General features: G+C 54.9%; 3 protein-coding genes across 8 annotated transcripts; 1 reads left to right on the top strand and 2 right to left on the bottom strand.

Moving 5' to 3' along the window:
* Positions 1 to 7,600: 7,600 nt before the first annotated feature.
* FOXL1 (forkhead box L1) lies at positions 7,601 to 10,853 on the bottom strand. The gene has a single exon (XM_059383912.1). The coding sequence runs from the start codon at positions 10,577 to 10,579 to the stop codon at positions 9,542 to 9,544; it is 1,038 nt and encodes a 345-aa protein (XP_059239895.1). The 5' UTR covers positions 10,580 to 10,853; the 3' UTR covers positions 7,601 to 9,541.
* Positions 10,854 to 19,126: 8,273 nt separating this feature from the next.
* Positions 19,127 to 21,725, bottom strand: FOXC2 (forkhead box C2). The gene has a single exon (XM_059381221.1). The coding sequence runs from the start codon at positions 21,462 to 21,464 to the stop codon at positions 19,965 to 19,967; it is 1,500 nt and encodes a 499-aa protein (XP_059237204.1). The 5' UTR covers positions 21,465 to 21,725; the 3' UTR covers positions 19,127 to 19,964.
* Positions 21,726 to 34,364: 12,639 nt separating this feature from the next.
* Positions 34,365 to 60,144, top strand: MTHFSD (methenyltetrahydrofolate synthetase domain containing). Of its 6 annotated transcripts, none has more exons than XM_059383489.1 (9): positions 34,365 to 34,425; positions 36,542 to 36,892; positions 38,063 to 38,166; positions 39,487 to 39,600; positions 43,649 to 43,762; positions 46,426 to 46,516; positions 49,206 to 49,318; positions 49,585 to 49,710; positions 58,686 to 60,144. In XM_059383489.1, exons 3-9 carry the CDS (start codon positions 38,104 to 38,106, stop codon positions 59,193 to 59,195), a joined length of 1,131 nt encoding a protein of 376 aa, XP_059239472.1. In that variant the 5' UTR covers positions 34,365 to 34,425; positions 36,542 to 36,892; positions 38,063 to 38,103; the 3' UTR covers positions 59,196 to 60,144. The 6 variants fall into 6 exon arrangements, with proteins under 6 accessions (XP_059239472.1, XP_059239471.1, XP_059239473.1 ...); XM_059383490.1 differs by lacking the exon at positions 34,365 to 34,425 and adding an exon at positions 34,573 to 34,590; XM_059383488.1 differs by lacking the exon at positions 36,542 to 36,892 and having other exon boundaries at positions 34,370 to 34,425.
* Positions 60,145 to 68,983: the final 8,839 nt, after the last annotated feature.

The following is a 68,983-nucleotide window of genomic DNA, read 5'->3' as shown; positions in this document are numbered from 1 at the left end:
CCCCGTGACGTGTTTTGGATGCCGAGTGTGCAGCAGGCCGGGGGCTAGCGCTTGCAGGGAAAGGGAGCACAACAAAATTGGTACAGCCCCCGCCGGGTGTCGCCTGCGCAGCGTGCAGGGAGACCCCCGCAGCTCTCGTGACCCGACTTCGGTGGGAACGAGGACCCCACGGGACTGCGGACTTCCAGGGAGGGGTGAGGAGGATGAGCAAAGAGAATCGGGAGCCACCCCTGCCCGCCGGCGACCCCCGGACACGCACCGCCCCGGAGCGCCGGCAGCGTGACCGTGTCTCCACGGAGATGCCCCCCAGGCCCCCGACACATGCTCGGTTTCCGAGACTTGGAGCCACATAAAAACTGCAAAGCACCCCAGTGCGTTCGGGTGGTCAGTGGCCCAGTGGTCGGGTTTCAGACCAGTGGGGTTCGATAAAACACACGGCTAACCAACCACACCTGTTCGCTTTTTAGTTTCGTTTTTTTTGTTTTTAGGGTGGCTGCTAAGCATTGTGAAATTGCTCTCTCTCCGCTCACCGGTCTGGGAGGTCAAGAGACCCACGAACTTGAAGGTCCAAGAGGAGAGGACAGGAGAAGCGTGACTTTCGCCATCAGCTGGTTTGGTTGTGGGGTTCTCGTGGGGATCGGCGAGCCCTGGGGCTGTCGATGCGTTGGTCAGACAACCCTGCTGCTTGGGGCTGCCTCCGCGTGTCCCTCGGCTTTCCCAGCTCTCCCCACCTGCACACAAAACCCTCGAGGACAAGACAAGGGCCTGGTCCGCCTTTATGCCCCTACAGAGTGTGCGAGGCCCGGTGTTTTCAGGCACTCGCCGTGGGTTAGCTGAAGAGCGACCAGTGGCGCAGATCGCAGGGACCGCCTGGCACGAGCCCCGTTGCCGACGGCAAGAAAAATAAAACGTCGCGCCGCTCTCTGCACAGCCCTAGACGCGGGGCTTCCCCGACCCTGAGCCTGAACGCTGCTGCGTGTGGCCGCATCGGGCCGGTGTGCAGGTGGGCGGGCGCGGCGGGAAGGCTGGTCCCCATTTCAGACTCGGGCTCTCCCCGACGAGCGCTCCTGGTCCGCTTCCCCTTCCACCAGCCTCGGATCTCTCATCCGCCCAGTGGGAAGGCTCAGGGCAAGCTCACGGGGCTGTTGAAATGATCCAGGGAGATGCCGGGTGGTGAGGACGACTTGCCGACACCCTCTCCCGGGAGGGCACGCGGGAGCGATGGGGCCTCGGGAACGCCAGCAGCTGCTCCGTTTCATGCAGCCCCAAGCCTACTTTCCTGTTTCTTCGTGCCAAGTGGCTTTTCTGAATAATCTGGGCACTTGACCTCAGACCTCCCCTTACCGATTCCGAACCCACTGGTTCTTGAACTCCGCTGCACACTGGGACCATCTGGAGAGGTTTCTGGCACACCGTCAGGGGTTGTGACCCCGCCGCCCGTATTTTGTAAAGCCCCCTGGTGACCCCAGGGGTCAGTCCCGGTAGAGACCCACCGAGCCCAGCAGACAACAGAGGTCCTACTGCTCACCGGTGGGCACTTCCGTAACAGCTGGAGAATAGGAGGGCACATGAGAGGGGAGCCTGGGGTCTGGCGCGGCTCGGACACAGAAGCCGGTGTGGCCTCTCCTTGACGAGGAGGGAGGGGACAGCAAGTTCGCTGAGCAGACCCGTCAGCCAGCCATCATTTGGTGGGGGCCTCAGTCCCCAATCCTTGGTGCCAGATGTGAAAATCAGATTGCAAAATGACTTCAGAATCCTGGTATAAAACAAGCATCTCACCTCCCCGGACATTTCTTTGTTTCCTTCCTGTGAATCCATAACTATTTCAAAAGGAAAAGTCTCGGTAAGGAAGGAAGGACATCTGAATCGTGCTCATCTCCCTCTTGTGGGACGGTCAGCCGTCAGGGACGGGGCCTTACAGAGGTCTCTGTCCCCAGCACTGAGCGTGTCCCTGCACTGAGAACACAGGGCAGCACCTCGGTGACCGGGTGATGACGACTGATGGCAGCGATGAAGTAAAAGGCAGTTCGTACACGTGTGTGTGGGTGTGCCTGTGCCTGTGCCTGTGCCCATCCAGAGGGACCCACCAGGACACCCTCCAAATGTCGCCTTCTCCAACCTCCTGGAGGCAGGATTTTACAGGTGGTCAGTGGTTGCGGGTTTGCCCTGTTTCCCATCCTTTCCACGCTTCTGTCGTGAACACGTAAGCTGCCACGGTGCCTTTAGTGCAGGGTGCCATGACCCGAACTGTAAAAGGACAGTCAAGGTCATGGAGAGATGCCATCACATGGAAACAGAGTACAGACAGGTAAGAAGAAAGGCTGGGCTGGTCCTTTGAGTCCCACTGATCCCCCAGACGGCCATGGCCCCTCACCGTGTGGCTCTTGATTCCGGCTGCTGAGCAGACTGGCCTGGTCAGGCAGCCTCCAGGGACACGCCATCCGGTCCCACCACATCGATGGGGGTCCCTGGGGACCGGACCCCGGCCATGGAAGGGGCCAGAGCTGCTGGCCCCCCTTCAACAGAGAGAACGGACATCACTGTCCTCAGGATCCTGCTCCTCTGGCCTGGAAGTCCAGCAAACACCCAGAACGAGACAAGACAAGCTGTGAAACGTGCTGGAGGTAGACTGATTTCCCTTGAATCCTCACTTCCTAGGTCACCAGGAGGCCCTTCCTCAGACGCTGGGTGCCCTTAACCCGGCAGCATCTCCCACGCACTCCCAGTGGCGGGAAAGAGAAGTCCCTGCCAGGGACTCGGGCACCAGCCAGAGCCCCACCGCGAATTATTCACCACGACCCCCCCACCACCATCAGGCTCCCAAGATGGAGCCCACAGAGCCGACTCAAAGTCCAAAAATGTGGGAAAGTTTATTTATTTCTTCAAAACATTCCTGATTTGTAATGTGCTTTCTAAAAATGTTCTCGCTGACCAAGCCCTTGCTATATTTAGCCACAGCATTTAAAGAAACGTCCCCTGCACTTTACAAGGCGGGCTGTGGAGCACAAAGGTTTAAGGAACCCTGCTCCTTGGGCCGGTCCCGTTCTCCCCGGCAGCCGCCCTGGTGCCGGGGGCAGAAATGAAGGCTCGCGTCCATTCCCGGGGCCCCTGGGTCCACAGTGGCCGCACAGCGACCCTGGGAAGCCCCTCTGAGCCCCTGCGTGAGGAAACGCCGAAGGGACCTTGCTCTCTCTGGCCTGCGGAATCCGCTCCCCTGTGGCTTCCAAGAATCCCCTGCCATGAATCGCTGCTTATTTTGCTTTTGGTTTCATGTTCAAACGGTTGCACCATCTCAAGAGACGTGGCAGGGCAGGGAAGAGAGGGACTTGCCCCCCAGCCTCCTGAAGAAGTCAGCCCCGAAGCCTTCTGCTACCTCCAGAGTCACACAATGGGAGCAGGGTTGACGGGTCGTGATCTCGTTGCGTAACTAGGAGGGCACAGACGGGCCCACAAAACCCAAGTGTTTAGATGAGTGGCCCTGTCTGTACACAGGCATGGTGGGGATTGCCGTTGTGAGGCGCGGACCGGGGCGGGCGTTGTTTAGTGAACTTACACCCATCATCTGATTTTGCTCCTCCGGACGGATCCGTGAGGCCGCGGATGCCGTCCCCATTTGTAGAGATGAGCGGGTGAAGGCACAGAAGTGTTAGGTCACCTTGCGGATGTCACACAGCACAAAACGGCAAGGCTGGGTAATTAGCTCCTGCCTGGTGGGCACCAAGGACACCCTCTCCACCAGGTTAACCCACCCCTCCCCACCCCCACCCAAACTCAACCTACAGAAAGGTAACAAGTCAGCGAGACGGTAATGAGAGGAATTCTTCCCCCAGTAGGTGTGTCTAGAAGCACCTGGAAAGCTACACAGTATCACAGTGACCGCCACCTAGGAAAGCAGCGATGCCGGCATGCCGAGAGGCGTGGCGTTTCTGCATCTTTTTTTTTTTCTTTTTTAAGATTTTATTTATTTATTTGACAGAGAGAGATCACAAGCAGGCAGAGAGGCAGACAGAGAGAGAGAGAGGAGGAAGCAGGCTCCCTGCTGAGCAGAGAACCCGATGCGGGGCTCGATCCCAGGACCCTGAGATCATGACCCGAGCCGAAGGCAGCGGCTCAACCCACTAAGCCACCCAGGTGCCCCGTGTTTCTGCATCTTACATCGCGCCCTGTGAGGACAGGAGTTGCGCTTTCCACTTCGTGGTGTCCAAGGTGACATGGTCCCCTGGACCCCAGAGTGTCCCTCCACCCTCCCCAGAGCACTTGACCTGGATGCCGTCCTGGGGCCCAGACACCTCGCACATGTCCCACTTCCTCTGCGCTCCAGCTGGAGGCTGCCCTCACCAGCGTGAGGTCCACACGGCCTGCGGACGGCACTCTGGCCATGTGCAGGACGCATGTAGTAAAAGCGGATTTTGTATCAGATTCTCAGTGAACTGAAAGATTTCTGCGTGGCGTCACTCGCAGATCCCGGCAACCCAGGCTCAGAACTCTGTGAAGGCAGAGACTATGTGCCCAGGGATGGGGCCCCCAGGGATCTAAGTCCAGACCCAGGCCCTGCCCCTTTATAAGGGTCTCCGATAGCTCTAGAGTCACCTCTCCTGGAAGCCTGGCGGGTAGGAGAGTCCGATCTCCTGGAAGGCCGGCCGTGGCTGCCAGTATCGTCCAAGACATCCTAGTCCTGGCTCTTGGACCACCAGTGTGGTCAGGACAGGTGTCACCGACCGGCCTGAAGGAAGGACACCCCCTCCCCATCTGCTGTGCTGGGCACAGTCTGTCCGCCCTGCCACCACCCTGAACATTGTCAGTCCCTCCTGGCCTTGCAGGCTGACCGCCATGTACTGCATCTCCTGGGCTCCTGGGCGTCCAGTGGGCTCAGTCAATCAGAGGCATCCGCGGGAAGCTGGAAGGCAGGACAGGAGAGGGGCTGGGGCATTCCTCCTCGGCTCCCTCCAGCGCCCACACTGGTGCTGCAGCCACACTCACCCATACTCGCCATGGAGCTGCCCTTCCCCCGGCCTGCCCCCCACCCCCCACCCCCCCACCGTAAGCAGTCCCTCCACTCTGGTCTTCTCCATTGGCTCATGTAACGGGGTTTGTGTTTCCTGCTGGAACCCTGATTCTAATGCCTAATGGAAAAAGGTTAAGACCAAACCTTTGCCCCACCCCCCTTTTGCTCTCCCCCCTCACTGCCCAGGGTAAATAAAAGCAACAGAGTTGACCGCATAGCGTCCCCACCCCAGGACCAAGGACATGTGCTCTAGTTAGTCACCCCCTTTCCTGAGGGCCCCCTTCCAGGGCCAGAACTGAATCTTGCACAGGCTCTCATCTGCCCACCGTGCCAGAGACCCTGGGCTCGAGCACACGTCAGGCCTGTGTGCCCCTCACACAGTCTGCCCAGTGGGACTGGCATTTGGATGCCACTGGAAGAGGCAAGCCCCTCAGCTCGGCCCATTCTCCACCGCGTCCTAGTGCTCCCCACGAAAATGCTGCACACATGCATGGTGTCTGCCCGGCCCTAGAGAACCCCGAGTCTGGCGTTCCTGAGTGCGGAACCTGGATGAGGACAACTGTAGTAGAGAACTTGTCGTTTAGCTGTTCAGACATGTTTTATAAAACTGCTGGAAATGTGGATCCAAAGAATTTTACCTTTCCAATGAACTCATCCTCTTTATTTTTAAACAATGAACTTTGCTTATTATTGTGCCTGTTTTTTGTTTTGTTTTGTTTTGTTTACTTTATGGAGTAACCTCCGCTTCCTGCAAGCAAGATGTCTCCAGACACCGTGAAGATGGGAAATGCACAGAGCTGAGGCTCCCTCTCCGGCTGGGAAGTGCACAGAGCTGAGGCTCCCTCTCCGGCGCCTCCGCCCCTGGAAATATCACCTGCGTCTGAGACGCTACCAGTAGCTTTCAGCAGCAACAGTAACCTCGTGGCTGGCCAGTGCTTTAACCCGCACGTGGATACATCCCAGCCCCTCCTCCTGAGACGGTAGAGACCACACGTGGCCTCCCTCACAGACAGATGCCATTAGATCTGAAATGGCGAATCCCATCCTGCTCAGGTTCTGGAAAACTTTCGGAGGCATTTGAGATCCAGCAGGACCATTAGCTTGCTACGAGAGCCCACGAATGCCCAGCACCAAAGCAAAAGGCCTTTGCAGAGTTCTCTTATCCTTGCGCAAATCATAGAAGCAAAGGCCTCAACGCTGAGGTGCTTTCCAAGACTCTTTAATGAAATCTTCGTTAGTTTCATTAGAAAAGCGCAAAACCCAAAGCTTCCCTGGCTGGAATTGCGTCAAGAAAGAAAATCTTGGGACGCCTGGGTGGCTCAGTTGGTTAAGCAGCTGCCTTCGGCTCAGGTCATGATCCTGGCGTCCTGGGATCGAGTCCCACATCGGGCTCCTTGCTCCGCGGGGAGCCTGCTTCTCCCTCTGACTCTGCCTTCCACTCTGCCTGTGCTCGCTCTCACTCTCTCTCTCTCACAAATAAATAAATAAAATCTTTAAAAAAAAAAAAAAAAAGAAAGAAAGAAAATATTTCCGAAAGCAGCAATGCTTGGATTAATCTAAAAGGATTCAGCGTTTGATCTGTGCCCTCTGTCCCACTCCTGTGCAAACAAACATGACCTTCTGCGCGTTCCTGTGTACAGAGCCCACACATATGCACACGGGCACGTGTCCAAGCATGCACATCCACGCCCAGCCCTCTGTGTCCACCACTGTACGCGGCACTCACACTCCATCCCCACGACGATCGGCACGTGGCCGTGTGTGTGTGCACTGAGCTCGGACCTCAGACCTTTCTCAGAAAGACAGAATCTGTTCCCTTTGTTCAGAAGGGAGCACAGGGAGGGGCTCCCTTTAGATCGCCTGAGAGTAGAACGGACAGGTTGCTTCTGGTTCACCCTAAATATGGAGGGGGCTTTGCTCTAACTAAGAGAAGAAACCATTTTCTGTCTTACTGACCTGCATCCTGGGGCCTGTGGTTAAATCCGGAGTACTGGCTCAGCCGCGTGGACCACTAAGACCGACAGGTCCTCCCTCTCTTCCGTAGGAAGGAATCTGCACGGGATTGTACCAATTCCACACATCCTGTCACTCTCCTGTAGCCCGTTCCCCTCAGCCTTCCCAAACCAGATGGAACTTGGGGATTAGGGACCAGAATGCCTCCTCATGTGTGTATAAACACTCTTACACAGCAGACACATGCTCCTGCCTCTTTTTTTTCCAAGCCATAAAAATGATGTTTATATTATACTTCTTGGAATTGTAACTCTAACGCGCAATCTTTTTTTAAAATGGCAGTGCTGGATTATTGGCTTCTCCAGAAAAAAGCCACCTTAAATTAACAAAACACGTGAGATAGCAAATCAAACGTCAAAAAAAAGAAAAATTAAAAACATAACCAACACCATGGCGTTTCCACAATATTCCAGCAGCACCCACCGACCCCGGGCTTCTCTGCTGCTGCTCTACACAGTCCGTGTGTGAAGCCAGAGCCCCTGAGACGCTGACGGGGCTCCCATGTGTAATCCCCGGCCCGTCTCTCCTATTACACTGTTTGCTTATTCCCCCCGGTAGTCCACTGAACCAGTCACCGAGAGGTTAATGAAAAAACAACTTTATTCACAGAGGCTGAGACTTTGGGATAACAAAATGTCCAGGACAGCCCTTCTGCCACATTGTAGGTTAATCACAGTGAGCCTGGGTCTCTACAGTGGGATCTCATCAAAGTTCTCAAAATCAAGGACACTGTGCAGCTCACCAAAACGTCCCCACCAGCCTGGGCAGCCTATGCTCAGGGAAACGTATGGGTCAGTGGCAACTGCCTTTAAGAAGAAATTCTCAGAAAGTCAACTCTGTGCTTCCTAATCATTACATCATTACACGTGTCTGAAATGTCCTGTCGAGGATATTAAGCGATATAGGCTCTCTTGCTGTTAAGTTTGTGTTCATCTTTATACAAGTCCTGGAAATTATTTCCAAAGTTATTTTGAAAATCTGTCGCAGCCTACCTCCAGAACTCGTGACTTACTGGGCCTTTCCCAGGTCAGATAAAACTCAAGTCACCTGGAGGTTCAGGAAAGTCCGTTTCCCCCACAAGGCAACCCAAAGAGGGAGTGAACCAAGAGGTCAGATGCACTTCCCCAAAGTGCCAAGCTGAACTGGGTTGTAAAAATCTGCATCTTCTTACCCAGATCTTTGTTGCAGGACACCCCCCTCCCGTGCCCCCAGCCTTCTTGCTCCCCACCCCCTAGATTTCCAGACACCTCCATAAGGTGTTTGTCAGCTGTTGGCTCTGGGCCCACCCCTGGGAAAGGGCTTGGAGGGAAGATCTGGTGCTGGCTGGAATGCCCTTAGCCGGGAATGTCCGGAAGCATCCTCCTACCGAGCCTATTCGAGGTCCAAAGACACCCCCCAGTAGATATCAGAAGTCTCCCTTTCTCTGCCCAGCATGACCCATCTTGGCCAGTATCTGCCTTTTGTGTTTGTTTCATCCAACTTTTAGGATGAAAAGTGGTCCTTTCCTACACGATTCTGGAACTTGTAGGAAAAGTCAAACCTAGGTCTTGGGGGGAAAAAAAAAACTGAGATGGAAAATCTTCTATGTCCAAGACACCTTCCCTCCCCCTCACACACTTCCGGTGTCCTCTGCTATCTTTTGATCCCTTAAGAACAAAAACAACAAGATAGGACGCCTGCTAATGTCGGCAGCGTGTCCAGGAGATCATGGGTGCTGACTGCATCGTGTCATAATGCAACAAAATTTCTTCATAGCGTGCGCTTTCTTACTAGCAGTTAATACAGACATTTTCACAGGGCAGTTGTACTATAGTCAAGCATCTAGCCAAAGAATATAGCATATTCCTTTTACTGTCTAGAAAGAAAAAAAGAGAGAAATTCTGTATTTAAAATAAAACTGTGGTTTCTTAGGTTGCACCTGGACATTGGTTGTAAATCCTCACCAGGCCCTAGATCTCCCAAAGAACCTGAAACACACAGGTCACTGCCAGTGTCCCCACAACAAGACTTCAAGGACAAACCCAGCTGTGAACACCCACCACCCCATGGATTCAAAGCCAAGGCCTGAGCCGCAGCGACAACGGAGCTGGCCACCGTCAGACTGTGACTCTGTCTGAAAGCACCCCACTGTCCTGCTCCCTGTTGTCTGGGCCCTTCTGCTCTGGGCATGAAGGACCTGTGCTGGGTAGCAGAAGACCACAGCCTCAGACTGACCTAAGGTCAAGGAATTCTCCTGCTCTGGCAGTACGGGGTCTGAGAAGCCCAAGTTCTAGCCAGGCACAGTCTTTTAAATCTCTGAAGGTGCTCCGGGTTCTGGGAAAGTCTGCCTCACCTCAGAGGAGGCAGGCCACGGTGCCCACCTGCGTGCAAAAGTTGATAACACTTCCCAGGATCCACACGTTGCTGAAGAAAAGATCATTTAAAAAAAAAAATTATAAGTGGCTTCTTTCCCCTGCGATGGGACCCCGGGTGACTCACAAGCCCAGCCCAGGATGGGGGAAGGACCCGGTGCCACCGCCGGCCTTACTGGAAGGGAAGCGCAGTGTCGGGAAGCTGCAGAGGGAAATAGGACAGGAAAGGGATCCCGAGCTGGTAAAAGCCGCCCTGGACGTGGGGGTCGAGCATCAGGGAAGCGTTGAAAGGCGGACGGAGGCTTGAGGAGGGGGCCACGAGTGAGGCACCCAAACAGCTGCCGGCCCCCGGCTTGGCGCCTCCCAAGAGCTCGCCCCCTCCAGCCGGCTTCTGACCCCGCCGTCCAGCCAGGATGCTGTCTATGCTGAAGCTCTTGGACTTGTCGGAGCTCTTCGGAGAGCCGTGGGAAGCAGGGTGTGGGGGGGACGCCGGGCCATCTGCCGTGCGAGATGGCTGGCCTAAGGCCAAGGCCGCTGCGCCCTGGACAGCGTCGCCCCCATCCTCCTCCAGGGACGCGGGCCCAGGCCGGTGGAGGGGCTCGGGCGGAGAGGAGCCGTCGCGCAGGGGCGAGGGGCGCACGGGCGCTCCCTCCTGGCTGGGGGTCGCGGGGCCTCGGCGCCCTGGCCCGCTGCCCGCCCGGGGCTGCGTCTCCGAGCCGCGCTCCTGCGTCTCGGCGCGGGCCCGCTTGGCCTCCGGGGCCCCAGGGCCTGGCTTGGGCTTCCTCTTCCGGCGCCGGTAGTTGCCGTTCTCGAACATGTCCAGGCAGCGAGGGTCCAGCGTCCAGTAGCTGCCCTTGCCTGGCCGCCCCTTCTCGCGGGGCACCTTGACGAAGCAGTCGTTGAGCGAGAGGTTGTGGCGGATGCTGTTCTGCCAGCCCTGCCGGTTGTCGTGGTAGAAAGGGAAGCGGTCCATGATGAACTGGTAGATGCCGTTCAGCGTGACCCTCTGCTCCGGGGCGTCCTGGATCGCCATGGCTATGAGCGCGATGTAGCTGTAGGGCGGCTTCTGGGGCGGCTCCGCCCGGCCCGAGGCAGCCAGAGCAGCCGCGGGGGTGAAGGCCAGAGGCAGCCCGGGGCTGTCGGGGCCGTACAGATAGAGCATGGGTGAGGCGGCCAGAGCGGGCAGCCGGGGACCGAAGAGGTGGCTCATGGCGAGCCCCAGCCGGCGCTGCGCTCCCCGCGACGCAGGCGATCCAGCGGCTTAGGGACGGCGCCCCAAGCCGTGCGGGCCCTCCCGGGGAGCCCGCGGTGCGTCTGCCTCCGGCTCCGGAGCTCTCCCCAACCGCTCCGTGCTCTGTCCCTTCATGGCTTTAAAAATGTTAAATAATTGTTGTAAGTTTGCTATTATATGTTGACTTAGCGCTGGAAAATAAATTGTCTATGATAAACAGTCGTTGTGTGCTCGGCCCACCCACATTAATTAAAATTTCATTGCTGAAAAACTCCAAGCTTTTTCCTCCACGTGTCTTTTTGATACCAGCCAATCGGTTTCGGGGCTCTTCCTTCATTTGTTTATAGAATTAGTCTGTTGATAAGTCCGCCCACCCAAGTTGAATCAAGCTGTGTTTATTTGGAAAAATTTCCGGGCACCCAATATATAAACGCACTGATCTGATGTTTGAAATATCACGTCCACCCCTTGACGCTGTAAGCACACACAGTCAGTGAGGCAGGATGTGGACCGCGGCCGCTGGGAGCAGGGTCTGCCGGGCCAGGAAGGAGAGGTGGGGATGGGCGGGGGGCGCAGGGGTGAGTTTTGCGGCTGGCCTGGGGGAGCGCAGTTATCCCGAGCCTCCCACAAAAGGTCTTTTCTTCTCTCAGGCTTCATAGATGTGGGGATGCCGTGGTCTCATAAAATGCCTCCTTGGGGGTCTTTGGAAACTTTTAGATATGGGGGGGCGTGGCGTGTCTATCTAAGAGGTCTGGGAGTCTGGGCGTCTCAGGAGAAGAGGATGCAGGTTTGGAGAAACCATCAGATGCCCTATAGGAGCTGGAGGCACTGGGGAGGGGGCTGGAATTCCGGAGGGGGCCAGCCTCTACCTCCAGGGCTCGCTGGGGACCCAGAAGAGACCTCCAGGAGCCCAGCTTCCCCGAAGCCAAGGCAAGGCCCAGGGTGCTGGGGAGGGAGATGGAGAGGGGCAGGGGTACCTGGTCCATGGCTTGGTTGAGGGTAGTTCTAAAATAGACCCATTTGGAGAGGTCAGGGGGGAGAAGCTACAGTCTTTCTGATGGGGCTGAGGTTGCAAGCAAGTAACACCATAAAAGGGGAATTTGGCAGCGGTCTGGGGAGAGCTGGTATTGGTGAATGCGGGTTTCTTGCTTTATATTCTGCGCTTTCCTGTTTATAACAAGGAGGGGGGTTATAACAACTTTACAAGTGCACGCAGCTGGCCCGTGATTACATTAAGCATTTGGGAAGCCCGCTTGCTCTGCACCCGCCCCCCCACTCACCCTGGGGTGTAAGCTCCCCCACCCCTGTCTCATTTTACATTCAGCCAAGTTAGATTTTGAATCCAAAGCCCTGAAGGATGCCGATTCAGAAGGCGAGGTCTTCTGCTCCACGGGGTTGCTGGGGTGGGGGTGGGGGTAGGGATGGGGGTGGGGGCATCAGTGCCACGGGTTCCTGTTTATGATCTCTGCTGATGATTTTTTAAAAGAAAAAACCACCTGGGATAACTGAATTAGCATTTCATTGAGTAAACCCTGTGGGGATGCCGGAGAAGAGGGAGGGAGGGGTGAGGGCCACAGGCGGGCGTAGGAATGGCCCACGGGTGGCCCTACTCTGCAGGGAAAGGAGCGAGAGGCACTACCGGGCAAGGGACAGGCATGTCGGCCGCAGCCTGTGTCACAGAGAGGCGACTTCTGCTTGCGGAAGGCCAGGTCTCCCCCGCACAAGGGAAAGCCGGAAGAACCCCACTCCACAATGCGGACTCCATAAAGTAACTCGGACGTTTGGGGGTTCCAGATAGCAGGGAAGTGGGTAAGTTTGACACACGCTAAAGGAAGTCAAAATCAGAGTCGAAAAGCCAGTTTGGGAGCAGGCGAAGTTTGAGGGAGCTCCATGCTAGGCGCTGGGACACCTCCGGGCCTCCCTCCGGGGAGCTGCACTTCTAACTTAGGCCAACCTGGCTCCGGCCTAGGTGTGGACCGAGGCCCTCTAGCCAGGAGGGGGCGGGGCAGTGTCCTCTCTGGATCTCACCCTTCAACCCTGGGGGGAAAACACCTCAGGGCCGGAGCGTCTGCAACCCGCGGCTCCATCGTCCCCGGAGTCCCCCAACCTCTCCAGACCAGCGCGCCCCCCACCCCCGCCGGCCGGCAAGCTCCAGTTTGGGTCTAGCTTGATGTCCAGCCTCAGCTCTCGCTCCAACAGACCCAGAGGAGGGCACCAACCCCTCCGCACCCGGAGCCCTCCCGGGTGCTTGCCCCGCACCCGACGTCCAGACGCACATCCCTGCCTCTCCCGAAAGGCGCGCCGCCCGAAGCGCTACTTCTAAACTCCAAGGCAAAGCCGAGCTTGAATCCGTGCAATCCTAAACGCCGCCCAGTCTGGCCGGGGGCGGGACGCGGGCGGGACCGCGCGGCTGGTGGGCGGGGCGCGGAGAGGCAAGCGAGAAAGGAGGGAAAAAACCCACTTTGGGTGGCGATCTGGAGAGGCGCGTCCAGCCCCACGCGTTTGCAGATTTGCGGCGTCTCCGGGAGGTTCCTCCCAGCAGGAGATGTGCGTGGCGCTATAACCCGGCTCCCTCGCGGGGTCGAAGCCTGGGGTCCCAGGCCGGGAGTTAGTAACTGGAGCCTAGGAGGAGCCCGCGGTGGGAAGGAGCCCCGCGCGGGGCATGTTTCCGGGGAGCGCATGGCACAAGCCTCTGGCGACCGAGTGCGGATGCGCCCTCGTGCGGAAGCTCTGTGTGTTGAGGCCCTGTCTGAGGCCAGCTGGGGCGGGGGATGGTCGGGGGTGCAGAAGAGCCTGGGAGAGGGCCAGGCTGCCTGAGTATCCCAGAGAGCCAGATGGGGACACTGAAAGTTCTCCCTAGGCTCGGGGTCTTCAGGTCCCCCCACACGCATTCATCTCTGAAGTCAGTGCCACTGCATCTCCCAGCCTGCAGCAAAGCCCTGAGATTTCCAACCTGCCCCCATGTTCCCGGAAGGACCTTGGGAGTTCCCACTCTGGGGTCTGTGTGGGATGAGGGCAGGGGGTACAGGTCGCAGCCCCTAGGGAGAAAGCCTGCTCCATGGGCACACGGGGCAGAGGCCAGGCACCGGGCAGGACCAAAGGGGCCTCAGAAAAAAAGGCTGAGGGTAGGGGAGAACCGGGAGGTTTTCCCACCCCCCTCGCCCCAAGGCATCTCCCCTTCCCCTGCTCCTCCAGTCACCTGAAAAGCAGATACTCGAGTGAAGGGTGATCTGTGTCATCTCCCGAATATTGGCTCACTCGTCTCGGAGCAAAGACAGTCGACAAGGTGTACACACACACACACACACACACACACACACGAATGAACGATCGCCCATGCTTGCAGTAGGTGTGAGGAGAGGGTGGGAAGATCCAGGACCTCCTCAGCCAGGTCACCTTACTGACACCCTAAAGTGACGCTGGAGATGGTGATGACAAGGACTGTAGGAATGACTAAGATGTCTTGATTGCTACTATGCGCTGGTGCCCTCCTAAAACATCTCTTGGATTAAGTCACTCCTCCTCTCGGCTCTAAGAAGCAGGAGCCTTCGTCATTCCCATTCTGCAGACCAGGACACCAAGGCCAGGAAGTTAACCCGAAGAAAGGTTGCAAAGACAAGAGAACGATCCCATGATAATAGGATTACTGTGTGTGCGTGCCAAGGGCCCTCACAGCATCAATGAGAGACAGGGGTGATGGATTCGCCCATTTTACAGATGAGATTTGGAACGGGCAGAGCAAACACCCCAGACAGTGGAGGCCGTAAGGAGCTGAATGAGGTGTTGGAACCTACAGGGTTTCCTGCGAAGGTGGATTCTCTGAGTTCTGACGTCCTCAGGTGCCGGCAGAGGCTCCGAGAAGTGTTTCTGGAGCACTGTCTGGAGCACGGTCTCCTGCTGCTTCTCTTGGACCAAGAGAGCCACGGATGTGACACTCAGCCGCTCTGCCGAAGCCTAGAGAGCAGGGCAGGATTTTCCAAATTACTGATTTCCTTAGAGCTCGTCTTGTTCCCAGCAGTGATTTAAAGGGTCTAAAACAGGGGCGGTTCAGGCATAGCAGGCAGCAGCCTGACACACACTGGCCGGGGAACAAAGAATCAGGGCTCTCCTGGTGTCGGGGTGAATCCCGACAGCTCACGGGGAGTCTTCCCTGCGGTCTGGGCACTACCCAAGGACTGTCCTGACATGGTTGGGTTCATATATCCTCAGCAATAAGCCTATTTGATGATCCTATCACTTCTCGGTTGAGAAGTGGGCCCAGAGAGCTGTGAACCCCCGGTCGCCCTGGGAGGAGGCCCTGGGCTGGCACGTGAGGACTCGGTGCGGAAGGGGTGGCCTGTAAAAACAACACGCAGGCAGAGAGGGAGCCCCACGGGGGCCGTTGGGAAAGGTAAGACCCAGGGCCCAGGGCCACCAAGCCAGGGGTCAGACGGGCCTCTCTGGCCTCCGTGACCTCCAGCCTGGGTGGGCTCACGGACTGCGCGCAAAGCTGTCCCCCAGGCGGGGGCAGCCCTCCCTGTGCTCCCCAACCCTATCTCCTTTAAGGGACCCGTGCGGCCGGGGAGCTAGCCCATCTGCCAGCTCACCCCCAGCCCTTCACAGCGGCTTTGCACACGCACACACACGCACACAGCCTGCCGCTGGCGGAGCCACCAGAGCCACACACTCGAGCCCCGCACTCTACAGGGGCCGCGTCCTCCCGCGTGTGCCGTGAAGCAGGAAAGTCGCCATAGCCCGGAGAGGGTTGGCGCAAATCAAGGCCGTGGCATCCAGCGGGCCAAGTGGCCGTCCTCACGGCAGACTCCCTGAAACCACCCGCCCCTTCCCTTCAGGCCTGTGTCAGAAAGCAAACATTTCCAACGCCTTGGCGAGCCGAGGCCATGCGAAAGGGAGGCGGGCAGGGAATGCTTCCCAGGGTTTGGGAAAGCATTTCGAGTATGTGGTGCCAACAGGCCCTTTCTGCCGGCACCGGCCCTGTGGGTCCTGCTCACCTAGAGTCCAGCCCCCCAGCCCCCCCTGGCCTGGCTGCACTGAAGGTCTAGAACCTCAGGTCTCTCTCTGTGTCCACCACACCCTGAGGGGCAGCAGTGTCCCCTCGGGGACGATGCAGGCACCCACGCCCTGAGGCACGAGGCCCAGGTTCCAAGACCCCAGCACATTCTGGAGAAACTGGGTTCTGCCCATTAATTAATGGGTCTCTACTTGGTTGGCTGTCTCCGCCCACCTTGGGTTTATGGCTATCAATGAATTCCAATCACACCAGGCTTGGCCAACACCCTGTGCATGTTTTGGATTCAGGGTGGGGGTGAGGAGTGACAGACGAGGCAAGCGGGCACCAGGGCTCGTTCTCACTGGGGGATCTGGGAACGCTGCCCTCTCTGCGTCGAATGCAGCTCACAAGCCTCTCCCAGGCCCAACAGCAACCCCAGGCAGTCTTGGGGTAAGAGGAGATGGACCCCAAAACTTTTATGAGCCAAGCGCCAAAGTTCCCGGGGCCGCACATTTGCTCCTCCCTCTCACTGTGCCAGCGAGGTAGGGGAGTGGTGGTAAGTGAGGGCCCGGCGGGGAAGCCCGCTGTGCAGAGAAGGGAAGGACTGGGCCGCCCCTCACGCCCTCACACGTACCTGGTCATTTTAGAGATGAGCAGACTGAGACCAGGGAGGCAAGTGGTTCGTTCCCACAGCATCACCATGGCTTCCATTTCCCAGCTAATGCTCCGGCAGTTAGAGGACACAGGTCTCCACTGATTTGGTGTGGGTGGGGACAGGCTATTGGCCCCGGGGGTGGGGTGGGGTGAGGGGAAGGCCACCTGGCTACAGATGCAGGTCCGGCCTGGGGGGAGAGGCTGGGCCACACACGACAGTCCCTCCCCAGGAAAGCTGTGAGCTTGGGGCACGTCTTGGATTCTTACAAGAAGCAGCCTCTGTGGGGCTGGGGATGTGTGGGATTCTCAGAGGCCATGGAGGCTTTCCCAGCAGCCCACGTCTGTCCAAACAGGGCCCTGGTTAGCTAGAGTCACGGCCAAGGCCCACAGGGCCAGCAGGGTTAACTCTATGGGCAGTGGTCTCTGCCCGGTGTTGGGGTTGCTTGCATTTTATCTGCAGTATCTTTGAGACCTGCCTACCTAGCTCCATGTTACTGGGGCAGGAAGGAACGGGGTCACCCAACCTTCACGCAGAGGCAGAGCAGCGCGGTGGGGCGTCCTGGCGGCCTGACGCCTGCATTCTGGCCCTTCCACTTCCGGCCTCTCTTCCCATTTTCCTGACAGGCCCGAGGCCTCCGGAGGACTGAGCAGCCCTGAGAGGGGAGGCCAGCGGATAAGCGGAGCAAGGACAGCCTGTGCCCCCCGGGAGGTCTTTCCGCGTCAGGCAGCAGACACGCAGGAGCCCCGGGACCGGCAAGGCAGCGGTGGATCTCCTGCGTTCCGTTCCGTTCCGCACTGCTCAGTTTCACGCTGCTGGGTGCCCCCTCCCCACAAGGGAGCAAGGGGCGCCTGGAGGCCGCTCAGTTCCTGGGCCGGAGGTTGGAATGACTGTGGGGATGCTGAGCCCCGTGGGCTCTGAGCGCGGTGTCCAGCAAACAGGGCGGGCCTTCTGGCAGAGCGAGCTTACCGGCACCTACTCTGGCCCCTGGGGCCTCAGATGCAGGAAGCTTTCAGGACCAGGGCATCCCAGCATGCCCAGGCCTTACGTACCCCTCCCCTGTGCTGCATCCAGAGGCCTGGATAAAGCCCCAAACGCAATCCCTCCAGCAGACCATGCTCCTAGGGAAATGGAAGGACACCCCCCCACCCACCCAGCCATGGCCTCTATGGGCCACGGGAACCCTTCTGGAGCTACTCACTTGGGTGATCTGCAGGTTCACAGGGATTTCTTTCAGAGGCCTCCCCAAAGATAAAAGAATCTCAGCGTGGCTTCGGGGACAACCCGGTTCTAACCCAATTCTTTCCCATTTCTCTCTCCTTTATTTCTCGTGTGACTCTCAGACCTCGTCTGAATTCCAAATCTTGAGATGAGGGCAAGCTTACAGGGCAGACGCTTAGGAAAAATGTGGGGAAGGAGAAAGCCAGCGGCAAACATCATCTCGAGAACGCGAGCAAAATGGGACCAGAGTACCAAGCTGGGTACCCTACAAGGAGGGCTGGCCTTTTCTGCGGCCAGGAGAGGGGACGAGGTCTCCCTCTCCTTCCAAGCTGGCTGGTCCAGCTCACTCAACCAAAGCAAGGGGGCCTGGGGGCCTGCTGGAGGTCAAGCAGCAAGCACTGGGGCTCTCGGAACCTGAGCACTACGGAAAGGAATAAAATGCTGCTTGTATGTCTTACCTGCCGCCACCTCTGGGGCCACAGATCGAAAAAAATCTGTGTTGCACATATGGGGAAATTTGTTTTGCTCACACGTCCCCCAGTTCTATTTCAGCGAGACTTAGAGACAACATGCCATGATTAAAACAACAACACAAACCCAGGTTATGTTCAGCGCCACTGCATGGAGGAAAATCAGTTTTTGGAAAAGTCATCATCGCATGAAATGTTAAATTCACAGGGAACTGCAGCCATTTCAAAGTACAGCTCCCCTCCTCGGGTGGGAAACCCATGCCCAGTTTGGAGCTCTGGCCTCAAAATTCACAGGGAGAGACCAGCAGGGGAGTTGTGCATTTGGGCCAGCGAAACACATAAACGCATTCCCCTGCCCTAGCCGTGTCTCACAACAGTTTCATTGTTATTAAAAACTTTAAAAGACAAGATACCAAAATTGGAAGGGCAAGTGATCTCCCTATTCCTTCAAGTCCTGAGAGTTAATAAATTTAGAACTCCAGAAGCACCGTCAATTATTCTTGAAGGCTTTACAATTTTTCACTGCAACAGGGTAAGGACTGACAAAAATCCAATCAAGAAGTGAAGAGGTCCGAAAGCCAGCTCTGATCTAGCCACTGGCGGGAAGGGTCGTTTCGAGCTCCAGAATCAGTCCCCTCTGGCCCTTCTCCTGCCCACGTCAAATCCTTTTCTGGAAAACCATTCCAGTGGGGAAGGAAGTCCGCATTTTAGGAAATGGAAGGAAAGCAGGCCTCCCTGCCCCCGGTTTGCAGCGGTTTGCTAATGGAACACGCTTATCTTCGCCCTCCCTGGCCTCCTCAGCTGGGGACGGCTGGATGTGGAGGTGCAATGGCACAGTTTGTTTTGACAATTGGCGTGTTTTGCTGCATTTAGCAAAAAGCATTTACAGCAAACGCGGGCGAATGCGCCCGGTCCTTGAAGCGGCCACATCCAGCCGGGGCTGTTTCTTGACTGCCTAGGCCAGGGTGGGATCTACATTAATCGAAAGTCTTTTCCGTCACTAACGAGATAATAGGGGAGTGCCCCCATTCCTCGGTGATCCTCCTCACATCCGTCTATCCGTTTGCCCACCTGCGTAGCAAAAATAATGAAAACAGGTGGATTTCCCAAAAAACGCACCTTGTTGGGGTTTTCTGTTTGTTTGTTTTTTAAATGCGAGAGCACAAACACATTGTCCGGACTTTGGGCAGAGAAACAACACGGGTTTATTTTAAGATAAGTACAACAATTAAGACCACATAAGACAAACACAGGTGAAGTTAAATTTTTAAAGTTTTTTTTTTTCTTTTAGGAACGCTCAGGGAAGAATCTACTAGACAAAGCCATCACACTTTGTAAATAAAAAGTATCAGATACTTGACTTCTTTATCCGCCAACAACAACAAAATAAATTATTTCCTTGTTTTGCAAAAGACCTACCACCGGGAATAGAATGATATCTCGTAAGTGTGCAGGGATTAAAAACCCCACATAGGTTTCTTGAATTTTCATTTTGGCAATTAGAAATGGTTGGGCAAGGTGAAAAAAAATCATCCAGTGAACTCAACTTTAAATATTATATTAATGGCTCTGAACAACAACAAAATAGCCTGATTACAAATCCACACATTTGTACAGCACGGTTAGAGAAATTTAAAATTACACACAGCACAAACGGAGTCTATAGAGGCCCCCATAGAGCTATGGGGGCCTCTACAGAGAGTCATTACTGGGTCGCTATGGGATTTGGTCCGTAACTTAATTTTTGAAACCCCAGCTGGAGCAGCGAGCACAACCATCCTGGTAGGGGAGGGGGTTTAAAATCAATATTCATTTCGCTGGACTGCGTCCCTTTACCGGGGCCTCTTAGGATCTCGCAAACGGGGTCGCGAATTAAAGTTACCTGCAGCTTCGCAGAGGGCTGAGGCCGGCGCGCGCTCCCTGGGCTCCCGGGTCTGAGACAAGGCTGGTGGGCATGTTTTGGTTCTCTGCGGCCTGAACTGTCCTGAGAGGTCGGGGTGCGGGAGGCGAAGCCGGAGCGGGCCAGGCGGGTCAGTACTTGGTGCAGTCATAGGAATAGGGGGCGGCGTGGCGGTAGAGAGACGGCGTGGATCTGTAGGGCAGCTGACAGCTCGCGTTGGTGCTCACCTGCGGTTCCCCGAGGGTCGAGTTCTCCATCCCCAGCCGGTGGGAACTGAACATCTCCCGGACGTTGGGGAAAGTCTGCTGCTGGGCCGCGAACGTGTGGCCCGGGAGGTGGTTCAGGTCCGCGCTGTGGTTGAGATACCAGGAGGCCGCCTGGGCCGCAGCGGCCCCGGGCTGCGGCGCCGGCTGGGGAGCCGGCGGGGGCGGCGGCGCCTGCGGGTGGTGGTGGCCGTGATGTTGGTGGTGGTGGCCGGCGGCGGCGAGCGCGCCCTCCTGGCCGGCGGCGAGGTTGAGGGCGCTCAGGGGCGACGTGGGGCCGCTCGGGTGGTCCGAGAGGGCCTCGTCCAGCGCGGGCGGGACGCACATGTGCGCGGGCCGCTCGGCACCGGTGTACAGGCTCATGGCGCGCATGCTGCACTGGTAGCCGCCGGCGCCTCCGGCCTCCAGGCCCTGCGCGCACGGCTGGCCGTAGGCGGCGGGCGGCGCGGTGGCGTAGGACAGCGCCAGCGGCGGCACCACCAGGCCCGCGCGCCCGGACGCGGGGCTCAGCTCGCCGCCGGGCGGCGACGTTCGCAGCGTCATGATGTTCTCCACGCTGAAGCCCGGCAGCCCGTTGGGCGCGCCGGCGTGGTGCTCGGGCAGCGAGCCGTCGGGGGAGCCGGCGGGCGTGGAGGCCGCGCTGCGCGGGCTGCCCTGCAGCGCGCTCTCGGGGCTCAGCGTCTCCACCTTGGTGATGACCGGCAGCGCCGGCGACGCCGCCTCGCTCTTGATGACCACCTTCTTCTCGACCTCCTTGGGGGCGTCCGCTAGAGGGGGCCCGGCCGGGGCGCCCTTGGCCGCCGCCGGGGGCGGCTCCTTGAGGTGGGCCCGCTCCTCCTTCTCCTTGGGCACGTCCTTTTTCTTGAAGCGCCGCCGCCGCCGCAGGAAGCTGCCGTTCTCGAACATGTTGTAGGAGTCCGGGTCCAGCGTCCAGTAGCTGCCCTTGCCGGGCTTCTTGTCGTCGCGGGGCACCTTGACGAAGCATTCGTTGAGCGAGAGGTTGTGGCGGATGCTGTTCTGCCAGCCCTGCTTGTTCTCCCGGTAGAAGGGGAAGCGGTCCATGATGAATTGGTAGATGCCGTTCAGCGTGACCTTCTTCTCGGGCGCGTTCTGGATCGCCATGGTTATGAGCGCGATGTAGCTGTAGGGCGGCTTTACGAGGTCCTTGGGCGCCGCGGGCTGGTGGTGGTGGTAGGGCGCGTAGGAGCGGCCCATGCCCGCGCCGTACTGCTCCGGGTGGCCGGAGTAGACGCCCATGGGGCTGGCCATGCCGCCGTAGCTGCCCGCCGCCCGGTAGTAATTTTGCTCGCTCAAGTAGGGCACCACTCCCAGGGCGTTGGGGTCGGACACCGAGTAGCGCGCCTGCATGCTGCGTCCGAGACGGCTCGCCGCCGCCTGCGCGCACGCACCGCGAGGAAGGGCCTGCGAGAGCGAGAGCGCGAGAGAGCGAGGGAGCGAGCGGGCGAGAGGCCGGGAGCCGGCGGGGGGAGCCCCGGGCGCCGGGAAGCCTTGGGGGCGAGATGGGGGAGGCGCCGGCCCTGGGCGCCCGCCGGCGCGCGGAGACGCGGCGCTCGTCGTCAGCGGACCGGGCGGATCGGCATCCTGGAGGGCGCGCCCGGCGAGCGCAGCGCTGGCCCCGGCTCGCCCGCCTGCTGGCTCTCGGGGCCGGGGGTGGCCGCCCGAGCTGGCGGCCGGGGCGCAGCCGTCCCGCCACGCGCGCAGCGGAGCGAGGCCGGCCGCTCTGTCCGCGCCGGGAGGGGGACGGCGGCTCTCCTAGCCCCCCAGCGAGGAGGCAGCCCTGAGGGTCAGCAAGCCGGGGTCCAGAGTGGCCGCCCTGCCGAGCCCGGAAAAAGAGGCAAAGTCCCTTTTAGGGATTGGGAAAAGTTTCAAAAGTCTTCTTGCTGAAAGCAAGTTTTTACTTCCCTCCGGCCACGCCCCCTCCGGGGACTGCGGACCAATAGCGCGCCAGCTGCGGGGAGCGGGCGCCAATCGGGGCGAGGAGCGCCGGAATCCGTCGGCTCTAAGACCCCGCGGCTCGGAACCAGACTCCCCTGCGCTGCAGGCTTCCCTCGAAAAGATTTTTTTAAAAAAGAGTGATATCTTCTTAAAATTTATTCTATTATCACATTTTGGTTCATGGGCCCACAGGCTCGGAGGAAAAAAAAAAAAAGCCCAAAGCCCCATGCCCCTTTGCAGATAAAGTTAGTTTGAGATATGAAATCGAATTGGTGAGCATAGTCTAATATCTCCCCAAAGACCGTGTAAGCAGCAAAGACCCTGGGACTATTTTTCTTATTAATGAGTGATGAGGCGAATAATTAGATTTCCTAATTATCGGGGCCCAGGTGTGAGGGATTCTGAGCAGGCGTGCTGAGGTGGTAGGGAAGGGGCCTCCTTCTCGTTATTGTCATCATTTAAGCAAAAAAATATATATACATATTAATTTTCAACAGAGAGTTTCCAGATTCAGGGCCGTCAAGAATAACCCAAAAGCTTTTAGAGGCAAATTTAGGAAACTGAATGCATGTGCCTCACCTCCGCCGGAGAGAGAGGAGCAGGCAGGCCGTGGCCTCCACAGGGGAAAGGCAGAGTGAGGGAAGCAGCAGTGTCTTGAGAATTTAATGTCCAGTGCGCCGTGGATTCGGTAAATCGCCCGCGTCGCCGTGAGCAGTTTTGTAGGGTTTGGGGAAAGAGAGGGGAATAGCTCCGCTAATTTCCCGCACTCCCCGCCCGCGCAGATGATCGCAGACCACCTTCTCCAGCTTTGCAGGGCCTCTCCCTTCTCCCAGAGATAAATTCCCTTGGACAGGCTGACTCCCGCGCTCCCCAAAGACGGAAACAATGCAGCCAGCCACCGGCCCAGGCAGAGCCGGGGTTCCTCTGCCGGCGAGGAGGAACCCAAGCCCGCTTTCCGCGGGGGCTGCGCCCGGAGACGCGCGTCGGTGGCGCCGCACAGGGCGGCCTGCGGGCGAGGAGGCTGCCCCCGGTCCCGTCGTCTGCTGGATCGCCAACGCCGGGGCGCAGTCCCCACCTCCCGCTCGCGGGAAAACCCCCTTAGGGACTCTCCTGGCCGACTTTCTGTCGTCGTCGTCCTTTGATAAGACGATCTGGGCACCAGGGCTCCGTGGGAGCAGGGGTAAGTGACCGCTCACGGTTAAGACACCTCCAGAGTTTATTCGGTCGGGTTATCGCCCTGGAGCGACTCGAGGTCTTCGCCCTTCAGAGCTCTCCCCTCTCCTCCGGTTACCCCGGGAAGTTAGTTAATTTGTGGACTGAGTATTCCTCCAACACCTCCAACAATCGGCTCCCCATTCCCCGCTTCCCCTTGAGGGGGAAGGACACTCATAAGAAGGGCTGAAGACCGGTCAGAATCCTTCTGCAAGTTGCCCCTCGGTTGGGTAGGGAAGACCAGTGATGAAACTCTTGTACTTACCCCCCGCCCCCCCCCCACCGCCCCTCTTCCTCGGTCGCTCACTTGATTCCCAGGAAAAGGGTGTGAGACAATCCGCCCGCGCTCAGCTTCGGAGGTGAGGACAGGGCGTTGGAGACATCTCATTCATTTTCTGGAAAGGAACAAAAGAAGAAAACAGGCGTGTGCGTTCTGTGTGAGTGGTACTGTCTCCCGGTAAATTCAGTTAGAGGGCCAATGCAAACCAGGTTCCCAGGTTTCATACTGCAGGTTCCCCTTCAGTATTCTACTTCTGAAACACAATTTTCTTTTTAATGGGTGCTGTGAGTCTTTCTTTAACTTGATTTTTTTTTTTTTTTTTTTGGCAACGAAATAGAATCAAGCTTCCCAGTCCTCAGCTCCCAGGTGAAGGGTCTGAGAGTTCCTCCGCGCCACTAAGCCTTTATTATTTTTTAGTATGTTCAGATCCATCTTTTTTTTTTTAATGCCTTCCTCGTGGAGTGTGGGGCAGGCACCTCAAGTTCTTACTGTTTCACTGGAAATGCAAACTCTTGATCGAGAACTATTCCTCGGTCTGTAGGCTTCCTGTAGAAATATTATTCACTCTGCTTTTATGAGGTGCTCTAAGAAAATGTATCACAGCACAGGGTAAAACCCAGAAACACCGAGGACCGTGGAAAACAAATTCCAAAAGGACAGCTTCCATCTGAGTCTGCATTTACAGGGGTGTCCCGGTTTAACATAACGTCATCTGCAAAGCACTAGGTGGAGTCGCCAAAATTATTGCGCCCCCCCCCCCAAAAAAACTTGGGGTTTGGAGGAAAGAAATCCTATCATCTAGACAGAAAAGGTGAGAGAGGCATTTCCCGCGGCCCCCGGCCCTGGGTTTGGTCTCGGCTCCTTAGGACCCCGGGAGAGACGTTTGCACCGGTCGGTACAGCAGCACCTTCCGCACACCTGCGTTTGGCGGACACCTGCGCTGCCGACCTTTCCTGGAACCTGCGGCGGGTCTCCGGGGGTCGGGGGTCGGGGGGGTGCTTCTGGTTCATGGACGGTTGCGTCCCCTCCCGAGCTTGCGGTCGCGGAGCCGAGAGCGGAATCGGGCCCCGGAGGGTGCTGCGTGTCGCAGGAATCAGGAGCGGTGATGACGGCGGGAGAAACTCAAGCCCCCCCCCCCCGACACCTCCTCCCCCTGGACCCCCACCCAGCACGCGCACCCGGAGGCCTCCCGCCCCCGCGCCGCGGGCTCCCGCACCTGGACGCAGCTCGCGCGGGCCTGTGGTTTTGGCGCCACCTGAAGGCCAACCAGGGAACTGCTCAAAAGGCAGAAAGCAAGGGACCGGGCGGCGCTGGTGGCAAGGCAGGTGCTGACACCGCACGGACGCGCTCCGGCACTGCACCGCGCGGGGAAGGCCCTGGGAAGGCGCTGAGCCAGGACTGCGTGCCGCGTCGGTGAAGGAAGAGCAAAACGCTTTCCAGAGCGAGGCAATGTGTCTTCAAGAACAGGGTCGGCTGGAGAACAGAAATGTCTTGGAGACTTCTCTGCAGCAAGAAATCCTCCCTGGGGAGATTCGCGGAGGTTCTGAGCAAAGAGAATAAATGAAATCTGAGCAAATATAATCTGCGCCTCTTAGGAGGCTAGAAGTCTAGGCGCTCCCACCCCACCCCCACGCCGGGGATTTCTTGTCCCTCTGTGTCTTCCCAGGCCCGCCGTCCTTCTGCCCAAGGTGGGGCTTGGGTTTGGAGGGATTCATCGGAAAAGCGTTTGCACTGGATGTGTGTGTCCGGCATTGGCTTGAACGAGAGGGGGGTAGTTTCAAACATGCCTGCAAGTCCCTTCTGCTTCTGAGGCACAACAGAGAATTCAAAGAGGCCACAAGCCAAAGGAGAGTGTGTCTTCTCTCACTGCTTTCAAGACATTTGTCCCAGAGGCCTTTCAACATCTCCCTCTGGGCTCGGGCTCCAGAGATGCCTTGGGTTTCAGGGAAAGGAACCAGGGATAAGGGCAGTCCTAGTCTTCCAGAATCTACAGGGGATGTGACGAACCTCTGGAATGAACAGAATCAGTTCTGCTATGTAAAAATCCATCACAACCCGGCTCCTAGCAATGATCTTGTTCCAGGACGACAGGCGTGTCCCTGATGAAAACTATCTGAGCCCCCACCCCCAGCCCCAAGCATGGACTTCCCAGGAGATAAAGCCGATTCGGTGCTGTTCACAGATGGCAGTGCCATGAATGACATAGTAACAGGGGACAGGACTGTCCTGGCTTGAAAGGAATGTGATAACTAAATGCAGTGCTTGACCAGAGTGGGGGAAATTCAAAGGCGAATAAAAGACAGTTTTGAGAGTACCTGGGAACACTTGAATCTGGAGTGTATATTAGATAATAATCTTGTATCAGGGTTAAAATTCCTGAGTGCAGTCACTCGATGTGGTCAAGCAAGAACACGTCTGTCCTTGTTTCTGGAAGGTACACGTCACCGTGTTGAGGGCTGGTATCCTCCTCCTGCAACTTCTAGAAAGATTCCACTGCAGGGGGTGGGGTGGGGGAGATGGAGTGACAGGCCTGAACCGTCAAATGGAAACAGCCGCTGAGCCTGAGGGGTGTGGGCACTTGCTGTGTGCAGTTCTTGCAACTTTCTTATAAAACTGAAGTTCTTTAAAAAGACTTTTTTTTTTTTAAGATTTTCTTTATTTGTCTGAAAGAGAGAGAGCGCGCACAAGCAGGGGTAGTGGCAGGCAGAGGGAGAAGCAGACTCCCCGCCCAGCAAGGAGCCCCATGTGGGACTCGATCCCAGAAACCCAGGATCATGACCTGAGCGGAAGGTAGATGCTTAATCCATTGATCCCCCCAGGTGTCCCTTGAAATTTTTCAAACTTAAAAAAAGATGAGAGAAGAACACCTCCATTACTCTGAAAATTAAAAAAGGGATATGACACAAAGCAAACACCCTTCCACGGAACGACTTGCAAGACCTCACATGGGGGCCAACTTGGCCCTGGTGTCCCTTCTCCTTGTGTTCTGGACGTTTCTGAAAAATAATCAACAGTCATGTGCTTTATCATATTAACTTGTGATTGTTTAAGTTAAAAAAAAAAAAGCTGATTCTCTAAGGAGCTTTTCTGTCTTATAAGTCAAGTATTGCCATAATTAGCACAAAGACGCAAGAAATCCAGTCGACTGGTGTAGATGTTTTCCAAACAGAATGTTCAAGTGTACATGTTTCTTCTTAAAGAGAGTCAGTGAGCTGCCTTCAGCCGGATGGCTGTGGACGTGATTGGCTTGCTCAGTTGAGGGGGGTGTAAGCTGCAGCCAGAAACACCCCAAGTGTCCGCGGCTTCCTGCTGAGCAGTCCCAGCTGGCCGGGGCTTCTGCTCCTCCAAGTCACTCAGGACCCGAGTGTTGGAAGGCCACCTCTCCTGCCATGTTGGCAGGGGCCAGAGAGGGAGACCCTGTCCTGGGAATTAAGTGGTCCCGCCTTCCAGTGCTGTCTATCAAGTGTCCTTCAACACTCAATGGCCAGAGCCTGTCACGTGGCCCCAACATGCCCAGGGGACAGGATGTCCGTCTGCTCTGGGCCCAGGCACATGGGCGAGCTAACATTTGCAACTCAGCGCCCCCCCCCCGCCCCGCTTACCCATGCCCTGCCTTCCTTGGCAGGTAGGGACTGCCTCATTTCTCTCTGCAGTCCCAGTGCCTTCTGTGCTACCTTGGCACGTGATAGGCGCACAAAAATCTTTGTGGAACCAAATGTATGATCTTTCCAAGATTTTTCTCCCTGGTGTGTAAGAGAAAGTAGAATGTGCGCACAGTGCGTGCTGTGCTGGAGAATCTGCCGTGACACCTCTCTTTTTTTTAAGATTTAATTTTTTAATGTTTATTTATTTAGTTAACAGAGAGAGAGACACAGCCAGAAAGGGAACACAGGCAGGGGGAGTGGGAGAGGGAGAAGCAGGCTCCCCATGGAGCAGGGAGCCCGATGTGGGGCTCGATTCCAGGACCCTAGGACCACGACCTGAGCAGAAGGCAGATGCTTATCAGTCGTTAAGTCCCACAGGCACCCCCTGTAACGGTTCTCTTAATCCTCTCTTGGGGTGGGTACGCTTCATATCACCACTTTACAGGTGGGGTTTAAGCCCTACTTGGAGACCTTAAATATCCTACTTGCGTCTTGCAGCTGCCACATGATTGAACTGGGTCTCTTAACCCATCACTTTGGAATTCGGGTCAGGACCTTGGAAATTAGAGGAGACTTAAAAAGTTAAAATAGAAACTTCTATATATGTATAAAAATAGTCTAAATGGAAACATATAGATTGTAATTTTATAACTATATATACACAGTGAATAGTGTATGCACGTAGGCGTGACTTCTGAACACACATGACTCAATGTCTCTGAAATTTTAGCTTTCTCTATCACCAACTGGAAACCCTGTAATTAACCCTGTGGGGTAAATAGACTCATTATCGGAGCCCGTGAAAAGCGGGCTATTCCCTGGGAGGTACAGACAGGGCCCTGATTGTGTGGACCAGGGCAGGGAGAGAGAGGGGGAGGAAGTGTGGGATGGGTGTTCTGAGCCCCAGGGAATAAGCCAGACCTGGAATCACCGTCCAGGGCAGCTTTGAGTGGTGCCTCTGACGACACGGTCTCATGGTGGCAATAACCTAGGGAGACCCCGTGGGGACCTCGAAAGGACTGAATGGAGCCAGGAGTCCAGAGCAGCTTTCCCAGAGGACTCGGACCATGGCGGGCCCTGGATGCTCATCACCCTTAGGAATCCCATGAAAGCAGAGAGCGTTCCCCAGCTGGACCCCAGCCTTCGCCCCCGAGTGTCCACACTGGGGGCTTCCAGTGCCAGACCAACCCGGACCCTCCACAGGGCCTTTGCATGTGCTGTTCCTTTTGCCTAGGTCCCTGGTCCTCAGTTCCGTGCTGCCTCCTCCAAGACCTCACCTCCCATCTGCTTCCTGCTGTCCTTCAGCCCACTCCCACCCTGATTCACTGTCACCCTCTCTGAGATGATCCTATTAGTCTGTGGTCTGCCTCGCCACCCCCCCCCCCCACACACACTCCATTCCAGGTTAGAAGCAGCAGGAAAGCAGGCAGGACCTGGTCCACCTCATTTAGCTACTGCGTACCACACCCCACTGCTCTGCTCAGCCCAGACTCATGGCTCCCAGCTCCCAGTCACCTGGGGCTTCAGAAACACCGTCTCCTTCCTGCCATAACCACAGGCCTCTTTCCCCACTCAGTGGTTGAAACCCAGGATCCAATTCAGACATTTACTTGTACTTATTTTAGGCAGAGGCTGCCCAGGGAATGGGGAAGCATGGTCAGATGCTCCAAGGTTGTCCTGGAAGGGCTCACAGGCTGAAACTTCTATTCTGGCAAGACACATACAGACTTATTAAACAATTCTACATCTATTAAGTACTAGATGCAGCTCCAAATAACCAGGTATCTTTCAAGTTCTCAGTTCAAGGGAAAATAACAGAAGGTCTTTACTTGGCTCTGCGACAGATAGGAGAGATGTCAGTGGATTGCTGGCAGCCCAAAATACAAAAGAAATTATACAGATTTTTTTAAAGAGTGGGCGTCATACACTACATGGCTATAAATCCTAATAGCAAAAAAAGACTTTAAAACCCAAAGAGCATCTTCTCGCCACTCTCCCCCGCACTCACAGAGACCACGAGCCCCTCCCACTGCTTCTTTGGCCGCTACCCCCAGATCTCAGAAAAAAAGCTTTGCTGCTGTTTCCCCTTGGCGAGGAGAGCTGCGATCCTCTGCCTGCCTGCTCTGTGTTTAAAGATGCTCATACGTTTACTTAGAAGAAACCGGTTGGTTCCTGTGTGCAGAGGACGTTTTAAAACGACCGGAATGCACCCGCTTGCCCCAGTTGCATAACGGCGGCACACTGTGTATATTTTAAATTCACATTTGGGTTCACCCGAGGAAGCCAGAGCTCTGTGCGGGCACCACTCCGCCCTCTCTCCGCCTCTCCAGCTCCCAGAGGAGGTCTGTTTCGACCCAGGGCAGGTCCTCCTCGTGCCTGGAACTAATACCTCTTCAGGCCCATCCGCACTTTGTCAGAGGAATTTCTTGGCGCCCCACCCTTCCCTCCTGCTGGCCACCAGGCCGATGTGGGGTCCAGGAGGGCATTTCTGGCATGGGAAAAACACCAACAAAAGCAGGAGAAAGAAGAAGGGCAAAGTCAAATTGATAGAGACAAAACCGGGCTGAGAGAGGAGGCTGAGAGTCTGAGCCGGTGGCTCGAAAGGCCTGGAGAGCAGGCTGTGAAGTGTGTGCTCGGCTAGGTGGGAGGCCACGGGACCAGGAGGTCACAGCTGGAAGGTATGCGGGGGGCATGCCCGTGGGCGGAGGGCAAGACAGGGGCAAGCAGAGGAGGGGAAGGAGGAGGGGAAGAAGGATGGGGTAGAAAGGCAGGAGAGAGCGGGGAGGGGGCAGCGCCTGGGAGTGGACAGAGTCGGGAGAGAAGATGGGGCGCCCGGGGGGCTCAGTGGGCGAAGCATCTGCCTTCGGCTCAGGTCATGGTGTCAGGGTCCCAGGATTGAGCCCTGTGGGCTCCCTGCTCAGCAGAAAGTCTGCTTCTCCTTCCTCCCTCTACCCCTCCCCTGGCTCGTGTCCTCTCTCTCTCTCTCTCAATACAATCTTTAAAAAAAAAAAAAAAAAAAGAACTGGGAGACAGGAGCCCATTGCCCTCTGAAGCATGGGGACGCAGCTTTGCCCTGGGTGGTGGCGCCAGAAACAGCGCGCGGGGCCGTCCCGGTGACACTTCCCGCATACTCGTCTCGCTACAGTCCTGTCTCCAGTGAAACGCCAGGGGCTGACGGATGGCCTCGCCTGAGCCAGGATGGGCGAAGGCACATGACTCAGGAGCAGAGCCGATGACAGACGGATGCCTGAAGGGAGGGGGCAAGCTTCTGGCTCTGCAAGAAATCTTTGTTGTTAGTAAAATTATTCGGGTGTTGTTTTCTTTAGCACTTTAGGACCTGTGTGTGTGTGTGTGTGTGTGTGTGTGTGTGTGTGTGCGCACGCGCACATATGATGCAGGGGGCGTCTGGGAGCAGAAAGCAGAGGTGGCATTTTACATGTTAAGTCTGTACCTGTGACGTGTAAGGGCTGGAAACACTGGCATTTCCGAAGCACATGCAGGGAGAGGCCTGGCTGTCAGCACCCCAGCACCTCGGGTGCATCTCCCCTCTCAACACCTCCTCTTGTCTGTCTAACAGGATGGTTCTGGGACGATGACAGTGTGCTTGCTGCGGGCTGGGTGTGCACAGACTCCCCGTGGACCAGCCCACTCGGTCCTCTCGCCGATGCGAATGCAGGAATCACTTCCTTGCGTTGTACAGGAAAGGGAACAGAAGCCCCGAGAGGTGGGGTTGATTACCCAACGTCACACAGCTTGGAGATCCATGGTCAAACTCTTCATGCTCTTGCCTTTTTCACCATGTGCTCCTTCTTGCCGGGCTCAAAGGGGTTGTGAGAACTCGCAAGGCAGTGCTGTGACGAGCTCTAAAACCCTCCACTTGGACGTAAACATGGTGTCCCAGCAACGTGATCATCATCGCCAGACCCCCAGGGCCACCAAGGTGTCCTTCAGTAGGTGGTGGATAAACTGTGACCCATCCAGACAATGGACTGTCACCACCACTAAAAAGAAAAGAGCTACCAAGCCATGACAAGATAGGGAAGAAGCTTAAAGGCTTATCACTAAGTGAAATAAGACAATCAGAAAGGCTCCGTCCTGTGCGACTCCAGCTCTGTGACATCCTGTGAAAGACACGGTATAGAGACAGGAGAATGAGCGGCTGCCAGGGGCTCAAGGGAGGGGGAGGTGTGGGCGAAGCAGGGATTCTCTGATACAGTCATGACGGCCACGCGTCATTATACGTTTGTCCAAGTCCATGGAATGTCCGCCATCGAGAGCGACCCCTACTGTGATCTGTGGGCGTCAGGTGTCCACTTTGGTGTCCTCAGTCAGGTCGGGCTGCTGTGACAAGATACTGTGGACCAGTCAGCTTAAACAGACATTTCTTTCTCAAAGTTCTGGAGGCTGGCAAGGGTGGTGGCAGATTCTGTGTCTGGTGAGAGCCTGCGTCCTTGTCCACGGATGCCCGTGGTGGAAGGGGCAGGGTGAGGGAGCTCATTGGAGTCCCTTCTAGAGAGGCACGAACCACACTAAGGAGGCTCTGCCTTCAGGACCTGTCATCTCCAGGGACTCTACCCACTAAAGCCACCATGTTGGGCATTAGGCTTCAACATGAGATGGGTGGGGGGTGGACACAGATATTCTGTCCATGGTGATAATGAGGCGTCAGAGGTGATGGTGGCAAAGGCACTATTTTGCTGGGGGGGGGGGGGGTGCTGTTCCTGGGGAGGCTGTGCCAGGCAGGGCGGGTAGTGACAGTCTATGGGAACCTCTCTGTGCCATTGGCTCAACTGTGCTGCAACCAGAAAATGGCTCTACTAGGACTCTTAAGAAACTCTCAAGTGGGGCACCTGGGTGGCTCACTAGGTTAAGCCTCTGCCTTCGGTTTGGGTCATGATCTCGGGGTCCTGGGATTGAGCCCCGTATCAGGCTGTCTGTTCAACAGGGAGCCTGCTCTGCCCACCCCTTTCTCTGCCTGTCTCTCTGCCTACTTGTGATCTCTCTCTCTGTCGAATAAACAAAAATAAAATCTTTTTTAAAAACGCCAAAAAACCTCTCAAGTGACCCAAGTGCAAATGTACCTATAGGATTGAGTTTGAAACATTTGGGTCAACGTTCTAGAACATCTTCCTATAGAGGAGAGGCAACTAATTTTTTCTTTAGGTGTCTGTCTTTCAAAACCACTTATTCTTTTAAGTGCCTGGGCTCTGGGGGCGCTTCTAATCAGGCAACAGGGAATGAGGGGCCCAAGAGAATGTCCTGGGCGGTGCCACCTGCTTTCTGATGTTGCCAGTGAGGAAGTTTGTCCCCAGTGGGTGGGTGGCTTGTTACTCTCTGGGGGATGCACCAGGCTGTCCGCCTGAGGGACTTGGGCCGTTGGTCAGCCCCTGTGGCACTGCTCTGAGCCCAGCTGGCTGACGGTGAGACCCGCACACGTTTCCCCTGCTGTAGCCACGTCCGTTTGCTTAAAACACTCTCCACAGATCTACTGGGTTTTCCCGAGAGTGGGAAAGGACACTGACCTCCCTGAGAGATTTTATTTGATAACCTTCTATTGTCCAAAGCAAAGCTTTATACTCCTTTTTGCGAGCCTGTAAGAGACACAGCCCCCCTCCTCATGTGGAACAAAGGACCGTTAATGTCTTTACGTATGAACGCCACAAACACCATCCGGGAATGTAGAGCTGGGACTGAGAGCCCGAGATTTATAATTAAGCCCGGGTGCTGCCCCTTCCCAGCTGGGCGGTTCTGGGCAAGGCTTGCTGATGTCTTGAGCCTCTGTTTCCTCCCCTGTGGAAGGCCGGTCACATTTGCTGTCCCACGGTCATTGTGAGGACTGTATTTAGGTATGATTGCTAAAGCCGTGAGCCTCTGGCATGTCTGTAGCAGTGTTCCTCACTGTCGCAGATTATGTTCTACCCGATAGACAAAGGGGATTGGATTACAAAGGGGATAGGATTCCTTCTGTGGGAGCTCCAGGAAGTCACTGCGACCCCCAGAATCTCGCTGCCCCATTCTTGAAGACGATTCTAAAATCTTCGTCTGTTTCACAAGCTTGTCACGGGGACGGTATCAAGTATTGGAAATACAGTTTTGAAAAAGTAGCTGCCAGTTCTTGCGGGCTTGGGATGCATGAGGCGCCCCTGCTAAGGGTGTGCAGCTACTCATTAGCAGGTGGTTACTGGTGACTTGGTTTGTGACAGCCTCCTTTTGGGAGGACCGGTCATCCTTCTAAAGGGCGAACGCACCTTCTTCTCTCTCCTGCTGGAGTGGAGCCCAGAGAGGGCTCCAAGTGGGCCAGTGTGTTCAGCCTCATCCTCCGAGCCACCTCCTGGCCCTTAGATGGGCACACCCTACGTGTTGCAGCTGCCGTGTCCTTGCAGTCCAGAGATCCGGAGGTCGCAGTAAAATCAAGAGGTGTTGCTCAACTCACCCATACCCAGGCTGGCCACCATCCCACGTGCAGCAAATCCCACTCCAGCAACCGGACATTTTATTTTACTTTTTAAATTTAAAATATTTTATTTATTTATTTGAGAGAGAGAGGGACGGCAAGAGGGAGAGGGAGACGCTGAAGCACACTCCATACTGAGGGCAGAGCCTGATTCGGGGCTCCATTCCGCGACCATCAGCTCGTTACCGGACCTGAATCCAAGAGTCCGAGGCTTCATGGACTGAGCCAACCAGGTGTCCTTACAACCTGACATTTTAAAGTGTCCACAGCTGAGGCAGATGCACACCCAGGTGAGAGCACTTGGATGTCTTTCTCCGAGAGGAAGAATCGCATCCTGGAAGAGCAATCAAGGCTGGCTTCCCGGAGGAGGGGGCCTCTGGGGAGACAGAAGAGGAGCTGGAGTATGTTGGAATTGGCTGTGGGCTCAGAGAATCCAGGGGCTTCTTCAGCTCGGCAGCCCCAGCGCCTGACAAACGCCCCTGGGAACAGGCGCTCAACCCTCAGCTGCTCCCAAAACAAATGACAGCCCGGGAACCACGTCGGTCTTCCCCCCCCCCCCCCCCCCCCCCCCCCGGCCGGTCCCGCCCCCCCGGCCGGCGGAGACGCATGCGCATGCGCTCCCCGGGCTGTACTCTCCAGGCTTCCAAGGCGACGCCACCGCCCCCCCCAACTATCAGCGCGCAGGCGCGGGGGCGAGCGCGCCAGCGGATGACGTCACTCCGCGCCGGATTTGGTTAGTGGAGTCGTCGCTCACTGACTGCGTCGTCATGGCGCTGAAGCCGGGTAAGGGGCCGCGGGAGAGGCGGGCGGGGACCCCCGTGAGGGACAGGCGGGGGACGGGTGCGGGAGGGCCGCCGCGGACCCACAGAGGGGCCGCCGGGTGAGGGGTCACCGCGTGAGGGGTCACCGCGTGAGGGGCCACCAGGGACCCACCTGAGGGGCCGCCGGGTGAGGGGCCGCCGGGTGAGGGGCCGCCGCGGACGGGCCGGGGCGGAGCGGGAACACCGGACAGGCGGGCGGGGGACGCGGAGCGATCAGAGCGGGGCTCGGGGGTCCGGCGGTCTCGGACCCTGGTGCCGGCAGAGCGGGGACGCGGGCGGAAGAGGGAGGGCTGCTTGCCGAGCGCGTGGGCCGCGTGCCGGTCGCGGCCGGTCACGCCCGCCACCTGCGAGTCCCGCACTGGCGTCCGCACGGGGCCGCGGGGAGACCGGGGCTCGCGGCTGGTGGCCGCTCAGTCACTGTCCCCTGAAGCGCTGTGCCCGGCCCTGCCCGCGTGCCGGGAGCGTCGGTGCCGCCAGGCTCGGAGAGGAGCCTCGGGGGTGGGCGCGGGCTTGCTTGGCAGAGACGGAGCCCGGTACGGAGCCGGGGCCGGGCAGAGTCCGGCGGAGCCGGTCCGGCGACACGGGCGCGCGCGTCTGGCCTCCCCGGCTGGCGGCCGTGCGGACGGACAGACCCGCCGGGGCCGGCCGAGCGCAGCCGAGGTGGGCGGGGGAGGGAGACCTGGGTGACCCGACGCAGCTCCGCGTTGGGGGAGGTGAACGGGCATCGACCGACAGGGCCGGGGCACCGCACCCGAGTCTGTGTCGCCTTTTATTATCTCGCGGATTTCCCGTGCTCTGTAACTTTTCCAAGGGCCGAGACCTGCCCTATTACCACCCGCCCCCCGGTGCGCCCCCGGTCGGCATCGCTTTCTAAAGGGGAGTCGCGCAGATGCTCGCGGTTGGTGGGTTCTGCAGAGCGAGGGTCCCAACCCCTTGCACTACTCGTGCCCCACACAGCGTCCTGCACGGTGTTGGGAACGTTGTGGCGCCCACGGGTGTTAGTGAAAGTGGTAAATAACCCCGTAGTTGGGCCAGCGTAATTGTGTTTAAAAAGAAGGGTGGGTGCTCTGGTTGCTAAAGGGGGCACTCAGCCCCTCCGGGGTGGGGTGTGTCGGGAGACCGGGGGGAGAGGACGCACCAAGGCCGGACAGGCAGAAAGAGGAGGGCAGGTGTGTGGAAGCGGGGACAGCAGCGCCGGAGCCACATTTTGAATCCACAGCGAGGAGGGACGGCGGTGAGGCTGAAGTGGGCAGCTGGGCGTGGTAGGCCAGAGCTCCCTGTGACCCTGTGACGGAGGGATCCCCAGGCAGTGGACCGGGAGGGGAGGGGAGGACTTCCTGGAGGTGGTGCTGAAACGGAGCCCTGAAGAGTGAGTTTGTCGAAGGGACAAAGAGCCGAGCAGGTTTGGCAGCAGACGCGTTCCGTGCTGGGGTCCCGGCGGAACGCACAGCCAAGTGGACACTGCTGTCAGCCTGCTCCGGCTGCGCCTTACAGACGCGCGTTCCCGAAGCACCCCCAAACTGCGGTTTTCACTTGGGAGGTGGCGTAGCACTGCCAGGGGCAGGGAGCTCCAGAAGTGTTAGTGGTGGGCTCCAGGGGCTCTGGGGCAGGGCTGCCCCCCGAGCAGAGGAGATGTAGGCCCAGCCCCAGGGCGTAGGCAGCGGAAGCCTTCAGCTGTTGGCCGGTGTGCCCCAGAACTGCACGTGGAGGGTAACACCGGGAGGTAAACGGGCGGGTGGCAAAGCGCATGTCAGTAACAAGACCGGAAGCCAGCTACTGCCTTCAGAAGGGGCTTCCTGAGTGAATTTTGGCCTGTCCTTGTGACGGAGTACCGGGCAGCCTCAGGAAGGGCACAGCCGCGGGCGGATCTGCAAGGCGACTGGCGGGAACAGCCGCGTGCAGGGCAGTGTGTGCCGCGCAGCGCACCTCACTAGGGAGAGGGCTTGACAGCCAGGGTCTCTGTGCGCCCAGGGACCTGGAGAAGAACTCGTGAGGAGAAAGGCGCGCGCTGCCCGATTGCCCGGGGGTGCCGGCAACAAGGAGAGGGCTTGTCAGTAGTGTCCTCTGCTTGTTTTCAGAGTCCGCGCATGGAAAAGGAGCTTTCACAATGGAACTGACTGACGTGATTCGAGGCCATACAGTTGAGAAATGTCTGGTTGAGAAGCCAGCTGCCCGCCCCACCGCACCACCCATCCCGGTGGTTCCCAGCTGTCTCCAGACCTGGGCTGCTCCCGTGGGTCACTTTTCAATATCCAGCCCTCTTTTAAGGGAGACTGAGGACCTGTGAGGTCAGACCTGCCCCTCCCCCCTGCTCAGACGGTGAGAGGTGCCCCAGCCACACACAGGGCACGTAGAACCTCACATCTAACTGCAGCGAGCACCTAAGTTCCCTGGAAAGAAGAGGTCGGCTTTCACTGCCCGCTTCGGAGGTGCGCATTCCCTGAGCCCCGTGCATGTGTGTCCCTCCGGTGACTTGCAGATGGCACTGGGTGGGTCGCATTCCTCGTCGCCAGCAGTTAGGGAAGGTTGGTGTTGAGAGTTCACCAGTGAGTGAGATGTCTTCACGGGGAGTTCCTTGCCTCACGCTTCTCATTGCCGGCCGCGCGACAAGTCTGTATGAAGACAGCTCAAGTAGGTAAAGTGATATGAAGCAGACTTCACAGTTCAGTTGTCCTTTGGAGGATATCCTTTAGGATCAATAGAAATGAAAATTCAGTCAGTATTTTTTTAAATATGTCTTTGTGAAGGTGCTGGCTTTGTTTTTTATCTAACTGGAAGCTGCTTTTTATGGTTCTCGACTCTTAAGAGGAACACACGGCTAATGTACATTTCATTAAAACTGTTGGAATCCAATAACAAAAGAGTGCTTGTCGACACAAAGCGTGCTTCCGAAGTTGGGTGTAGAGGAAGAACTTGCTGTACTAATGAGGGAGGTTGTAATCAATAACCCAAAATAGTAGGTGGTTTGCAAAGCATGTAGGCTTAAGGCAGGTTTTCTGGGTTCACAGTCTGCACACACAAATCATACCTGCATCAAAACTGATTAGAGGGGCACCTGGGCTCAGTGGGTTAAAGCTTCTGTCTCCAGCTCAGGTCATGATCTCAGGGTCCTGGGATCAAGCCCCACATCAGGCTCTCTGCTCAGCGGGGAGCCTGCTTCCTCCTCTCTCTCTCTGCCTGCCTCCCTGCCTACTTGTAATCTCTCTTGTCAAATAAATAAATAAAATCTTAAAAAAAACCAGCTGCTTAGAGCGAGGATTGCAGTGCCTTGACTGAACACAATGTGCGTTTCTGGGCAAGAACTGAGGAAAACCGGGGTACGTGGCTCGCTTCGCATTTTGTTCTGCTGCTGCAGGCCAGTAGAGCTAGAGCTAGGGTCAACACCTGGATTATATTGAATTTGCTCTGGTTTTGGACTTCATGTTGTGAGTTTATCACTAACCCCGATTTTTTGCCGCAGAGCTGAGAAGCCCTGGATTGGTGTGGCGTGACGGAACACTGTGGGCGCCGCTGGGGCAGGCACCCAACAGCCCCTGGCCCGGGCATGCGGCCGGACTCCTTTCTGCCACATTAACTAGTTCCACTCTTTGTTGCTGCAGGTGTTTCCAAACAGGACATTCGTCAGCAGATTTGGGACTACATGGAATCACAAAATTTAGCTGATTTTCCCCGGCCTGTTCATCACAGGATTCCCAACTTCAAGGTACTGAAGCATTCCTCAGCACTCAGAGGGAAAACACACTGTTCCTAAATGAGAGAGTTCGTAGCGCAGTTACTGTCCGGGCTCATGGCGGATCCGATTTGGGGGCACAGTGGGCAGCAGTGCAGAATTCACACCACTGGCCTGCATGTCCTTTGTGTTTTGAGATGTCCCTCATCTGGGTTCCTTAGTCCTCACTCATGGCCTCTTGCCATTCTGTGCAGGGTTGGCGGGTTGGTCGTGTCTTGCCATGAGGTGACGCTGCAGCTACTGTTGTTGGGGCCTTTTTCTCAAAGTTCGCTTCCTTAAGAACAGCAAGGAATGATGCCCTCTGAGAGGGGGGCCTGGGCCAGCGCCTTTCGAAAGAAGGCAGCCTTGCCGGTTCCTGATAGATGATTCAGGCCTCAGTTTCCCCACTGTTCAGAAAGAAGATAGTCACAGGTGTCTGTTTATGACACTGTTCACAGGAAATAAGTTTGCTTGAATGTGCAAACATACACCGCTCATAATTTCAGCATGCGTGTTTTTCACAGGAAAACCACGGGATTTTTGAAAATACACTGATGACTCTATCAGGCCCAAAGGATGTGTGGCTCATTTACTCGCCATCATCCCCCATTCTGGCTGGACTTGGTCTCCCATGCATGGCTTCTTGGGAACAAGCTCCCACCCTTCTCTGGTTCTCAGCTGAGCTGGTTCTGAGGCCATCCTGTACCTTTGAAAAACTGTTCTTTTTGGGTGTTTTTATTGCTTCTTTGTTTTGCTTTGGTGCTTGTTATCCCCGGGAGGGAAGTGTACATGAAGTATAGGGAAAAGAGAAAGGTGCACAGAATCAGTAAAAAATGTCTAGAAAGGGAGTTCCGGGCTACTGGTCATGCACTTAGGGTTTAGGCAGTTACTACACATGTGTGTTCATTTTGTGAAAATTCATCAGACTATATACTTTCTACACTTTTTTGGAATATATGCTTTAGTGTGGTTAAAAATAAATTGGAGCTAGCTTTCTCAGCCACTTTCTACCCTGCTTTCCCACACTTCTTCGGGCGATGCTGAGATCTTGTCTCAGACTTCATGCGCCCCACCTGCCTGGGTGAGATGCTAGACCAATCTGCTCCTGCGTGTCGTGGCCCAGGATCGTGCTGTCTTGTCAGTAACATGCGATCGCGTTTGAAAACAGGGGGCCTCCCGTGCTGCCGAGCATTTCCCACGCTTGCAGGCGTTCAAAGTGGCCAGAACTATTAAAGTCAATCCTGATGCTCCCCAGACCAATGCTCGCTTCTTCGTCCTCGACGTAAGTGCAACTCTGTCTCTTTGCCTAACTAGGGCTCTTACCTGGCTTGCCAAAACATCAGAGAACTAGAGGTTTTTGCCAGAGCACAGGAAGTTAAAGTGGACCCCGATAAGCCACTGGAAGGCGTTCGGCTGCTGGCGCTGCAGGTAATCCCGCTCCCTGAGCCGCTGTCCTGGCCGCTGATAAAACACATCCTCCCGGTGGCTGGCACATGTGTGCGGCTTACATACTTAGGCTTGTGCTTCCGACTCTCTTCCAGACAGAACAGACCCCTGGAGTGGTTTTTTCTAGGAACAATCCAGAACTCTCTGATTTGTCAGAAGTCATGAATGTTCCTAAATTCAGAGATAAAGGACGTTCACAATGATGATCTTGAGGCAGTCTTTAGTCTGATGTGCTTCCTTCGCATTTAGTCTGATGTGCTTTCCTCAGGGAAAGGTTGTGTTTATTTCCTTTTGCTGCTTTAATATTATAATTCTTTGAGATGTGATAATCCATGAGTAAGAAATATGATGGAATCCCCAAAAATCTATTGATGAGAACAGTGTTTCCTAACTTACATACATAGGCCCCTGCTCGAGGGGGGAAAAAAACCTCCCCCAGGGTTGCTTTAAATTCAGTAAATTTTTTTTTTAACTTTAATTTTTAAAAAATTTTTAAAGATTATTTATTTATTTATTTGACAGAGATCGCAAGTAGGCAGAGAGGCGGGCGGGGTGGGGGGGAGCAGGCTCTGCACTGAGCAGAGAGCCCGATGTGGGGCTGGATCCCAGGACCCTGAGATCATGACCTGAACCGAAGGCAGAGGCTTAACCCACTGGGCTAACCAGGTGCCCCTAAATTCACTAAATTTAATAAGTATAATCAGAAAACTTGGTATAAAAGTTTACATGTTTGTAGCTCTGATGCAGCTGTAAAACCACGATAAACCCGTAAGTTAAATAGAAACTACGAGCAGCAGCATCCGTTGTCCGCACTGAGTGACGCCGACAGCTGCTGCTGCTCTGCTGAGACACCTTGCTGTCGGTGGTGGGCATCCAGATCTTTGGAATTTCTCCTTAGTGGCCACGCCTGTGTGGCCAGTCCACTCTCCCACCGTTCCCGCGAGGCCTCGGTCGCACAGCGCACCTTGCAGCCTGTGTGGAGAAGGGAATGCCAGGAAGCGATTTTACAGGGAACGGGGCGGGTGTGCGTGTAGGGGTCCTCCTCTCCTTCTTTCAAGGCTTGCGTGTCGGGGATCATTCTGTTAGCTGATTGCAGTCCAGCCCCAGAGGAGCCTCCCATTCAGGCCCTACTGGAAGCCTTCCCTCTTGCCAGCTGTATTTTCCCAGTCAGTGGTTCACCTGAATGAACTAGAGGAGATAATGGCAGCGGAGAAGAGCCCGAAGTGAGTGGTCGCCTTGTGCGAAGACAAAGCCCTGTGGAAACAGTGCACTCCGTTGTCTCATTTAATTCAGCCAACAACCCTGTAGGAGTGATCTCTGTTCCCAGATGACGTGGAATAAGCTAGACCCAGAGAGGTCAAGTGGCCTGGCCAAGTCCCCTGTTCAGAACAGGTGAAGCCGGGATTCCAACCCACACGGACTCCAGAGCCGGCTCTCTGCGTTTATGAGGTTCTTACCTGTCAGCCCATCAGAGCACGGATCAAAGCCTTGGGTGTGTTGGAGATTAGTCAAGACAGCCTGTAGCAGGAGCACGGCCGGGTAGCAAGATGGACTAGCGGGGCCTTCACTGTCTCTTTTATTCAGGGGCAGGAAAGCCAAGCTTTGAGAATCTGTGGTAGTACAGGCTCTCTGGTGGGCACAGGCATATAGTGGTGAAAAAGACAAGAAGACGTATGTGGTCTCTGTGCCCTAGACTACACCTGAGTATAGGCAGGGATCCTGATGCACATGGCCACAGTCCATGCCTGGGGACACAGTGGCCTGTGCTTGGGGATATACAGTTTCCCAGACCTTCAATAGGTTTCTAGAGTTTTTTTTTTTTTAAGACTTTATTGTTTTCTTTTTTTAAGATTTTTTTAAAATTTAAATTTAAATTTTTTAAATTTAATTTTTATTTATTTATTTGACAGAGACACAGTGAGAGAGGGAACACAAGCAAGGGGAGTATGAGAGGGAGAAGCAGGTTTCCCACTGAGCAGGGAGCCTGATGCGGGGCTCAGTCCCAGCACCCTGAGATCATGACCTGAGCCGAAGGTAGACACTTAACGGCCTAGCCACCCAGGCGCCGCTCCCCCCTTTTTTTGAGAGCGAGAGTGCGTGTGTGCACAAGGCAAAGGGAGAGGGAGAAGCAGACTCCCTGCTGAACAGGAAGCCTGATGTGGGGCTTGTTTCTCAGATCCCAGGATCATGACCTGAGCCAGAGGCAGACGCTTAATCAACTGAGCCACTCTCTGAAGTTTTTTTTTAATAAACACCCTAATGGTGCCTTAAGAACCACTGCAGGTCAACATTTGCCAACCCTGGTTGCACATTGGTACCACCCAGGGAACTTAGAAAATTATCTGTTGCTGATGGTCAGGTCCTGAATCAGATGCTCTGGGTGGGTGTGCACTCCCACTCCCCAGGTGATTCTAAAGTATAAGCAGCTTCCAGAAAAGAGGGAGTGACCATGGGACGCCTGGGTGGCTCAGTTGGTTAAGCAGCTGCCTTCAGCTCAGGTCATGATCCCAGCGTCCTGGGATCGAGTCCCACATCAGGCTCCTTGCTCCGCAGGGAGCCTGCTTCTCCCTCTGACTCTGCCTTCCACTCTGTCTGCCTGTGCTTGCTCTCGCTCACTCTCTGATAAATAAATAAATAAAAACTTAAAAAAAAAAAAAAAAAAAAGAGGGAGTGACCAGGATAATGTGCAGTACACCAGAATCTTCAGACTGTGAATGAATCCAAACCTCTTTCACACTCCTCAGGAAAAGAGCATGTGGTCATGACCTGTGTTGAAATATTTCTTCTCTCACGGCTTTAAGTAAGCCAGCCTTTGATTTTACAGGTCCTAGATTGGTCTCAGGCTGTCATCTTTTGCACAAAACTAAAATATACTCTTTTTACAGATTAGATTTTATAAATTTTACAATTACCTCATGGCCTGCCCTGGCATAATCTGCAGAGTTGCCTGTGGCAGTGGCTCTGGAACTTTCCTGGGCATCAGAATCACCTGGCAGGCTTGTGAAAGCAGATTGCTGTGCCTGCCCCCAAGCTTCTGGTCATTTCTCACAGGTGCCCAGGGGCTGCAGTTGCTGGCCAGAGACCTGCACTTTGCAAGTCCTCACTCTGGGACTCAGAACAAGGTGTTTGGGGACTAAATAGAAGAAAGGGGACTGTGGACTCAGGTTAATACAAAATATCTACTCTCATGAGTACTAATCTCTGACGCTAGAACTTTTTGAACAGCAAACTGGTCGTGAAGGCTTGAGACGTAATGCAGGTTTCAAATGGGGGCGCCTGGGGGGCTCAGTGGGTTGAGCATCTGCCTTCAGCTCAGGTCGTGATCCTGGGGTCCTGGGATCGAGTCCCACAGCCGGTTCCTTGCTCTGTGGGAAGTCTCCTCCTCCCTCCTCCTGTGCCCCTCCCCCTGTTCCTGTTCTCTCTGAGTAAATAGAGAAAGTCTTAAAAAACAAAACATTGTAACTATAGTGTGTGATGCTGGGAGTGGAGGACACAGGAAAGTCCTGGCGGAGTCCTAATGAGAACAGGCCTTCATTTGGATTTACTTGTCATTTTGGCCTGTAGTGTTTTTGAGTGCAAGTAAAGTAGAATTCGGGAGTTTGACGACTCACTGCCTCTTCATCCTAAGTGGGTAGGGTAGTGGCCCTGAGTAAGATGGACCGCCGTGCACTATTTAGTTGGGTTTGCAAAGGAATCATTTCCTTGGCACACACCAAAAGATGCCAATAATAGGGCGCCTGGGTGGCTCAGTGGGTTAAGCCACTGCCTTCGGCTCAGGTCATGATCCCAGGGTCCTGGGATCGAGTCCCACATCCGGCTCTCTGCTCAGCAGGGAGCCTGCTTCTCCCCCTCTCTCTCTCTGCCTGCCTCTCTACCTACTTGTAATCTCTGTCAAATAAATAAATAAATTCTTAAAAAAAAAAAAAAGATGCCAATAATAGTAATTTGTTTTTGCTCCTGAAATGCTATCATATGCAATAAAATTTTCTATGTCTAATTTTGTAATTTATTGATTATCTTTTTTTAAAAGAGCAAAAAAACATTGTTGGTCCCAACACCACGACTGAGAACGGGGTTATTTAATAAGATCACACCACCTCCCGGGGCAACGAAAGACATCTTGAGAAAATGTGCCACCTCTCAGGTAAGTGCAGGAGGCCGCCTCACCACAGGAGAGCACGGTTGTCAGCCGCGACTTCTGGTGAGTTAGAGTAGGTGAAATACACCACAAAATCGAAATTCGTTTTTCACAAAGCCAGAGGAGTGGAGATGGGAAAGTGTTCAGCAGGCCTGTCAGTGAAGGAGCCAAGGAGAAAACCGTGAGGGCGTGTCTTCCGTCTGAGTCACCCACTTTCTCTTTTGTCCCAAGTTAGCAGATTGTGCCCTATTAAATTAAATTCCCCATTAAAATGAAAAGTTTTGTGGTGCTCTGGTGCCTTCTGGGGTTAACCTGTGCCATGGTCTGGTGATTCATAGCATTTTCTTAAGTGCCACCAGAGCAGTTGGGGACTCAGGAATTTCCAGAATACTGGGACTGGAAATCACCTCGCCGGTTCTGAGTAATGGCTTTAGTAATTCAGTTCTGTGGTCTTCTTGAGTGTTCACAATGTGGTAAAACTGAAGTTTGTAGATGCTACATTAGGGTGCCCCGTGGGGGGATTTGTCCTGTATCTTGCAGATAAAGAAATAGAATTTGGTGACTTTTTTCACACTCCTAGAATAGACCGCAGGTCATTTGATTTCTGATCTATTAGGAATTAAAAATAGGACATCGAGATACTCCTTTTTAAAAAAGATTTTCCACTTAGGTCTGATATTTAAAAATTGTATGTTTATATTGTTATTTATTGATAACCTTTTTCCAAAAATACAGATTGCTACAGCTTTCAAAAGTGTGTGTGATAAAGTAAAACAGTAAAATATATGTAGAAAAAAGTGCGAATGGAAAATTAGAAAAATAAGACAGTCACGGTTCTGGTCGGTGTTCAGAAACGCAAACTGTGTGATCGCGTGCGGTGGGCCACCCGGGCCGCACACGGGAGCTGACATTTCCCGGAGCCGGCAGGGAGTGTGGGGAGCGGCTCACGAGTCGTAGGTTTCGGAAGTACCAGCGCGCCCCACCCTGGGGTGGTTGAGGTCCAGGTCAGACGTGTCTGAGGGCCCGTCACAGGGGCCTGTGTCAGCCGCACTCATCTGTGTCGCCCTTACAGCATCCTCTCCGAAAGGCGGACACCGTGGTGTGTGTTGGCAGCAGTTCCCTGCAGTGCGCCGGCGCCAGCTGGTCCCTTAAACGGACCCCCGCAAGTGTGGCCAGGCCTCCGGGAGAGCCAGGCCAGCTCTCCTGCCTGAACTTCACTAAGGGTTCCACAGCAGAGTTCGGGCTCCATCGGCACATAAGATACAGGAACCTGAACAGGACATTTCCGTTTTCTTGATGGCACGGGGAGAGGCTCTTAGGATCACGTCTGTGTGCAGGTGTGGGTCCTGGTGCAATCACTATATCATTATTCACTCTGCCAGAGCTTAGTGGCAGAAACACTGTCCGCGTGCGGGTCAACTCTAGGAGACTCAGACGCGGCCTTACTTTTTGGCAGAGAAATCTCTGAATTTGTCCCTTTACAGCCTTTGCCTCCGGCACGTCTCAGCTGCCTTTGTGATCTTGGTGTTTTGTGTTTATTCTCTAACCCAAGAGTCTTCCAGCAGCCGCCTCCACGGGCACACAGAAATGTTTGTCAGCTGAGTTTTTGTTGAATCGAACCGGACTTTGGGGAACCAGGTTGCTCACGCGCTGTCCGGCCGGCAGAGCAGGTGAAGCTGACTTGGAGGGAGGAGGAAGTCTGATGGACAGTTTTGACACGGGTTTCTGCTCACCAAGGCTGCCAGGCACCACGCCCTTTAAAACAGGGCTGAGGATGTGGGTGGGCCTTCCCACCGTGGGGCACAGTGGGCTGGTGACTGGTGGCTCCTGAGAGGCCCCAGACCAGCTCTGTGTACTGGTCCCATAAGTGCCTTGTCATGTACTTGTAGACGAGGCATTATACTCTATGCGGTGACCCTCCCGTGCTGGGCAGAGGTCTGTACAGGGGCCTGATTTGGCTCTTCGATTGACCTGTATTTCTTGTTATCTGAGACTCGTGACCGTATCAGCCTCCCTACTCTGTAAATACAAGCCTCCATTCGTTAGTGTAAACATGTGTACTTTTGGTACATTTTGGCTGAAACAGTCATATTTTGGAAGTGAAGATGCTACATTTGAAAGTAATAGCCCCAGTATTTTATATGTAATCTGTCCCACACATTAACTGCCCACGTCTTCTGTGCTAAAACTCACTACCTCCGTGATCTCCTTGCCTCCCAGTGCCAGTCTGACGGGGCAGCAGCAGGTGACAGCTCTGCCTTAGAGGTGAAGAAACGGAAGGTCACCTTCCTCCTCTCGAGGTCACAGGGCTAAGGGGGACCTGGACCCGGTTCTCCGTGACTCCTGTGCCTCTGGTCTAACCGCTGTGCTCTTCTGCCGCGTGGGAAGAAATGATTTGCTCAGTATTGTAAACTTAACATCTTACTCATTTGTGCTCTCAGTTCCAAGTGGGATCTCTCCTGCGGAAGAAATTTGGGGAAATTATCCTACGATGGTTTCTGAACCAAGGTCTTCCTAAATACCGCTTTCATGCTGCATGCTCGCTGTCGGGCGAGTTTGCTTCTCGCAGGAGGTTGACCCAGACCCTGAGTGCGCCTCGCCCGTGAACCGCGAGGTGGGACAGCTGCTCGCTGCCCAGGAAGCATTCAGGCCCCCATCTGTGTCCACAGGGCGTGAGGAGCTACAGCACTCCCGTGGGCTTGGATTCCAGGGTCCTTGTGGACTTGGTTGTGGTGGGGTCCGTTGCTGTTTCTGAAAAAGGTAAGATTAAAATCAGAAACTCCTTGAGGTGACCTCAGCTTCACACTCTGCCGTGTGTTCATCTTTTAAACACCGACGGTAAGTAATTTCAGTTTTCTGGACACACGTCTGTCCTCTGAAGCCACTGTATCTCTCATTCATCTTGAAAAATTAACTCGGTTCCTCACACTCAGTACCTTCACGGGATCGCCATGTTTCTTAGCAGGAAACATAAAGTCAGCCCCTCTCTCTTTGGGTGATGAGAGAGACTTCCTCTAATCTTGAGCTGCCTGGAACCGGAGCTGGGTTTACTTATAGTCCGTCAGTAGATAATGGAAAGACATTGCTTCTGTTAGCCTCTGGGCAAACAGGGTGTCCTGAGCCTGCCTGGGGAGGCTGCGCCGCTCAGGCAGGTGAAGCGGGAGGGTGTCCCATGCTGCTGTCTGCCATCTGCCCTCTGCCAAGCCGCCTGGGGGACTTGGGCCCCTGTGGTTCCCCTGGGACCTCTGGCTCCTCTGATGCTCTACCCCAGTCCCGGCTCAGTGCTCTCAGGAGACGGTCTGGTTATGCTGCTGCTTATGCTGCCCCGGGCTCAGTGGCTTCCAGGACGGGTCAGCTGGTCACAGACCGGGTTCGCACAATGTGGTTGTGCCCCCTGCTGGGAAGGCGCTCCCTTTGCTCCTTCCCTCCAGGAGGGACAGACTCTTCCAAGACGCCCGTCCTTAAAACTGCCCCTTGGAAATTAACCAGCTAAAGCCCAGATCTTCCTTAAAGAGACGTTTCCAACAGTTTGCGAGAGATGCTCTTAAGTCATTCATTCCAAACCCTGAGCATCATATTTTTAAATGTTGACCTTTGATGCCTTCACCTGGAACATACAGTGTTTGCCGGCTCTCGCAGTAGAACGTGAGACGCTGTAGCGCAGTGTGCTTGCTCTCCCCGTGCTCCCAGTTACAACACTTCAGCTGTGTCATCAGGAATGGGTTCCCAGGAGCATATGTTTCCTGGGTGCCTACTGTGGGCCAGGTGTCAGGCCAAGGTGGTGTCTGTCTTGAGCCCACAGTGCCCGGAAGAGCAGACGCAGCAGCTGGACCCTGGTGTGGTGTGCTGGTGCTACACACCGAAGTCAGCACTGACGCTGGGGAGATGGGGTCAGAAGAGTCACCCTCTTCCCAAATGCCCAGTGTCGGCGTTTGCTTGTGTCGACACACATGTCCTGCGTTCTGTGTGTGGGTCATGTTTGTCCTGGTTCTGTCTTTCCAGGAGAGGCAGCAGCACGTACAGCACTCTGTGCCCTGCTAGATGACGCCCATCCATTGGGCACTTAAGATGTCGCCAAGGTTTGGTTTTGGCTTTCCCCTTGCAGATCCCACTAAAGTGAGGTGTAGTCTTGTGGTAGACTTTCTGTGTGCCTTCGAGAGCCATGCATGGCATAACTCGAGCAGAGAACTGTCGAACCGAAGTGCGGACTTGAAATCTTGGTGGCAGTTACTGAACAACCTGCGGTGAGGTGGCCTGCCTCCCATCCCCAGCACCGTACCTCACCTCTCCCTACGCCCTCTGCGTAGCTAGAATCATCAGACTTCCATGTTGACCGACCCAGTAGTGAGCAGTGGTGGATCATAGGCCGTCTGAGTGGCCTTTAATGGTGAGGGAAGGTGGTCATTACTCACTTTTGCCGCTTACTGCCTGCCTCTGCGCACTGTTCTGTCCTTGGTCGTTTCCGCGCTGTCTTTCTCACGGTTATTGGCTCGCATGGTTGTAGGTTGGTAGTCGCAGAAGTAGGACGACAGAGGAGAATGTCCGAAAGAGGCTCGGGCAGCGATGCCCTTGGTGGGAATGCTGATGCGGATGTTAAGCGGAAGTTAGAATTTCGGCAGTGTCGTGGGCTTCCTGATGTGGGGTACATCGGCTCTTGTGGGAGCCAGGGCTACTGCCATGTTCCCGTCTTGCTGCTTTCTTACCTGCTCTGTAGCTTCTCATGCACCTTCAGCTCAGCTTCTGCAGGCCCCCTCAGGAGTCCTCAGTATGGGACTAGCTCTGCCGACCCGGCCCTCTTCCAGGGACTGCTGGACTTTTCAAAAGACAAGGTGATGTCCTCTTGAAATACGTATCCCTGATTTTAGTTTTTATTTCCTCTCCAGGATAAATTGATTTAAAAGGTTTTGGTTTTAGTGGGAATTTGTTCCTTAATCTTTTTAAAAACTAATCTTGCGGGGCGCCTGGGTAGCCCAGGCATTAAGCGTCTGCCTTCAGCTCACAGCATGATCCTGGAGTCCTGGCATCGAGCCCTGTGTCAGGCTTCCTGCTCGGCGGGAGCCTGCTTCCCCTCTGTCACTCCCCCTGCTTGTGTGCCTCTCTCACTTCTCTCTCTCTGTCAAATAAATAAATAAATAAATAAATAAAATCTTTTTAAAAAACCAAGCTACTATTCATTGCTTTTAAATGTGAGTTCTGCTCACATTAACGCAGGTTCCTTTGCCTTTTGTAACACAACTGAAAGGCTCAAGCTTGGCATCACCGTGTGCTGCTGACCCCTGTATGTGTGCAGCGTCGGTGTGCCCCCAGGCCCCGCTGTTGAGGGCTCCCTGTGGGCTTTCTATGGAAGTTTCTATGGAGGTGCCAGGGACATTGAGTCCAAATTTCTGTTTCCACTACAACCTGATGAAACATTTCCTCCTGAAATACCGATGCTCTGTGTGTCTCTTAGGCTGGAGAATTGGGAAGGGAGAAGGTTACGCTGATCTGGAATATGCCATGATGGTGTCGATGGGAGCAGTCAGCCAGGGGACGCCTGTGGTCACCATCGTCCATGACTGCCAGGTGCTGCCCATGGACAGGCGAAGCGGAGCTACTGCCATACCCCCGAGAGAGCGGGCGGGGAGGGGAGGAGACAGACACACAGGGACAGACTGGTGTCTGCCTTCATTCCACGTCTGCTGGGACTGGTGGTATTGGCAGAGCTGGCGCTGTCTGGCAGTGAAGCCTTACCCCGTGAGGCTGCTGAGCCCTGCGCTTCTGCCGTGCGGCGCAGTGAGCACAGGATCCACATTCCCCGTTAGCTCCCTCACCCACTTCTGTCTGACCAGGTCGTCGACATACCTGAAGCGCTGCTCGAGGACCACGACCTAACAGTGGACTACATTCTCACTCCGACGAGAGTCATTGCCACGGGGTGTGAGCGCCCAAAGCCGACGGGAATCATATGGTCCAAGGTGGGTCCTGGGGCCAGCAGTGGCCTATAGCTCGGAGGCGTCTCCTCTTGTGTGGTATTCTTTGGCAGCTGTCCCTAGGCCCAGCATGTCTGTGCATTAGAATCACCCGTAAGCTTTTGAAAACTCAGCTCCTGCATCATAGTCTCCAGACATGGGCCCAAGAATCTCCTTTGCAAACCTGTGGGATTCTGATAAGCAGCCAGGTTCCAGGTCTCCTGTGGCAAGACAGCAGTTCTCGATGGCAGAAGGAACAGTCCACTCAGGACCAGTGCCATGACACACTACTGGCCAGCGGGTTTCACCTCTGAGAGCTGTGTCCCGCCATCCTGGCCACGGCAACCTGCTGTCTAATCAGCTTTCCCATTCTAAGTCCAGCTTGTCTTGCCGTGACCTGGGTCGCCGGGCAGTACCCACAGCCTCCGTAACCCGGTACCTTTGTGACTTCATCTGCGGAACAGTTACAAGCATGCGTGACAGTAGTCTACAGAGGGAGTCCTGTCGCAGAGGCCCACCTGTGGGAAACGGAGAGTCGTGCTTCATCTGGATTGAAGCTGTTGCTCGTGTCTTCCGTTCCTTCAACCCCAATCATCAGAGCTGGAAAAGAGCCTTCCCTTGGCCATGGAAAACCAGTCACATACACCTCTGAGATGGGCAACAAAGTGAAACACCACGGCACAGTGGGCCTTTCCCACAGATGCCACAGGCAGGTGGTTTTGGGCTGCCTGGGGCCTGTGCCCCTTCTAGGTTAGTCCCGAGAAAAGCAGAGGAGGAGCGTGCGTGGCCTAGAAGCGAAGGGACGGGTCTCTCTGAGTGCAGGCGAGTGTCCGGGGGAAGGCAGTGGCACCCTGTGTGAATATTCACATGCCCCTTGGTGTCTTTCAGAAGTTGGGTTCACCTTGGAATTTGGGTCCACAGCTTCCAGGTGGAGGCTGCTCCACCGGTCAGAGGAGCGAAGTGACATTTGCTCACAGCTGAGAGGACAGGTTTGGGGAAGCCACACAAGGGGCTAGTCGCAGTGAGGCTGCAGGTTCCTCAGGGGCCAGCACTTCATACACGAGGGCCGACTGTAGCTCACCTTAGGAAGACGTCGTGTGGTCTCTCCAGGAAGAGAGAGAAAGATGTGCTGCTTTGGGGAATAGCCATGGTTACATCCCGCTAATTTTAACAAAAAACAGCAACAGATGATCTTATAGGTCATGTCAGGTGAGGAGACTCGTGTGTGAGAGGAAACCACATGAACCGGAGGGACCAACGACACGGCTGGTCACCCTGTGTGCAGCCTCTCGGGGCCCGCGCTGTTTGTTGCCATGCCAACCGTCTCATCCTTTTCCTGGAACACCTCATTGCTAGTGAGGCCTAGGCAAGAATTACAAACTTTTAAAATTTTCTCATTTCTCATCTTGGGGTCCTGGGTTCTTTGTTCTTCCAACCCTGGGCCTCCTTTTGCATGAATCATGGGAAAGCAGCGACTTTCTCCGGCCCCTGGGGCTTCTGTTCCGGCCTTGCTGTGTGTGCAGCCAGAGCGAGTTTTCCTCGAGACTGGGAAAACCATCCCTGGATTCCACCGAAGATCTGGGGAGGGGCGGGGGCAGTTCGGTGCCGGGCTATGGTACTCTTTTGTATGGAGTCTTGATAGCATTGACGTATTCTTCTGTGGTTTTCTACCCATAGACATCATTGTGTAGGTATTAGAGTCCCAGAATTTGCTTCTTGTGTATTTCGTTGGAACATATGGCATCACTGTTCCTTCTAAACACTGTAGATGCCTCAGATGAGGGCTGTGAAACACACACGGAATGTGATATATTTTTAACTCGTTCCTACTACACAAAGGTTGTGCAGCGCTTGACTCCCTGGCCTTTGTCCCACATTCTCAGGGATGTGCATGGTGTCCCCGTGTGGGGACCAGGCTGCTATCGATTCCGCTGTCGGCTGTAGCTACTTCCAACAGATAGCTTCCTTGGCCCACCACCTGCTTTTCTCTGCTTGTGCCTTGTGGTTTTAAAGATGGGGACCAGGTGATCAGTGGTTTAGAGTGAGCTTAGAAGCCGCAGCAACACGTCTCAGTCACTTTATCTGTGACCTTGGAACACCCTCTGCAAGCCCCCCGTTTGTTAGATTATCTGTGAGGTGGGGTGTTGTCAGTGCTGACCTCACAGGTTGTACCTGCAAAGTGCCTGCTGAACTTGGCCATTTTTGCTGTTGGGGCCATCACAGGTGTGACATGCAAGTAGGTAAGTGTGAGAAATGTCCCTGGACACTGTCGCTGCGGGCAGAATCCTTGGTTACCCTCTGAGTGGTTTACTGAGCCAAGGTGGGGCCTTGCCCGTGTCTCCATGGCACTGTGTTGTCACCGTGTGCCCTTTACTGCCTCTCAGTGAGGGAGAAAAAGACTTTCCTTCCAGAAGGTGTGTCTGCTCTGTTCATGCGGGGTCCTCCTTTCCTTTGGGTGAGCCGTCTGCTGTGCACTGGGTGACCTGTAGAGCTCTGGGGGACTTGGCCATGTCTGAGCTACAAGGCCACATGACTGTCCCACTTGAGAACCTAGCGCTCCCTGAGCTCCGCTCCCCGCTCCAATCCAGCAGGTCAGCAGGGCTGCCCTGGCAACAGGAAGCGCTTTCCCCAGGATCTCTGCCAGGCTGGTGCATGGTGTGAGAGACCTGGCCGTGGGTTGGGTCTTAACCCTCTGGGCAGCACTTCCAGCCCAGGCAGTCGCTATGTCTCTGGGACAGTAACCCGATGTCCCCGCTTGTCGACAGCCATGTGGAAGGTGATCTGCAGTGGCTCAGAGGCCATTGGCCTGCATCCCTCAGCTCTGGCAGGAGTCCACTGACGGTGGCCCAAGTCCTCGCAGCCAGCTTCCAGCAGCTCCCCGCGGTCAGTCAGTTCCAGGTCTGTGAGGTGTCGGGAGTCACGGCGGAGCAGCGAAGCACCTGCTTGGGAGCCTGGCTGCCTGCCGGACCCACACGAGCTCCTGGAAGGCAGCGGCAGGATGGAGCCGTCTGCGTGGGCAAGGCCCCGGGCTTTCCCTCACACTGCGGTCCCCTCACATGGCCCCACTGGGCTGAGCCTCTGGACAGCCGAGCCCCATACCTCTTTTACTGCTTTCTGCTGAGCTAGAATGAGGCAGGGAGAAGGTGTAAGACTTGCTTCAAGAATTCCCTGGAGATGTGGTCGAGCAGCGGGGTGTGGCCGCAGCTCCGAGAGAGCCAGGGCACCCCTGAGACTGTTCCTTGCCACCAAGGCCACAGATGGAAGGATGGCTTCCCAACCCCCTTGCTCCCCACAGTAAGTGGAAGAGGTACCATCACTGATTACAGAGGAGAGCAGTGGGGCACCACTGACCAAAACCTGGATGTCTGCCTTCCTCAGTTACTCTCTGAGGAAGTGGGGTTCAGGAAGTGGGGTTCTGGCAGGTTCATTCCTTTGTGTGCAGACTCAGAGAAGTGACTTGGGGCACCCACCGCCGTGGGGAGGGACTTTCCCACGTGGTCACCAGGCCCTGGTGATTGGCTTGTTGAGAACAACAGATGCCTTGAGGAAAAGGGCTTGGACAAAGGACCTCTGAGAAATGGCCATTCTCGGACCTTGATGCTTGCTCTCCGAGCCCGTATAGCAGCATTGTTGTCTGGAAATGACAGCCAGAGGTGAGCTGACGCCTACCCACACCTGGGCCAGCAAGCTAGAGCGGCTGATACTTCTGTTTGAAAAGATATGCTGGTTTTGACCCAATAATTGAACCTCTAGGAAGCTGTCCTAGAGAAATACTTAAAAATTTAGATAAGAGATACATGAGTACCCAGCATAATGTGATGCCTGAAAGTGTTCTGACCCGATAGTTTAAGTGCAGAGAGCCTTTTTTGAGAGTATTAAATGGCATGAGAAAGCATTGATGGTATAATAAATACTAAGTGGAAAAACCACAGAGTATGAATTTATACGTGTTTTGGTATATTATTTTATATTCGTTATGCTAAAACATGTATAGAGAAATGATGGAGGGGTGCCAGGGTGGCTCAGTCAGTTAAGCATCGCCTCTTGATTTCAGCTCAGGTCAGGACCGCAGAGTGATGGGATGGAGGTCCCCTGGGCTGTGTTCCGGGGTGGCGCTTGCTGGTGGGGTGGCGCTTGCTGGGATTCTCTCCCCTGTCCCTATATCCCTCCCCCCACCAAAAGAACAAGCAGGTGAAGTGTATCCGAACATTAACAGCAGTTCTCTCTGCAAGCTGGGATTTCAGATTTCTTTTCATTGTTTTCTAAATTTCCCACAAAAAGAATACTTTTTAGTAGTCAACACTAGTCAGTAGGAAAGCAGGACATTTGAAACCATTCCCCAAGGGCAGCCTTCCACCCAGGCGTGTTTGCGTCGGGTTCCACAAGGAGCCTCTGTTCTCTGCATACTCCTAACTGGTAAAAACGAGAAGCCAGGATGGAAGATGGTTAAACGTGTACCAGCTCTTAGAAGTCATGGGCTCGTGCATGGCGGTGACATAGGACTATCCAAGCTGCGTGTGCCAGGCCCATGCCTGAGTGTGAGGTGGGCTGCGCAGGCTGCTCGTCCCCCGTGGCTGACACTTGGTGTGGAACTGAGCCTCGAGCTGCCGGGCATGAACTCGTCCCACACTTGGCCCTGAGCTGGCCCAGCAGGAGGGGACCTTACTGCTCCAGTGGGCCTGTCTGTTATGCTGCCCCTGCCCTCTGGAGAGCATCAGGCAGGCAGGAGCTGGCGTTTGCAGCTGGAAGCTGGTGTCTTGTGGTGACAAAGGTTTTGAAGTCATCATGTATACCAGGAAGTAAAGGGTTTTTCTTTTTCTTTCTTTTAAGATTTTATTTGTTTATTTGACAGACAGCGATCACAGGTAGGCAGAGAGGCAGGCAGAGAGAGAGGAGGAAGCAGGCTCCCTGCTGAGCAGAGAGCCCCATGTGGGGCTCGATCCCAGGACCCTGGGATCGTGACCCGAGCGGAAGGCAGAGGCTTAACCCACTGAGCCACCCAGGCGCCCCTAAACAGTTCTTCTTAGTAACTTCCATGGCCACTTCCAATAGAACCATCGCCCTGATGGTGCGCATGGTCTGAAGCAATGGTGGTGTGTGGTCATTGCCCTGCTGGTCCTTCAGCACCACAGTCGAAGCATAATTCTAAAGGACTAATGTCATAGGGGCTTTTTAGTAAGTGACACGTGTGACCAACTATGTGCAAAAAGTTGTCTTAAATGAGTCCTGTTGTCATTAAGAGATGCTCTAACTGGAAAGCAAACACATGCTGCCCAGGCTTGAATGGCATCTGGATGACGGTGCGTTCAGTGGCTCTCCTGCAGGCTTACTCTAGAGAATGATTTCGCCTTGGTCATTTGAAAGTGCTGGATCTAAGAGCATTTTCACTCAGTGAATGATAAGCACTAGTCTCACGCAAGACAACTAATAATTTTGGTGAAAGTTCTGTTTCACATTAGAAATACTAACGGTGTTCCTGGTTTTTTGCCGGCAGCTGCTCAAGCATGTCCTGACATTTTAGAATGATAGGGATTCTAGATATCATCCCTCCCAGTCTCTGAATCTTCTGGTCAAGTAAAGCGAGAGCCAGGAAAGGCAACAGGTTCAAGATTATGAAGCCGGTGGGTAGTGGAGGCAAGATTAGGGCCGGAGTCTCATCCTGGGTTGGCCACGGGTGCCTTGAGAGTGAGATTCCTGCTGTGTACTGCAGTTAGCTTGTATTTCCAGGGAATAGGATTTTTCATTTAATCTTTAAAGAGAATGTATATTTATAAATGACATCTGTAAGTGTAAGAGAAGCGTGGTTGTAGCATATTAAAAAATCATATTTCATCTGTTACTATGGAATGGAATAGTTACAGAAAAGCAGAAGTAGTTCTTTTATGTTTGATTAACAGGCAGGATCTTTCATTTCACAGGGCACACTTACAGAAGGTAACAAATGTTCCTAATTGCTAGCCAGGAAAAACAGCGCGGCCCTGCCGTGGGCCGTCCTGAGCGTGAAGCCAGCCCGTTCAGTTGGGGCACAGAGGCCTCTGTGTCAGCGGAGGGAGCGGCGTCGGCCCCAGCCACTCTGCAGAGAGCACAGACATGGCAAACAGCTGGGAAAGTGGCGAAAGCCACCTTGTGGACAGGGAGGTTTTTCCATTTAGAACTTGTGGGCACAGAAGCATGAGCTGACATTAAGCTTTGTCATTCCTTACCCAGAAAACATCCTGCTCTTGAGATGAGCAGTTTTACGTAAAAGTGACGCATTTGGCCATTTCCATTTCTAAAGATGAGTCTGTGTGTGCGTGTGTGTGTGGCGGTGCTGTAGACTTAGTTCATAATCTGTGCATGGTTAAATCGTTTTGTTGTTCAGCTGATTACAGTTTGTCCGTGGGCCAGCTCGGGATAGAGTAGCCGCCTGTGCTGTGCAGAGAAGGACGTATTTTTGCTCCCCACGCCACGCGGTAGATGTCTGCTGGGAGAGTGTGGAGCCTTGCCCCCTGGGCTGGGTTTCCTGAGAACACTAGCTTTGGCCCGAGGGAGCCCCGTGGTTCCACCAGGCAGAAACACATGGGAGTTTTAGTACTTAGGGCGGTCACCCAGGCAAGAGAGCTGCGGGTGGGGACCGGAGGAGGCGTGGCGTCTGCCAGGGTTTTGGCCTTGCTGCTCTTGCCTGCTGGTGTCACAGTGGAGGGACATTCCGTTTTTCCGTAAGAGAATGTAGTCACCTTTCCTCTGATTGTAATGGCAATTTTAAATTTGATCATCCTTTCTAATTACTAGATCCTAGTAACTTAAGACATCCTTAAGAATCTCATTATGACCATTTTAGGGGCAGCCGGATGGCTTAGTCAGTTAAGCATTCCATTCTAGGTCTCAGCTCAGGTCTTAATCTCAGGGTTGTGAGTTGGAGCCCGGAGCTGGGCTCCATGTTGGGCATGGAGCTTACTTAAAACAAAAAAGAATCTAATTATGACCAGTTTAAATCTGTTTTGAAATAACTCTGAAAGGACACAGGAATCTGAACTCTTGAAGAAGGTGGAATTGGGGTGTGGGCTGGAGATTGTTTGGCTAGACTTAGGTCATTTTTAGGATTCTTTGGGACCAGAGCCTCTCAGGGTACTGGCCCGTGAGCTTAGTCATCTTTGGATGAGTCAGTTCAAAAGAATTGCAGAGAGTCAAGTGGAAGAAAACTTCCTTTTGCTTAGCAAAGAGTTGTTACATCTCCTGCACATTTCCATGGTGGAGACATGGTTTCTGTTCGTTTCTCTGCGTCTCAATAATGGGGAACATTAGAAGGAGTAGGTCTTTCTTTGACCAGTCCTTGGCATCTGGGCATCTGTGTGCTACTCTGAAGACCCCAGTAGACAAGTGCCACCTTCAGAGGCTTCTGACATGGCCGTGCTGGGAGCAGGGGCACTGTCCATTTGGAGAGGGCTCGGAGCCAGGGGGGGAAGGCTGTGATAAGGTGGAGAGGGTCGTCCACTTAGTGCTAGGAGAGAGAACCAGGTACTGTATTAATGAGGATCAGGAGCCTTAACATTTGTGAGAAGGTACTGGAATCGACTGTTTTTAGGTGTTTAAGTTTCTCTGGCTCTTCCTCTGAATCACTGATCTTTCACTTGGGGCCTGTGTGCCTCTTGTGGTTTGGGGATCTCTGAGCAGAGTTCGGGAAATTGCACCCAGAATTGCTGGGGACTCGCTCCCGGGGACGAGCCGGAGCTTCTGCAGAGGTCTCTGACTCTCTGGCAAGGGTAAGAACCATTACTCCAGTTACAGATGGTGCAGAGAACAAGAACCCTGTTATTCGTTAAGCTCTTTGTTTTTAGACGGAAGTTTCACCTGTCTAACTCCTGTGCTGATCTGTATTCTGACGTAGCCATGTTTGTGGGAAGTCCGGTGTTTGGACCATTGCCCGCCTCTTAGTAATTGGCCATTCATAGAGTTTGTGCCCTAATGAAGGGCAGAAAGCATCTCTGAAAAATGAGGATTGCTAAGAAGGACTAAAATGGTGTGTTGCTGTGTCTTTTCTGCCATGCGATTCCTCAAGTGACAGAAGACCGGTTCTGCCCGGGCTCCACTCTCCTGGTTCAGCCTAACACACAGGGCCATGCCATGTACGGCGGCTGCACCGGGCTGGGACCGTCAGCCTGCACACTGCAAGCTGGGTCCGGGCAGTCCCTGTGCACGCAGGCCCCACTTGTCAATCCCAGTTCTCAAGGACCAGGAACCACCTCATGTTTTGAGGTTCTTCTACCGCCTCATTTGTTGCAGGTTCCCAAAAAGCCAACATTTCCTTCGTATAGGAATTCCATGCATCGAGACGTAACGTTTTTTGGAGTGTTAGCTGGTAGCTAGATGACCTGTTGCTGGAAAGCATTTTCCAACGTGGTGTTCTATTTCAGATCTGCCTTGTTTCTGCATTTCCAGTGACACCTTGAGAGGCTTGGTCCCTGAGAAATGCTCCTCCAGTGGAGGTGGGGAGAAGGAGGAGGCCTGGGTGGCTCGTTGAAGACCCTTCCCACCCAAGGCATCAGTTGGGAGGACAGGGCAGGCGGCAGAAACCCCCGTTATTCTGGAGGTCAACCAGGTGCACTGCCCCTTGTGGCCGGGGAGCCTCCTTCCAGTAACGTCGCTTACTGTCCCTTCTGCATAGGAGGCCTTTGGTTTCCTGCTTCCTGGGCCTCTAGGAGGATAAAGAAAACCATTCCCTCTGCCAGCTGCCGTGGCGTGTCAGGCACAGTCCAGAGGAGAGAGTCCAGAGTGGCTCTGGGGATCCCAGATTGACTTAAGCTGGGGCGGTGTGGGGTCAAAGTGACTGATTAAGGCCAAGGGGTCTTGCTTCTCAGAGGGCCATGTTGGACCAGTGGTGCAGCGTGGCAGGCAGACTGCTTGCCTGAGGAAGGCAGAGGCCCCTGTGCGGTCCGAGTTCTCTTCCCTCCTGACCGAGTGTAGACACACGGAGAACAGCTGGAACTGCTTTGCTTTTTCAGATCAGCTCTGAGGTGATGGGGAAAATCCCCATACTCAGAAGCCTTCGTTGCCGAGAGAGGCAGGCTGGGAGAGATGTCACCCTTCAGGACGAGCCCCGGCACCTTCTGGGAACCGGCAGCCAGCAGCCACCTCCCCTGAGTACTGTCAGAAGACACCAGGACCCACAGCAGCCAGAATCCTGTTCCGGGCAGGGGGAGGATGGGCCTTCTAACACCGTTTTCATCGGGAACCTTCCGCGGGGCACCCGAGTGAGTGAGCTGAAGAGAGCCCTCCAAGAACTGGGCACGGTTCCCCAGAGGCTCACGTGGCAGGGGCCACAGCGCAGGGCCTTCCTCCACTACGAGGCCCCCATCTCAGCCCAGCAGGCTGTCTCCTGCTTGCTGGGCCTGCGTCTGGGTGCTGCCACCTTGAAGGTGGCGCTGGCCAGGCCGCAGAGGGCCGGAGACGTGACAGGCAGCTGTGCGGAGGAACCATGCCCTGACCGTCCCTCAGCTGTCTCCGACCTGTGATGTGCTGCCCTGGGCCCTGTGGAACTTAAGGAGCCTGTGCAGCGGGGCTCAGAGCGTTGCCGCGTGAGCCATTTTGTGGCCGGTCCTTTCCAGGACGTGCCAGCCTTCTGTTACTGCCTGGGGCCTGCTGGTGAGAAGGAAGGTAGCCATCGCGCGCTGCCGACTTGTCCAGGCCCGGCTCTGTCTGTGCTTCAGCCTGCCTGTTGGGTATTAGAGCCGCGCTGGTCTCTCTGGGAGCTCAGAGGCCCTGGGGAGCGCAGTGAGTGATGAGCAAGCGGGAGTAGATGTTGGCCACGGTTAGGAGCGCCTGTGCTCTGGCTTTGGGAGGGGTAGCTCGGGGAGCAGGCGCCAGCAGGGATCAGGTCTGAGCACGCCCAGCTGTCCTTGGAGCCTCGGTCTGGTGTAACTGCAGGGGGAGAGCTCTGTTCATACTGCAGAATCCAAGTTCCCTGGGTGCAAACTGCTGGTCACAGCTCAGTGCTAGTGTCAGCGACGGAGAGCCAGTGTGATGTGCGGGTGGCGGGCAGCTCCCCTCCAGGCCCTCCTCACTTCCCAGCCTCCTGCCGTCTCTGCGTGCACTCCCCGCTCCACGCGATCTCTCGTAGAAGACCCTGGTCATGGAGAGAGCTGTCCCGGCCTTCCTCACAGGCAGGGACAGAAGCGCTCACACCTGTTTGCCCAGGGCCTGAGGTTTCTTGGGGTTTCCCTCCAGGTCTCTGTTCCTAAAAAACAAAACTGGATTTTTGATTTTTAATTTTTGATTTTTGAACGACGCTTTCTTAACAAGTGATTTTGCAGTTGATACAGGACCAAAAGTCAAATGAAGCATTTAAGTGGCAAAATTTTAATTTTTTTTACCAGAGGGTCTTACTGAGCACGTTTTAAGCACAGTCATAGCTCAAGGGGGTATGCCTTGCTCATACTTTCAATAAAACCTCAGAGTACTGTCTCCCTTTGCAGAAGCACTTTGTCATTGGTTTTACGTGAAAATACTGTGCAGATGTCAGAAAGAAAGTCTGCCCTTAGATGGCTCACTACGTGCAGCTCCTTTCCCCAGGCATCGTGAGTAAAGCAAATGGCAGAAATAACTGAAAAACAAGGGGCGCCTGGGGGCATCAGAGGGTTAAGCCTCTGCCTTCCGCTCCAGTCGTGATCTCAGGGTCCTGGGATCGAGCCCCGCATCGCATCGGACTCTCTGCTCAGCAGGGAGCCTACTTTCCCATCTCTCTGCCTGCCTCTCTGCCTGCTTGTGATCTCTCTGTCAAATAAATCAATAAAATCTTTAAAAAAACAAACAAACAAACCTGAAAAACAGGCTAGCACCTTTCCTTTGGGCTTTTGGGACCACTTTTCTTTGCCCGAACCATCTCCCCCATGAGCATGGCTGATTTCGTTTTGTCACCCGGCACTTAGCTCAGACATCAAAGCCCGAATCTGGTCATCTAATTCTTTGTTTTTGGGGGGAGGGGGTGTTTGCCTTGATTTTTGTTGTTGTTACTGTTTTCTTCTCATAATTTTTTCCTGCACTTGACATATTCTGGTTTAGTTTTTGTTGACTTTATCATTGATCCTTCACCATTAGAGTGGTACTCCAGGAGATCAGGAAATGAGTCTGTGGCTGTCTTGTTCACCCCGCACTATGCTCCAGCTGTCAGGGCACCTGGCAGGTACACAGCAGCCCAGGAAAAACGGGAGACATGGACGGACAGGTCATCAGAGCCAAGAGAGGGAGGAGCGTTGCCTGATCGCAGCACTGGGAGCACAACCTGTGCCCGACACCAGCCTCCCTCAGGCTGTTGAATCATCCCTCCCATTTAGGCCAACTTGCTTGACTTTGCTGTCCATCTGGACAGATTATTAGCCCAGAATCATCCAGATATATTGATATACACATCATCTGAATGAATTCATCGTTTTTGTATTTGTGGGAAATAGTTTAGTATGAGCAAAACCCAAGATCCAAGCACCTGAAATGTAAGTATCTCAAGTGTACCGGCCTGCACGCCTTCCCTCCTTGCCTGCTGTGGACAGCCTGGAGTCAGTCTCTCGGGGCCTCCAGGACGAGCACTCACAGTAGAAGGCAGGCACTCAGTGACCTGGCTTTTTGTTCCCAAGATTTGGGTATCCGTGATGGTGGCGATGGCCCTGGAGCCACTTCCCAGACTACAGAGTGTCGAGACCAGTGGAGGTGGGCAGGGGAGGCAGCAGCCCTGAACTTGCAGGAGAGCATGTTTGTGAGGGGCTTTTCTTGGGCACACCATCTAGAAGGGCCTCGGAGAAGAGCCCTCTCTGCCTCGGGGGAGGCAGGGTATGGTCTTGGCGTATGGGCTTTTCCCCAGACCCACTTCTGTTCCCAGGCCTGAGAACCCGAGCCCTGCCCCCCCCCCCGCCCCCAGCTGACTAGATCACAGCTGGGAGCAGCCCCTCCCGTTTGAGGAGAGGGAAGTCTGTGCCCACACAGTGAGAAAGCAGAACCCGAGGAGAAACCATTTGGCCCATTTCTGGAAAACATACAGTCCACAATACCGGTGAGTAAACAGCACAGCAACACAAACCTGTTACAGGAGGTGTGAAGGAAGAGCACGTAGGAAAAAAAGACGGACGCCTTGAAGCAAGCAAGTTCCAGGCTGCACCTGCTCTGTACTCCTGAAAATTTTCAGAAACTGGTTTTCACGTTTCTATAAAAAAAAGTTGAGTGAATTTTTGCCCTTTCCTGCTCGGGGATAGGTGAAGATATTTTTGAAATGTGCAAATGCATGGTATAACATTGAAATTTGTACTAGAAGATGTGACGTAGAGAAAAGAGAAGGAAGTCCTCCAGCAAGAAGGCCAGAGAACGGAAGCTGAGGCCCGGCCTGCTGCTCCAGGAGTCCCTACCGCAGGAGGCGGTGCCCAGCCAGGTCTGCGGTAAGCCGCCTGTGCACTCTCGAGGAGGGCCGCCTCTAGATGGGAGCACAGGCCAGAGTCCCCCGTCCCCTGAGGACAGGCAGCATCTCGAAGCAGTAGTCAACCCTTGCCCGTACGGGAATCAGAAGCTGATTTGAAGATTGTCTTATCCATTAAAAAGAGAATAAACTGTAAGGAAAACAGTTCTTAGAAATAAGAAATGTCATAAACTTAGTCCCGCCGAAGCCAGAATCGATGCTCGCAGAATGAGCTGGAAGCTGAAGGCACAGGATGCTCACAGTGTGCAGGGAACAGAAGTACGAACGGTGTAGGAGGTAAAACCACCTTTAGCTAAAGAAAGATTGGACTTTGTGTTGAAGTCTTCAGAGTCCAAACCAGTGAAAGTCTATAAATTTGTCGCCTTCCCCAACAGTGTCAGTGACTTAATGAAAACTTTTTAACGCAGTAGCAACAAAAACTAGTAAGAATTTGGGAGTACACCTAATGAGCTGTCCGGGGCTCAGACGGGTAAAATGATAAAATTTTGCTGAAAAGGGGGAAAGGTCTGAATTCAAGGACGTGCTGGGTTCTCGCTGGGGGAACTCGATACTGTAAAGATAGTGGTTCTCCCTGTGCGTAGACATCATGTCCCTGACGGGATCCCAGCAGCGGACTTCCGAGGGGCTTGTGCGGGTGGGCGGCCACGCACGGTCCTCGGACGCCAGAAGCTACAGCAGCCCGGCCCGCGAGCGCTTGCAGCAGCGCGGCGGAACAGAAGGCGCAGAAGCAAGTGGGAAGCTGGAACAGAAGAGGAGCCGCCCACGGAGGAGGGGTTCGTGGAAGACGGGACGAGACCTGCCGGCTGCTGTTTCAAAAGGTGCCGCAGCCGCCACGTCCTACTACACGTACAAGTAAACTCCGGCTAGCCGGTGTCGAAACATGAAATATGAAGGAATTTGGGGATAATGCCAGAGAGTGAGTTATCCCTTCAGTAGTGTCAGGATAGGGAAAAGCATCGTTAAAAACAAAAAAACCCTGAATTTAAGGAGGAACTTATTCCTCCCCCCATCCCCAGAACAACCGATTTGGGTTGGGTCGGAATCCCGGGGAGCCTCCACAGTGTGCTCCCCGAGGAATACTGCCATCAGCCAGGGTAACTGGCACGTTTCAGCAGCTATGTAGTTAGTATTTTTTTTTAACGCTGCCGGATGCAACAAGTACCCTCTTCAACACGAGCTTCTATAAAAATCTGGCCTGCCAGCCCCTCTGCCCCTGGGCCATTGGTCGGCCCTCCCGCTCTCCTGGGAGCCTCAGCAGTCGTCTTCCAGTGGCCCCGCCGAGCTTCACCCCAGGCACCGCGTAAGGGGAAGGAAACCTGTGCCGACAGGACTGCAGGCGAGGATGCTGAGAACAGATGTGTCCAAGAAGAGCCAGCAGAGCTGAAGCCACCAAGAGCTGGCGTTGGCGACAGGATGCTGGCGAGGGTGAGACGTCCAGGGAGAGCAGCAGAGAAGCTGTGGCCAGGTCCCGGGGTGGTACATCTGAAGCCTGCACGCCACGCCTTCTGCCCCTGCCCCACAGCAGACCTCAGCGGTCAGGAGGCCTTCCCGCCACACTTGAGGAGCCTTGGCCAGGTGGTCTTACTGTGCTTGAGAGGATGGACCTTTCTGTCTCTTTGGGCGACAGTGAGGATTGCTTCCCTGCAGCACCTCTGACCTTCCTGGGGAGCGGTGCCCCCTCTTCTCGTCTAGGCTTGTAGAGGACTCTGTTTCCCAAACGCCTCTTCTGGGGCTATACCGCCTTCTCCGGCCTGAAATGAGCGGGGCTGGTTCATTTCCCCTTACCCAGCTTGATCCGACCAGTGTTCCGAGTGGGACAGACACTCCCGAAACCGAAGGACCGATGATCATTTTCAGAAACAAAATTTGAAGTGGGGGGTGGGGGTGTCCCAGGGAAGCCTTCAGACAAATTTACATGACCCCCATGCGTAAAAGCAGGAGGAAGAGGCTGCTGGGGAGGTGAACTTCAGTCACTTCCCGGTGTGATTCTTGACTGGGCGCAGCCCACCTGCCCCACGCTGCCTGCCGCTCAGGGAGGGGACAGCAGCCTCGGCCGCACTGGCTTCTGGGGTCTGCTGATGCTTCGCTCCTGGTAACAGCTCATGAGCGAAGCATCCTGGTAACAGCTCACATCTGCTGGGTTGTTTTCTATTTTACATAGATTTTTAAAAGTAATCTGGGCACCCACCTTGGGGTGTGAAGTCACAACCCTGAGACAGAGTTGAGCGCTCCACCACCCAAGCCAGCAGGTGCCCCTTACTGAGCTGCTGTAAATGGAACGTGGAAGTTGTAAAATGTGGCCCCAAGGGTTTTTTTTTTTGATGCACCTTCTGTGGAGAGAAGGGGTCTGTGTCCACCCCCTTGGCATCCCATCTGCTCTGGGACAGCGTGGTTACGGTTAAGTGGCTCTGGTGGCTTGGACGAAGAACCTGAGACTGGTCACTGCGGCCTCTTAGGACACTGGTTGGAGGAGCCCAGCCACCATGGTGTGAGGGAGCCCAGGCTCGCCCGGGGCCAGGCGCAGGTGGAGAGGGACCGACCTCACCCTTAGCAGCCTTGTGGGTGCACCGCCGTGGGAGTGGGTCCTCCAGCCCCACCCGGGCCATCTCAGCAGACACTCCCCCGAGGCAGAGAAGGGCTCTTTCCACGGAGCCGTGCCCAGACTGGTCAGGGGTGAAGTGGATGGTTTTTGCTCCTTTAAATTTGGAGGTTGATTTATTCTTTATCAATAATTAGTTGTATGATGGTGTTTATCTCATGATATCCATATATAAACTATATGTATTTGTATTAACGAGCATAAAATCTAGAAACAAATTACATACGTAGATGAACAAATGCGTAATTTCATCAAATTTCTCCATTCCGCTTGGGGGACATCCCTGTTCACAGAACTGGTCAGGTGCAGGGAGAGGAGCCCCCTGGCCTTTGGCCCCCAGCTGGCGGGTAATGAGGCCGAGTCCGAGTGTCACAGATGGCAGACCAGGCCAGAGCCGGTCGTCTGTGTGCCTTCTCCGCCTGTGGCGTGTCTTCACCTTGTCACCTGAGGTAGAGAGAGGCAGACACCACCAGGGGCGTTTTCTAGAAGAGGAATGTGGGAGGTGTGGTTTCCCCAAGGCCCACGGCACACCAGAGGCACAGTGTCATTTGGACTCAGGCCTGTTCACTTCAAAAGCCTGCGAGGGATCCCTGGCCGCGGGTCCCCGGGTGCTGTCCGCTCTGCCGTCCTGCTGCCCTCACATCTGATCTGTGCGTCACTGAGCTCCTTCCCCCGCTGCAAGCCCACGGTGTGCTGGCCGCTGAGCCAGTGTGGCCTCTGTTGCTTGACGTGGCCCGTGTCCCACGGCCTTCGTCGGTGAGGAACCAGAGGCAGCAAAGCGTCTGTTCCTGGTGTGCAGTACGGCCCCTCTGGACCCCCGCCCCCGTCCCCGGTGGGCTCCGACCGCTTCGCCAGGCCTTGTCATCGTCCTGGTTTCTCACCAGAGACCGCCTGGGCGATCTTTCAAACAGGCTCACACTCCTGTTGCTCTGACAGGGCAGGATTCCTTCCTGTGAATGGAACCCTTTATTCTCAACATCCATAAATCACAAAGGTTAAAATGGGAGCTGACATGTGACCATGTAAAGTGGACATTTTGCACTTGGGATGGTTTGGAAGCAATAAACTCAGGCCCTGAGGTGCTGAGTTATGAGCAAACTAACCCTCCCTCCCGACCCAGAGGGCGGGTTAACTCCTTCAAGCCTCGGGAGAACGGAGTGTTACACTCCCACTTCCCAGGTGAGGACGGTGGGGCGGGGAGAAGCCTGGCCGGAGGGGAGATGTTGCTGGGTCATGTGTTGGCGACCACCAGGACCTCAGGGGGAACTGGAAGCCATAGTGGCTTGTGGGGGACACCAAAGAGATCATTTAATGGCCGAGGAATGTGGTGGTGAAGCTGTGCCCACCAGGATTTGCGGTGAATCCAGCTCTGGCACGTCCTCGCTGTGTGATTCAGAATGTTTTCCCTCTCGGTGCCTTGGTTTCTTCACCGGTCAGCCCTTCGTAGCCTTTAATTTTGAGTTCACTTGAGCCGCACAGCCGTGCTTTGAAAGACGCCCTCCCACCGTCACCTCCGCTTCACATATGGGGAAGCTGAGGCACAGGGAGGAAGAAGCGCCTGCCCGAGCTCACGAACTCAGCAAGATAATCCGTGCCCTCGGACCCCTGCTCTGTCAGCTAGAATCTTTGCTCTCTGCTTCTCAGGAGCCTGGGGACATCTTTGGGGACCAACACAGCCGTCTCGGGACAGGGTCTGAAGTGGCTTGCTTCCCTCTTTCCACTTTTGCAAGGTTTATTGTAAATAAGCAGTATCGCTTGTGTAATTAGGGAAAGATTATATTTAGTCTTTACCACCTCCAAGGTCATGTGTCCCTTAACATAGATCAAAGGGCCTGAATCCTCAAAATCATGTTCCTCTGTGCACATCTGTCCACGTTCTGGAGAAACCTGTTTTCCTTGAGTTTATTGGGAAGTCGGCTGTTGTCCCAACACAAGCTGCACGATGGACAGCAGGTGGCGCTGCCGCCTCGTGGAGAAGCCACCAGGAATGCGCTTTCCGGGGTGGGGCAAAGGCGCTGGGCTGCCTCTCTCCCAGGGACAGTCCCCTCTCCCCAGGAAAGGCACTCTGGAGAAGACCCCTGGAGATTTAACGGATACCCACTGCCCACACCTGCTGCCGCCTCACCAGGCCTCTGACCGTTTGAACGGAGACCACGCAGCGCTCGCTGCTTGTGTCACACAAGCGGTGACCACGCCAAGGTACTGCAGGACCCAGAAACGTGTGCGGATCTGTGGCTGGCTCTAGGGGCATTTCCAAAGCTTACCCTTTCTCAGGGGACGTCTGAGGACCTGGCGCACTTCCCTGTGGCCTTAAGCCCCTAAGCACAGTGGGGACGCATGGCCCGTGCTTCCTCCATGGTGTGGGAGTTTTAATAAGATGCTTGGAGAGGCTTGTTACCATTGCTTCTTCCCAGACCTCTATTCCAAAGCCATGGGATATGACCTGCACCTTTTCTACGAGCAGCAGACGTGGTCTTGTGGACCACATTTCAGTTGGCCCTTTCGCTAGGCCTGGTAGCTGGAGGAAAGTGGGTGACCAGGAGCCGCGAAGCACAGTGAGTTAGGGACGGGGCTTTGGGTCTGATTCCAAATTCCAGCTCTTACTAGCAGTGCCTGGAGCAAGCCCCCTGCCCTGTCCATGCCTGGTTCCTGCCTCTGGAAGGCGGGAGTAGTCCTAGGACCTCCCTAAGGGAATCCCAAGAAGGGCAGAAGGGTGTGTGGGAAGAGGGCTTTCCGTGGCCAGCATGCAGCCTGCCTGGTGAGCACGAACGTCCGCTGCATGTCTGGACGTGGAGCCGCCATGGCAGCTGGGCGGGAGGGGGCAGCAGAGGCCGCGCTGAGCTTCCTTCACCCGGGCTTTTCTCAGGAGTCCAGAGAACTCTGGGGGAGAGACTGCAAACTCAAGCAGTCACCAGGACCCCTGGGAATCTGTGAATACTGGAGTTCTGGGTCCCACTTCCAGAGAGTCGAGTCAGGTAGCTCTCGATGCCATGCTCCCCAGTCTGCAGTTTGAGTGGACGCCCTGCGTGTTTCTGATGAGGGCAGTTCCACACTGAGAACCACCATCAGAAATGAAGTCATGGGGCTCAGGGGTCTTCTGGCCTGGAGGTTGAGAGGTCCTTCCTGGGAAGGGGGCAGGGTCTCTCCAGGTGCAGGGTGCTAGAAGGTGGGGAGCTCCGTGGCTCCCAGACTGAGCACTCATTGGAAAGCCTCCAGTCTAGGCTCTAGGGAAGTGCAGAATCTTGCCGTTTGTGTGGCACACACCCTTCCCCACACGCACCCTGCACCCTCGACAGATCTGTAGGGAAGCAGGGCGGGTCTTGGGACCATTCCTGTCTGGGACCACAGAACTCCTAAGGACATTTGCCACTGCCCTTCATAAGTCATAAGGTCAGTATTGCTAGAGATGAACTGAGGTTCAGAGGTGATAGGGCTTGCCCAGGTATGGTGGTGGCAGGGCAGAGACTGTGTAGCTTCGTCTCTACTGTCTCTGGAATAGCTGCCAGCTGGTGGGTGCTTGGAAGGCAGGGAGCCAGGCCTTTATGCACCCCCCTCCCTTCCTGTTCTTAGCTCTCCAGCTGCAAAGGGAGAAGAAAACTGGGACAGGTGGGCTTTGATGGCACAGGGGGGCCAGGCACCTTCCCATCAGAGGCACATTTCCGGAGTGCCTTCTAGCCAGTTGTGGACCAGAGGTGGGCATGAGGGAGCTCCACGGGGTGAGGACTGGCCGGGCCTGCAGTTCCTTCCCGCCTGGGCCTGGGCATCGAGGAGGGCGCCAAGACAATTCTGCTGCTGGGTCTGCGATGGGCCAGCTGCTGAGGCTTGGGTACACCCAGGACGTCAGCCCCTCTCCCCAAGCAGAACCCTGGCGTCCCTGGGATGTGTGATCCACAATTAGAAATCCTGTGGCATTACCCTTGCGACTTCCTACCTCCAGGCATTTTATTGGGGGGGGGGTGGGATTCATACACTTAGAGCAGCTTGACTGCATTGTTCCAAGACCGCCCCCCCCCCCCACTGAGGTATGCTCAGGTTTTATGAATTAGTTCTACCTAGGATGTCCCTACGGTAGAATGATACAAATGCACAAAGCGCACATGGTTTTGCAATAGAGTCAGAAATGCCTTTACATTTCTAAGATTGCTGCTTGTACGTGCACAGCACATTCTTGTGCAGGCGGTCGGAGCTTTGCCCCTGGACCCTTTGCAAATCAGGGGAAACGGGCCCTGGGGAAGACGCAACCC

This window comes from Mustela nigripes, chromosome 17, assembly GCF_022355385.1.
Source record: "Mustela nigripes isolate SB6536 chromosome 17, MUSNIG.SB6536, whole genome shotgun sequence".
NCBI lineage: Eukaryota > Metazoa > Chordata > Mammalia > Carnivora > Mustelidae > Mustela > Mustela nigripes.
The sequence above is the reverse complement of the archived record's forward strand: the minus strand, read 5'-3'. Positions and strand labels throughout refer to the sequence as shown.

Coding starts and splice junctions, on each gene's coding strand:
- MTHFSD (XM_059383486.1), top strand. CDS start 37,019: ATGTCTTCACGGGGAGTTCCTTGCCTCACGCTTCTCATTGCCGGCCGC. Junction 37,095..38,062: donor TCTGTATGAAGACAGCTCAA/GTAGGTAAAGTG, acceptor TTGTTGCTGCAG/GTGTTTCCAAACAGGACATT. Junction 43,763..46,425: donor GAAAATGTGCCACCTCTCAG/GTAAGTGCAGGA, acceptor CTGTGTCCACAG/GGCGTGAGGAGCTACAGCAC.
- FOXC2 (XM_059381221.1), bottom strand. CDS start 21,464: ATGCAGGCGCGCTACTCGGTGTCCGACCCCAACGCCCTGGGAGTGGTG.
- FOXL1 (XM_059383912.1), bottom strand. CDS start 10,579: ATGAGCCACCTCTTCGGTCCCCGGCTGCCCGCTCTGGCCGCCTCACCC.